Below are 72,089 nucleotides of genomic sequence, written 5' to 3'. Positions count from 1 at the left end.
CCAAACCTCAAACAGATCACCGCCCAGTGTGCAGGGAAACTCCATACAACCTTGCTACAGTCGGCACTGCAAGACGTGCCAGAGTGTGGACATACATGGCATCATTACAGGTGGGAACACGTCCCATCATTTACGTGGCAGATACGTTTGCGATTCAGCCAACTTTGTCTATCTCATACGCTGCAGGAAAGGATGCCCTGAGGCATGAAACATTGATGAAACCGAGCAAAGGCTACGGCAATGTGTGAATGGGCACCACATAACAATCAACAGACAGGAGTGTTCCCTTCCAGTTGGAGAACACTTCAGCGGTCCAGGGCATTCGACCTCGGACCTTCGGGTGGCATCATCCAAGGCGGCTTCGGATCAGGCAGCACCAAAACGTGGCAGACCACAGGCTGATAGCTAAGATCGGTACCCATAGGGAGGGCCTCAACCGGGATCTTGGGTTCACATCACACTACAGGTGACCACCATTGCAGTTTACACACACAGACACTTTCACACAGTCCTACAGGCACATACTCTCACTCTCACACATTCCATCCTCTCAGAGACTTGGACCACTTTACACTCACACAGTCACAAACATGCACGCTCTCTCACAGACACTCACAGACACCCACCACAGATACACACACACTCACGCACACACAGACACTCCTATGCACAGACATGTACACAGACACTCACACACTCCTACAGACACATATTTCCTCACTCCCACATGCATCCGCTCACAGACAAGAAACTTTACACTCACACACACCGATACACTCTCTGACACAGACACGCAAAACCCGCACCCCAGATACGCACACACTCCAACATTCACTCACACATGCACCTTCTCACAGACTTAGATGACTTGACACTCACACACACATATATACACACTCTCTCACAGCCACTCACAAACACCCACCCCACTCACACACATACACACACACAAAACCGACAAGCACATATACACCTTTACGTATGTGGGATGAATTTATACTTGCAGAGTAACATCCTACTGAGCCCAAAAACTGCATGGATCCATGTAAGGATCTGTTAACTCACTTGTTAGATTAGAATCAGTTTAAACATTATGGTACAGATAGGGAACGCAGGGGCTAACACCTTCAATATCTCAACATCTTATCTGAGCTGACACCAATTGTTTCTGTTAACCTGAAAATGTAAATTTTAAAAAAGGTTTTTTGATTTACATATGAATGAAGTGAAAGTATCATGGTCATTCTAACAGATGAGAGACTCAGCAAATAAGCAAGGTAGTTTTCAAAGGATAATTTCAGTTACACCACACTCTAAACCTTTGCTATAAATTCTGTGTCTTACAATTGTGTACCCCACAAACACCTGGTGAAGGCGTCGCGCTCCGAAAGCTCGTGCGTCCAATTAAAATTGTTCGAATAAATCCTGGTGTTTGATTTTTAACTTTGTATGCCCTCGTCCAACACCAGCATCTCCAAATAATGGCTGACAGAGCAACTAGCTATCTTTGGCCGGAAACCTGCCTCGTGTCTCAGGGCCTAAATATTCTCTTGAAGCAGCTTTGATTTCAGAAGAAGGAAACTCATCCAGAGACAGATACATTGCAAGTCTACACAAGGAATTAACTTATAAAACACATGGTCAGTAAAGGAGCGTATGCTCAGTCTGTTGGAACCTACCGAAACTGATTCAACCGTTGTATAATAATATTTTAGAATTGTTTTGAAGTGGGAATTGTGTACAATCGGGGAGCATGTGATTCACTTCGTCTTTCCCGTAAAAGATAAAATGTTCAGACTGGAGCTCAGACGTTCTGATATTTCTACATTTTGCCATTCCCTAATATTACTACTTTGTTATATTCTATAGACCTCGAAAAGTTTTTGTAACTGTGAACTGACTGTGCTAGCCCTAAGTTGCCATTGTGAATTAGATTGTCTCATGTAATATCAGTCATTTTCTAAAAATCCGTCAGAAATGCTGTTGCATCTTTGTAAAAACCTGGTGGACTAAATCTGCAACCGGTTAACGCGGGAAAAAGTTCTTTACTCTTTCTTGAAATCTCTGCTGCTTCACTCTGATATTTTCACCAAGAGAATAGATTTATCCACACAAACTAAGCTAAAACTGGCTTGTTTGTATCAAATTGGAATCAAACGTAAACTTGAACAACGCTGTCAGAGTCCTTAATTCCGGCCAATAAATGTCCTTGCAGTCCATCATAATGAAGATTGTCCTGTAGTGATATGCATGCACACATTAATTAATGACGCAAATTGGGCCCATTTGGGAAAGACAGGGATGGACCCAAGGTCTGGGGACACTTTGTTCAATCCAGCACAAGTTGTAATATCGTTTACTAGTGTTTTCCCTTCTATGTCTGAACGTTTTAACAATCGAAAAGTAGAATTTCAGACTTTATTACAACGGATTTTGTTTGGCATTTGTGCAAATTGGCTTGTGTGTTGATAAATGCAGCAGATTGTGTCCATTTCTGTCAATCTCAGGTCGTGCAAGCGAATATAGAGTTCCTTCTGTATTATCCAGCGCCTGCTTCTGTACTTGACTAAGAATTCTCCCCGCCTCTCACTGTCAGATTCATCAATGTCTTGGAGTCTGTGATTCTGTTTCGCTACATGCACTGATTGCGGGATTCATTCTGTCTCTGAATCTTACTGGCTGTCAGTGGGTATGATAGAGTTTATTTCAAAGTCTCTGGTATTGTACACGATATTGAGATTCCCTTGGCGCTCAGTTCCCTGTTATTCTTTGCACGCCTTTTGGATTATGGCAAATTATTTATTTTTTTTAGGACGGGAGTTGGAATTCTTTCTCCAATACTTTAATACAAATGAAAGAAATGACGAAACATAATTTGGGTCTGTAAGTGACAGGATAATGAATGGTTACCTTCTAAAAGTAATCAAAAAGAAAGAAAATGGAAGCAGACGTTACAACTGGTTTACTCTGTCATGTCCCTGTCACTGTTTGCAAGATACTCCATAACGGTCAGATTATGCGCCAATTCTGCCCGATATCTCAACATTAACTCGAAATAGCGGTAACTCTCGGTTCAATACGATCGTGATCCAGCAAATGGTAGTGAATTCAAATGATCAGTTCATTGGATTTACAGAAATTCCGATTCAGGCGAGTGTAAAAGCGCTCACAGAGATGTCCTCTGGAATTTGAAGCTGCGTGCCCTCCCTCTCAGGCTATTCTTTTGGGTTAAAATCTCTGATTTAAACAGAAACCTCCCGTGTCTGTCGACAGTGGGGAATCGTTGTGGGCATGACCAGTCTCCTCAACCCGACAGATTTCCAGATCAAATTTTAATTCCAATGTCGTGTTTTCATTTTTTAAACGAAATCATTTCACTTGCCTGTCCAGGGAATTCAATCTTAGATGACCAACTTACAGACCAGGTTCCTAACCACACTGGGAACGAGAAGCATTCTTTTAAATTCTGGCAAAGAGGTCACATTTTGAATTCCCTACTTGGAAATGAAGGTGTGGTCCAGTCTCTTCAGGAATATAACACGCCCTGTGGGACTGAGGGGCTGCGGACACACATCAGTTCTCTCGGAATGAGTCTGGAATGCTGGCAGGAAACCGTAATCTGTGTTCAGTGATTTCACTTCAATTCCTGTCTGCAATTTATCAAGCTTACGAAGCCAAGACTGACTAGTCTGTCGAATTGCAGAAACACACTCGAACTTTAATTTAATCCGATCTACATCACACGATATTACTTTATCAGTTTGTGTGTGGGGGCATGGGCAGGTCTGACTGTCTGTGTGGTATTTAATGCGATGATGTGCCTCTTTTTGAGGGTTTCTGAAACTACTGCACAGCTGGTGGCATATTTCTTCGAAAAACATAAGGGATGTAGTCAGGAACGCATATACACCATCATAGACATCACACAATTATGCGCACACACACCACAAACACTGATGCACAGAGAAAAACAATCACTCACACAATTACACACACAGGCCACGCACACACAGACACAGACCTGCACACACACAGAGACACAGACACAGGCACACACAGACACACAGAGGCACACACACACACACACACACACACACACACACACACACACACACACACACACACACACACACACACACACACACTCGAGAGGCAAGGTGTAAGGTCGGAGACACCGCAGTCTGCAACATGCCCATGAGTTGAAGTTCTTATACTCCTTCTGCAATAAGTAAACAAAAATGTAAGTACTGCTTTTCCTACTCAAAATCCTGTTCCGTGTCGACCTATCACTTGCTGATGCAACAATGAACTCGAGGTCAACAATCAGTTCAAATATCTCTCCGACAACTACCTGTCGAACCAGTCCGATGATTGGAAAGAGACCATTCAGACAATTAAGTGCATGCATTTGCGAAATTAAACCTTAGTTGCTTTATGTCTTCATTCTGTTGTTTTTCATCCGACGAACATCCTGGTCAGGATGAGTGGAAAATGGTAGAAGAACTGCTTTTCGTCTTTGCTTCCTTGTTGCAAAATGAACAATGAGTACACGTTCTGTACTTCGACGTCCAGTTATTGAAGGAAATGCATCATATCTGAGAGGTATTTCAGAGACCGTATACTGGGGTGAGGTTGCCAGATAATTCTCAGAACGTTCTTTCACTGCAGTTAATGAATTAAAGTTATGACAATTTGACAATCGTAATTTCAGAATGCACGTTTTTCTGCACCGATAGGAGTAAAATTTAGGATCATATTCGCGGTCAGCTCATTCTTTATTACGTTGCTCGTGTATCTCAGGTTCGATGGTGACTGGTGACAGGACAAGTGACCTTCAGAGCGCTGAATGCTGCATGGACCTTTGATCTTGGAACCATTATCGGTCAAAATGCAACAAGATGCAGAGAAGACACTCTTGTGCGGATGATGAGCAAAAGTAATCAATGTCACGCAGTTATCAGTAAAATCCGAATTCCAACTGAACGAAACAAGCCACCTCCTGCCAGATAACCACCTTTCTGGTCAATGATGTTCCCATTGCTGAATGCTGCCCCATTAACATCCAGTGGGCGTTCATTCATCTGAATCTGTATAACATTGTTAATGCTGGTGCAACATCAGGTGGTCAGAGCCTGTGAATTCTATTCCATCAACATTGACTCTCCCAGGAGACTGTCGGCCGTTTGAATAAAAATGCAGCGACAACATTGACTCAGTCCAATTCAATCAAACAACATCCCGTACGATACACACTGCTGCGACTTTCAAAGGCTTCTTTGGCAGCATTTTCGAAAGCCAATATTTCTGCAAACGATAATAACTGAGACAGTAGATGCAGTCATATCGTGAAGCTCACCTACATCCACAATACCTAAAGTGTTCGGACTACATCACTATTCTTGCATATTGATGGGACAAAACTCTGGAAGTTGCTTCCTGACATCACTCCAGCATGTGCTTGCCATAACATGAACAGGAGTGCCTCAGTGAGGGAGCTCATCACCACCGTCAAAGGGGCATTTCCTGTGAGCAGTACACATTACATTGAGCAAACCATCCAACGTAGTAATGAACGAACATACGGAGAGACAAACTCAATGTAGAGGTACACTTGGACACATGCTGCGACCTTCTCAGCTGTGCCCTACTACAGTGGACACTTCACACTTAAATAACTGCAGAGCGATGGAATATGCAACCAGAGATTGGGAGGGGAATTGTTTCCTGTTGTGATACAATGAGATGAAACACATGAGGCACTTCGAGTTTCGATCACAGTAAATATATTGGCTTTATCACTGTCTAATGAATTTAATTCTTTGATGAAAAGGATAGTTCAGCACGCTTTACACTGATGTCTGAGCTTATGGCATTAATACAGGAAGGTGTGCAGTAATTAAACAACTAGATCATAAAAGTTATTTTCTTATTAAAGTCCGGGATGCAGCCGGAAAAGAATATGCAAAGCCACATTGAATAAATCATTAATTTTGTCGATATTAAGCAACATTCCATCAGACATCAATTAATAAAAAGAATCATTTCCTTTGGTTATAATGCTCATTTCGATCTGCTAATGTCACAAAGTCAACATCACAGTAGAGTGGAGAAAATTGTTCTGAGATTCCAAAGATATTCCGTGAACCATGAAGTACGAAAGAATGTCATGTTGCAAGGGGGCGGCAGGGCAGGAACTATCAACTGTCACTCGTCTTCTTCATTTGCTCTTCTTATTTGCCCGTACCTCTGCTCTTTCTCACTCACCTCTTTTCCTTTTCCATCTCCTTCTTCCAATATTTACCAGTTAATTCCTGACCTCCTCGGATGACTCCAGCATCTGGCGAGCTCTGGTGAAGAGTGACATTCCTTGGTCCTTGTTGAGCAACTGTCCTCAGCTTGTGGCGTCTGACGATTCATCACTGCTGAAGGCGATCACATATCTCTGACAACTCCTCCTGTGATGACTCACAGGTTAGCGCAATGGTCTCTCTTCCTGCGTGGCATAGCAATCTTGCGGCCTCCAGCATCAGCCTTTTGCAAAGTCTCCCCCAAGTGTGGCGATCTCCTGGAGTGGCTTAGTGAACTCCCGAACTGACCCAACAGCCTCCTACAGCGGTCTACCAGTGTGCGTGACGACCTTCACACCTCCTGCAGCGTCTTCCTAGTCTGGGATTTCAGTGGTCCAGTTTGGAGCCAGGACCCAGTTGTCACTGGAAGCTAAGTGCCACCGTACTCTACTGTACCGAACTATTTTCTGAAATCCTGGCTATTTCATTTCTCCATTGTCTTAATCTAGTAACGAACGAGGCTGTGGTGTTTGACTATCGTATTAAAGTCGGTTCTGTAATTAGCAGCAAATACAATTTCCATTGTATGCATTGAGTTATTGTGACATAAAAGGATGTTCTCTTCCATTCCATTCTATTCTTTTCCAATTTTGCAAGCTCTGCAATTCAAATGATTGTCTGCCTTCTCCAAAATAAAATTCGCTGTTTATGCATTGACGAAGGGAGGTAAGCAGTGGGTGTCACTGGACAGACAGCTGATGTTATTTTGGAGAAAACAGAAATTCCTTAACTTGTTCAACTTGCAAAATTGCAATAGAATAGAAGAGTAACAGAGAGAGGAAGTGAAATGGACACACACACACACACTCCGATCCTTTCAAGTAATTTGGTCCAAGTTTGCCCCAGTGCAGGCAGAGCTAGTCAAAAACTGAGACAAAGACTTGACCACATACAGAAACAGAGACACAGATAAACAGAGATGTGCAGACACATATGTAAACGCATACAATAACAGCAATAGAAACATTCACAGATACACGCATATGAGGACAGAAACACAGATACTCAATGTTCCTCCGCATATTGTCAGGCAAGAAGTCGATCTTTTCAATAAAATGAAGTTCATTGACGCATGAAACTCGAGCTAATTTGTAAAACCGATCTGTGTAATAACTTGATGCTCAGAAAATCAGAAGCTTTTGATTCAATACGTTTCAACTGATTCATCCGAAACGTATGTCCCATTTATTGCAGACCTAATAACAAAAAGAAGCATTTAAATAAACAGATACAGGCACACACCGAAAAAACACACCCACCCGTCCACACACTCCCACACTCTGCCACACACACCCACACATCCACACATAAATATATATATATATATATTGAAACAGACTCACAAATATCATATAGTGGAGCGGTTTTGCTTTGAAGAGATGCTGTGTAAGCGCAAGTGTATGGGCTTTCATGCATGATGAACCGGAAAATGCTGGTTAAACAGTTCAGTGCAGTCACTGTTCCCAGAAATGCATTCACCGGTTTTCTTTTTGTTGTTTATGTAATCCCTTTAGAGTGGAAACAGACCTACAAGCCCACAACGACCCTTCGAAGAGTAATCTGTACTTAAGTTTCAGCCTGTGGCAACAAATGGCCACAAATCGATCAAAGGTGAAAGTGATGGTGAACCAGCAAAAACAGCAAGTCATTTCACAAAGCAAGGATGTGTGGACCTTTCACACAGAGATGAATCACTCCAGGATAAATCAATGTATTCTCAAAAATGTACCTAATCAATTGTTTGGGGGGCATTGTTCCAGGAAACGACTTACAGCCAAGTATTGTAACATCTTATCCTTGATATAAACAATTTCTTTGTTCCTGCATGAATGTAAAGAACTAGCCTTAATCATTGAGTATACTGAGTGCATACTTGATCATCTGATGTGACCCATATTCACTAATTGATCCTGCGATTAGAATTTATTTGGCCCAATCTATTACACATCAGAAACCAACGTGCAGAATGCCTTAACTGGTCTGTACTTGGATCGCGTCTCAGAAACATTTATTTGTAAGCTGCGCACTGCAAGCATGGCAATCCACCTGGAAAACTCCGTCACTCTGTCTCTTTTTAATAATTTTGGGTCATTTGTTTGGAACATGATTTTAAATGAAAGAGTGACTCAGTGGTTAGCTCACAGCAACAGCGTCCGAGGTTCGACCACACCATCAGACCTCTTCCCGTTTGAAGATGGCATATTCTCTCTGTATCTGTTCTGGTTTTTATCCACAGTCCACAGATGTGCAGGTCAGATGGATTTGCCGTGGTTAACCTTTCGCACAGGGACTGAGGATGTGCAGGCTTGATGGATTAGCTATAGAAACGCGATGATGGGGTGAGGGGATGTTTTCCTGTGCAGAGGTTTAATGCTGAATCGCCACTTTCGGTACTGTGGTGAATATCCAATATATTATTATCAGTGTAACAAAAAGAATTGAAACTGTAAGAGTTATTAAATATTTTCAGTTTTAAGTTCTCAATACGTACATATGTCTTTCTGTTAACCCTTGTGCCGACAATCCTCACCTGTGGACTTCTAATGTACTGCGGTCACAATGCATTACTGCACCCCACTCCCACCTCCCACCTCCACCCGCACATGGAGGAAAACAGCGGTTGCAGGACTGGGTGGAAGAAAAACATATATTTGCATCATTTTTCTTCACAGCTGGCTGGACGTTGTGGAGAAATTCGTACATTTCCTACAAAATCCCTAATGGACGTGTTTGTGAAACTGGGAGTAAGGCCTGATTCTGTATCAAGGTTTGAGCGAAATAAACGTGGTCACATCGAAAAACAGCAACTAAATGGGGCATACTGCAGCAAAGCGGCATGTATTTAGAAATAAAGACGATCGGTCGAGAATCTAAAGGAGAGTATTTGCCTGGTTATATCACCTCAAAACCTCAGGGAATGTTGACGACATTCGTTCTCAAATTCAATCCTGAGCAACAACAGCAAAAGTCAGCGATGGACATTCACTAGTTTATTTCTCAGCCCAACCAGATTCCCACTAACTGGCTTGTATTTAAACGGTATTTGCTATTTATTGTCAGCCTCTATTGATGGATATATTCCCCATGGAACCGATCCTCCTCACTAATCACACTAACACTGTCTGGTGTAAATTTCGACAAAGAGTGGCAGATAACTGATAATCTGCATATATGGTCGAAACTTCACACGAATCACCCTGACCACTCTGACTCATAGTTTGCAATTTACGTGTAACTAAACCATGCAGTTCAATGTCATGCTGCATCCACAGATGCACTTACCACTGCATCGCACTTACAAACCAGAAGCCCTTCTAACTAATCACTGCTCTCCTGTCCTGAAGGATGAACGGTGTTTTTGAAAAATCAGTTTGAAATATCAGGAACTCTCTTGATGAATGCAAAGCAATCGTCTTCGACATTTCCTTCAACAAGAAAACCGGTTAGTCTAGAAAAGCAGGCTATTGAACTGCAAACCTTGCGAAAACCAAGGTGAAATAAAGAGTTATGAAAGTAAATGGAGCAAATATAAAATGCTGACTGTCTAACTTCGGATACTTGAGTCCACGCGAATGAGAACAGGCACTGTCCAACATCTAAGTATTATCTATATTCTGGCCAAAATGTGTTATTCTTCGTCTGTCGTATCAATCTGTCTTCTTAACACCATTATATGTAGGTGCAAGATAAGGCCATACGGTGTTTCCAGACCTTTAAAACATTCATTAGAACGTGAATGACATGATCGTCCTCAAATGCACGTTCCTCCATTTTTTCAGGTTAAAACTCTATCCATCTGAACTTTGAATTTTCTTAAGGATGCAATCTCAAAAGCCTTCTGCGGGGAATATTTCCACAGATAAACTAACTTATAAGAAAATAAATTCCTCTTCATCTCTGCTTGCAATGGGTGACACCTGATCCTCACTATCAACTACAATAGTGAATTTCAAGTCATCTGCCAATTTAATTCTCATATGGTTCACATTTTCATCCAAGTTGTGAATAGACGGTTCAGATTCCAGAAATATGCGGTCCTATTGCTTAAAAATAAAGAAGAAAGTGTAAAAAGGAGACGAGGATACTTGTTTCTCCTCAAATCAGTGGGTTGTGAGTCCTTGGAAATGTCTTCATCGAAAGGCAGTCTTTGCAAACATTTTTGTTACGGCAGATGTTGGTAGATTACGGAGGATTGAGGCAATCAAAGATGACCAGATGTCAGGCACGAATGCAGATTTGAGGATAAAATTGAAATAACCATGATCTTACTGAGTGTGAATGGTTTCGGGCAGATTGGACACGAATAGTGGCCTATTCTTGTTCTGTGTCCGGGTGTTCAGATGTTTTCGGGGAGAATGTCTGCTGGCGTCTATTAGCAATACATGGTGTTTGCGACAGGGAGATACTTTAGTGTATTCTGCCAATTCACTGGACTATTCACTTCCGAATGCAAGCCATGCATAGTTGCATTTCACTCCCTGCTTGAACAATGTGGATTGCAATGAAATAAGCCCAGAACAGGTGGCTGGCCGGCAAACAATGTATTGTTGTTTGTTTGTTTCCTGCTCTATCCTGTTGTAACCACCAATTTCCTTTCCAGTCTATTAGGTGAGAACATAAGGCCACGGGAATTCACAGTGTTCCGCTCAAAGTTTCCTTCGAGTTGAAAAGAACGCTTCCTCTTTGACTCACTCCCCATCCAAACCCTCAGTGCCCCACCCACACCCATCTCTGCCATGAAGTCTGCAGAACGAACCAGTGACTGGCTTCATGCTGCAGTTTGAGTGTGTTCGAGAACAGAATCATAAAGTACAAGGTTATTGGAAATGCGTGAAATGATACTTGAATTCTACACTAGATTGCCATTTCCCCAAACGTTAGCACATGGTTTTGAATATTAGGATATTTCAAAGGGTTAGTCCAAAGGCTTCCAATGTTTGTCAGGTTAACCGCCTCAGCGCTTAACCAGGCAATGCAATGTAGATGCCCAAGACCCTCTGTTGGAAAATGTTTCTCCTCACCTCCTCTTCAAACATTCTCCCCATCAATTCCGAAATGTAGTGACACGGTATTAGCCTTTCATCTGGGGGAGCAGATGTTTTATGTTAACTCTGTCAGTTTCCCTTAAAAGGAGAAAATGAGGACTGCAGATGCTGGAGGTCAGAGGTGAGAGTGTGATGAAGGTCTTACTCCCGAAATGTCGATTCCTCTGCTCCTCGGATGCTGTCTGACCTGTTGTGCTTTTCCAGCAACACACTCTTGACCCCGTGACCCTCATAGTATTTTCACCTCCCGAGTCTCTCCCCTCCCTTATTGCTCCAAAGAAAACAAGCAGAGCATATCGAAACTCTCTGCATTTAAAAAAGTTATTCAATAAAAATAGAACAGTTCAGCACAAGACGATGCACATCTGCACAACATGTCTCTGAGAAACAATCGTCATTGTATTCTCTGACTATGCATAAATGTATATCAGCTTTGCTGTAAGTAACCATTTCCACCATCTCCCTTGGCAGTGTCATCCAGACGCCAAACACCAACTGCGAAAATGCTTTCCTCTCTATATTCCTTGAGACCTTTCCTCTTGGACGTTGGACCTAAGCACGCTCGTATTTCATATTTCAAAACTGAAGAAAAGGCGCCGACGAGATAACTTATACATGCCTCTCATAATTGTATATGCACTTCTCAGGTCGTCCCTGAGCCTCCAAAACCCTAGCAAAAACAATCTAGCATTATGCAATCTCTGATCATTGATGATATTCTGCCATCCAGATGACACTCTATTAAATCTCTTTACTCACTCTCCAGAACCTCCACACCAGAACTTTGCACTGTCCTCCACTTTGGGCATAACCCAAGGCCCGCAGAGTAGCTCGGCTTCTCCAAGCAAAATGCAATCAATGTGTGTTGTTTGTTTTCTGAACATCCTCTCTGTCGCTTTTTTTTAAGACACTGATCTGAATGTGAAATGAGATATAGACAATCAATGTTTCTCATGGTCACACAATTTTATTCACATGGCTGAGAAAACAGTGTCTGGTCTCAATGGATTAGCACAATCAAATGGAGCCTGAAATGTTGAGATGACAGATCTCTCCAGTCGGAAACTCAGTTGCTTTCCAGCGTTGACATTTCGTCTTTGATGTCAGAGAGGTAAACAACACCATCGCATAGACGGGCATTTCCCTTCTACCAACTTTGCCTTTCGTTGCTCACATTGTAGTCTACTGCAGAACCTTCCGCCCCCATCACATAAATCGATAGGAACTAGAATAAAGAATTATAAATGATAAAAGGTGCATTGATTTTACCAGTCAGACGCAATATACTTTCGATTATAGGCGGATATAATTGTTTTTTTTTTCAGATGAGCCGATCAGTGACAGGTCATATTTAAACCTGAAGTGTAAGGTGATGTACGTTGGAAGCAGGAGCAAGACAAAGGAGCACCCAGTGAAAGGCGGGTCACTAGGAAGATGAGAGGGGCACAGGGATATTGATCTGCTTGTCCACAAATCCCTGAATGTGGTAGGAGTGAATAATAGGGAAGAGAAAGATGCAAAGGAGCATCTTGGCTTTATCAAACGTCTCATATATTTTAAGAGCAAGGAGGTTATTTTGCGGCTATACAGGACTTTGATGAGACGCCGTGTGGAGCACTGGACGGAGTCCTGTTCTCCACTGAAAAGCTGTGGTTGGACTGTAGAGGATGCAGAGGATATTCACTAAGACATAGCCTGCAATGACGCAATTACCTTTTGAAAAGATGTTGACCAGCTCGAGATCTTTCCTATTGTGAATGGAGGGTTGAGATGGTGTCTGTATGATGTCTTTAAGATAATGAATGGTATGAAAAGGTTGAATAGAAAGCAGTGGCGAAGTCAAAGGGCTAATACAAGGGGGGGGGCATGATTTTCATGTAAACGTCACGATGTTTAGAACAGATTTAAGGGTAAACGGTTTGACACAAAAGGAAGTGAGTTCCTGCAATGTATTGTCTGGTCGGATATTTGATGCAGGAAATCTCAAAACCTTTTCAGAAACAGTGTGATGGGTGCGTTGAATTTACTGCCTTCAGTTGTAATTGAACGAAATATTTAAGGGACACTTTAGCGAATCTTGGATACACACATGTGAGATACTGCAACGATGTATGTTGTTTAGACTGATAGGAGAGTAGAATAAAAGGTCGGCGCACATTCGAGGGCCGAAGTATCGGTACTGCGCTGTGCTGACCTGCTCTATGTTTTATGTTCTAAGACGTGGATGAACACTTGCAGAATTTTTTTCAATTCGGTCTATATGCCAGACCTTGGTTAATGGCGCTGTTGTAGATTTCAAAGTGCTGTTTCATGGTTTAGACAGGAAGGAGTGCAGGATCTCTGCGAGGCTCCGATTCTATGATCGAACGCTCAATCACACACAAACCCCCACCCTTCAGCCAATGCCCCTGGTTCACTACCCTCTGAGGTAATAAATGTCTTCACATTTAAGTGTTTAAGTGGTGGCACCTCATTAAGTAATGATGCCCTTTGTTCTGAAACTTTCCAATTAGGGGTACTAACAGCTCTTCAGCAACGCTGTCAAATCCACTTATAATATTAGATATTTCAATAAGTTCTCATTCCTCTGCACCGCACTCAGCGCAGGCCCAACATAATCAACGTCTCATAACAAAACAATCCCTCCACAAATGATTACAGCTGAATTAACTCTCAATGGACTGCCCCCAAATACAGTTTGCATTTCCTTCACTAAGGGAACAAAAAATGTTCACACTATTCTAGCTGTGTTTTAACAGGAGCATTGGAGACTTTTAGAAAACCTCCTGACTTTTATCCTACAATCTCTTTGAATTGTGCCATGAATAGGTCACAAATTTGATTAGGTGTGCAAGATGATTAGTGGTTTAGATAGGGTTGACAGTGAGAACCTTTTTTCCGTGTATGGAGTCAGCAGTTACTAGGCGACACAGCTTTAAATTAAGGGAAGGTTGGTATAGGACAGATGTTAGGGGTAGATTCTTTACTCAGCGGGTTGTGAGTTCATGGAATGCCCTGCCAGTATCAGTGGTGGACTATCCCTCTTTATGGTCATTCAAGCGGGCATTGGATAAGCATATGGAGGTTATTGGGCTCGTGGAGGTTCGGTAGACTTCGGTCGGCGCCCAATTCGAGGGCCGAAGGGCTGTACTGCACTGTATTTTTCTATGTTCTATGTTCTATGTTTGGCGAAGCTGCATCGGAATCAGCCTCTTCAGAGAAGTTATTGTTCACTCGTGGATACAGTAAGACCAGAACAAAGATCTTCCCAAGCTCAGAGATAGGGACACTGTGTGTGTACCACAAGAACTCACTGTTACTGGAGTGCAGTAAGACGATGGGAGGCCTGACGTGGCAGGGAACAGCTCCACGGCCAATAATGTTTGCAATTAGAAATAATGCATGCGCACAATAGCCTGGGAATTCCAGTCAGTAATTTTCTGAGTGGAATAATGTTTCTTTTCCATAATTATGGAAACTGTATGGGCAGGTGGAAGGAACACACATGATCCAACCGAACAGAAACAAAAACTTAAAGACCACAATGGCCATTGTTCCAACCTGTGGTTCCTCTGTTTGCCGACGGGAGATGCACAAACCTCTACATGCAAGGTCAACAAATGTACATACCAATAGTATTAGCTTCCATTAACACCACAGCTCCAAGCAGCAACACCAGTGTCATCCACATCTCTGTTGTGTTTCTGAGAGGGAGAATGTTAAGATTCGATCAAAGTTCCACTTCTTATGAGCTCATAGATTACTGTGGTATGATTAATTATTGACACAATAGCGACTGGCTGCCCTTCAAGTTCTATTAAGTTGTAGCTTACTAACTGAGACTGACGACAGCTCGAATCTACGATTAAATGGACCATAAACGGAACAGAGTCACTGACCTCACCATTGAATGAAATGACAGCGATCAAAAATCTGTTCTTCTTAGGAAAAGGAGGTGGTTATTCAACCAGTCGACCCCTGTCAGATACTCAACAAGATCGTGGCTGATATGTGGATAACTACATTTGCCTGCCCTGAGCACATATCCTTGATACCCTTGGTAAATTTTATAAGCATGTCTCTTTCAGTTATAAATTTAAAACTTGCAATAGCATCGACTGCTGTTTGAGGAAGAGAGTCCCAAATCTAGAATACTCTTTGTCTGCAGAATTGTTCTCTAACATCTCTCCTGAATGGCCTGGCCCTGACTCTTAGTCTCCCACGTGGACGTTACTGGCTGAGCCCAATAATTAGCGTTAACCTTCTAAATCCTAGAGTAGAAAGGCCCAATTGCTCTCGTCTCTCCTCAGTGTGTAAACAAACAAAATTCAAGCATTGTCATTGTAAACGTGCACTGAATGCCGTCTAGGATCAAAACCTCCTACGTAACGTATGGTGCTAGGCTTTTCGAACGGTACTTTCAGAGAGCAACGGACTTGGATCCAAGATGCATCTCTGTACTCTCTTCTCAATACTTTTTGATGTTATGGGCCCTATATTTACCATCCTTACATTTCCAGAATCTCACCACCTATTGAGCAAGATATCAAATTCCTAGTCCCCTCTAATCGTTTGCCCTTTACTGTAGATCTATATCCTCTGTCTTTGATCCGACTATAAGGTGGAACAGTTGTAGCTGCGACCTGTCAATTGTTTTCTTCTTTTATAGACCACTATCATGTCATCTCTCAAGATACTTTATTCTGTGAAAACATATTCAGTCCTTTCAAGCTCTGTTCACCCCAGAAACTCTTAAATTCACTCAACACCACAGCTAATCTGCTCTATCAACCACAACCTGGTCCCCACCTTCACATTACGCCGCGGTTTTATAACACCCCTCCTAAAACGTGGATTCCCGAACTGCGCCCTCCACTCTGCCTGGAACCTGAGCAATGTTTCATGCAGTTCCACCAGAACGGTTCTCAGCGGCATCATGACTGATTCAGATCTTGAGTGAACTGAACGACAGTTGGTGCCTCTTGCAGAGAACTGAAAAGCTACGCAGACGTTATGCAAGACACGTTCGACTTGGAGAACTGTCTCTTCTCCAGACTGACAGTAGCTGAGGGGTGGAGCACACTCTTGCTTGAATCTTTGCTTGAATGTACCTTTTTGCTGAGAGGGTTTTATGGGATGTTGCAGTAAATCGAATCATATCTTTGTTAAGTTGCATGTTCGTATCAGTTTGGTCTTCAAATAGTTAAGTCATTCTGAATTTTGTTTTGTTTTGTTTGTGTCGAAATAAATTCTGTATTGTTCACAACTTAGTGCATTGACCAACCGTGATGCTCCTGGAGCAAACGTCTATAAATCAATTCGAAAAGGTGAAGCAAAACTGTTGTCTCCTGCTTTCTATTTATATCTTATTTATACAGATATAAATAGAAAGTTTGAGACAACAGCTTCGCTTCATTTGAAGGTCACCACTGATGATGCTACCTAGCCAGGTAATGAAACGTCTGGATATCAAAGCTACAGCTCAGCGAGCAAACCTACACCCTCAACCGCAACCTGAGCTACAAACCTTCACAAATCTTGCAAAACGAAGAATGTGTTACTTGTGACACAAGGATCAAGAACCAAAGATTCTGAATTGGGCATTACTTACATTATCTTGGACAATGAGAAATTTTCAAAAAGACTGGGATACATTGAGTAGCCTTGCAGAGGAAAACCGAAATGACCTGAAAGAGTAAGTGATGCTGTATGGCAAGATATGTGGAGTTGAGCTGTGGAGAACTCATCTGATTATGCATGATGTAGAGATAGGAAATGCTCTTACAATTAAGCAGCATCCTTATCTACTTATTCCATTAAAATTGACACAGGTTCATAAAGATATTAAAAACATGCTCTAAGACAGCACATAGGATGTGAGTTGCCCTTACCGCAGCTCATCCATTGCAATGTTGCTAAACCCAATTCATACCCAGCCGTTAGGTGTAAACAATTGCAAAACCACTGCAAGTACAAAATGTGATTCTTCGCTGATTCCGCAATAGAGCTTTGCATTGAAAAGGTCAGAAACGCTAGGTATATTTCTGACTCAGAATATATTCAGAGGATGCTGACGGGTGCGTTTTATCTGAAAAAGTGAAGACAAATTTCATTTTTCAAACAATGAATGAACTGTAGCAATTTAATTCATGCTATTTGATATGAAAAATGTGGCATCACATTTCAGTGACACAGCAATAGAGTCTTTACACAACTGCGTGGTGTACATTGAAGAACTTTTTTTTGTCACCCATGCAATAGAAATTTTCAGAATTTATTGAAATTATTCGTTTGACTTTCCAAGGCAAGCTAGTTGACAAAGCTGAGTCAGAATGAATTCCTGAAAGTCCAAGTTATTATCCTGGGCCGTGTTATTGGATATGCGCAAATGCCCCAAGGAATGTGAAAACAAGAGTAAGTGTGGAGTTCCCCATGCGGCGATGAAGAGAGTCGTATTATATTTCCTCAGATTTAGTGGGTTTTATTGGAAATTCAGACCAAATGTTAGAAGAGTGCCTGTTTCAGTCCCTGTTTAATATCTGTCTTGCCTGTGATGGTTCTAAAACAGTCTCCATGCTCTCATATAGTGAGGTCATCAATTATACAAGCTGTGAGGATGGGACGCATCATAGCAAGACAGAAATTGAGGAAGCAATATCACAGGTCAGGATGCTCAAGAAGAATGTTGGGAGGCAAAGAGTTACAGAGGATGCGAGTCACAGTGGTGGGAATGTTGATGGTGCTTTGAAGGCAGCAGCACGGATATAGAAAATTCATGAGATGATATTTGGATATTGTCAGATTGCAAGTAATATATGATGTAGCTGTACATATTATTGCGTTAGGTCCAGAGGGAGATTTGTGTGCTGTTCCATGCCACTTACTCCTCACTTTATGTTTATACACTGTCTTCTCATATATGTCTTCCATATGGAAGATAATCTCACAATCTTATCCATCAATAACTCTCTTAATTTTGTACATCACAAGCAGACCCACAACGGCATCATGTGCCTCAAGGGGAACAAAGACGGACTGCCCAGTCTTTCCTCATAACTGAGATATGTATTTGCAACATCGTGGTGAATCTTCCCACACACATCCCGATGCAACCACATCCACTACAATGTGGCGAACAGAAATAAACACAGTATTCTATCTGTGAAAGAATCAATAGTTGAAAATGTTGCAAAAGGAATTTAATGCTTCGATGTTCCTCACATTGGCTAAAGAAATCAAGCTCCTGTACAGCTTCTTCATCATCATAGAATCCCCCCATTTTCCGTGAACGACCCCATTAGCCCTCCGACGTGTATCCCAACCAGAGTAATTCTTCTGCGCTATTGCAAAACGGTTCCTCTACCTAATGTGTCTCACCAACACAACTCTGAACACGACGGCTGATTCAGCTTGGCCAGTTCACCTAACCACGCTGTCGAACCTTGTTGACATATGAATGGATTTTTGCCTCATACACTATTATCTCTTTGTTCGTCGGTGGTCCCTGGCGACTTTCCATTCGTTGTTCCCATCCTTCCCTTATTAAACACCAAAAAACTAATCACATTGCGCCTTTAGGGATTAATTTCATCTGCCATTGCTGTGCCCAATTTAGTTACTGATCAATACCAGACAGTCTGCTGAAGCGATCCATGTCACTTTCAACACAATACCAAATTTCAAGTCATCTGCGAACTCACCAATTATGCATTCTACATTCATACCCAAGTTGTGATTGTGCAGTTCAAAATAGGGAAATTGGGAAATATTTTGAAAGTAACGCAGCTTCTATTTGTAACGCGTTTCAGGAAACGTATTTTCTTCTGTCACTTCATCAAGTGGTCGCGAATGGAGGAAATTTAAATTGTTAGGTGCACTCTTGTTAACCAGGTGATTAATAAATAATCGGAGAATTGTAGGATTTCAGAGTTGAGGAGTAAGTTGGAAAGGTATTGAATTTATTGCTTGTGACAGTGTGTTGGTGAACGAGTCACCACGAAGCACTCAGTTGCCTATTCTTTACCTTGTGTGGTTGGGTGACTTCAGGGAGAGAGATTAGTGGCCTCTCGTACTGATACATGGTGTCTGTAACAGGGAGATCCTTTATGTGTGTTTTGCCATCTTAAAGGTTTCTTCACCTTGTGATGCAAGCCAAACCTGGTCGATACTTCCCCCTTGCGTTTGAAGAACGCAGCCAAGAAATCATGAAACTGGATATGTCTTGGTGTTCGAAGAGCGAGCAGCACACATTTTGTCTCCTGCTCTATTCCCAGATTGTCCAGAAACACTCCACAGTCAGTCCGTTCAGCCACGGCGTCTAACCATTCGAGAGCCATCCGAGGGTCATTGTCGTTAAGACGGCCGGAATCGTCTAGAAAGCTGGCATTCTCCGTGCTTTGCTGTAAAAGGTCATCCTGCCGTCTGGATTCAAGACCAGGGAGCCGATGTCGTCCCGCAGCACAAGGAGCTGCTGACCAGTGCCGCGATTTCTTTTTTCAGCAAGTAGAAGAAGTAGAAACTGCCGGTCAATTCCTGGAGAAGCTGTATCATCGATCTAATGAACGCGTTGTTATGACACGTGGAAATGCTCCATCCTGATTTAAACCCAACGCCACAGAAATGTTTCACACCGTGCTGTAATCTGAAAATTCGACTGTCAAAGAACTATCCCAAACGTTACCATGGAATGAAAAAAAATTACAATTTTAATATTTAAAGTGTAACACAGAATAATTAACTGGAAACTACTTACAACCCCTTTCTCGAAAGGATCTTTTACTTTCCCGTTGATAACACTGGTCCGATATAACTACCTGATTCAGCATTAGAGAAAAATTCAAATGTCAAAACCAGGCACCTATCCAATATTCCCTTCGTTTCTTCCTCTGTAGATTTGTTCTTCAGGGTCAGTATCAATCACTTTCGCTATGGAAAGGTACCTGCCAGACACTTCTTACTGGCAGCCATTATCTGTTGGGCTTTTTGCAGTTCTCCTCCAACTCTTCATTTTGTTTCGGTGTTTTACATCAAGGCATGGATCGTTTCAGTGCTGTCATCACTGTCAAAAACGACAATTCAACTCGAAAGGAGTTTGGTATTTTGCAGCATAATTTAATCTGATTGACCAAATTTGCACTTGTTTCTGTTGTCTTCACGCAACCCAGCTACTCCAACTGTTCGACCAAATGTTTCACTTTTACCTTGCTCAGAACACTTGATGCGGTGCCAGGTAACCTTGCTCACCTTTAACGTTCTTAAAGGTACAGTACCGTTTACACCTTCATAACACCTCAGTCCTTAAGAAACAATGAACCATCACAATGAAAAGATGTCACTTTTGTAGCATGCAAAAAGATTACCAATCATACAGATAACTTCAACTAAAGTTCGCCTTAACCTCTTCCCATATACTGCGGGATATGAACCATTCAATAAAAAAAATCTTAGCTAAACTTTATCAATCAAATCCACAATAACGCACCTGCGATTACATTCATACGACCCGCAAGATTTACGATTTTTAAGTTGAAACTCTGCAACCTAAGCTTGCAAAGGAATTGTCGCATATTCTTGTATTGACAGCTTTTTAAGAATGCAAGAGGATTGTTTGCTGTTTACGCAACCGTCTTGGACAAATTGTTCGTGTCATACATATTAAAATATGTAAGGCCAGTCTGAAACTCAATAGCTCCTCTCAATCGCAGAGTATTTCCACTGCTGGATGTTGCACTTCCTCAAAAGGTAACCAACTGGCAGTTCAATCCCATCCTCATCTTGCGGTCGCAGTCCAGCTCCAACTCCGATGTCAGTAGCGTCAATGCCGACGATAAAAGGCATTGAAAAGCTTGGTGCAGGTAAAACTGGTTTGGTGATTGACAATGCTTTCAAATGCTCGAATGCCTGCTGGCATTTTTTCTGTCTATTGGAACTTCGTTTTCTTCTTCAGAAAATCGGTTAACTGTGCCACTACACTTCTGATGTTTGGAACAAACATCTGATAGAATACGCTAATTCTCAGAATTGAAGCTTTCTTCGAGGTTTGTCATGGAAACTCCCCCATGGCCTTCGTGGTAACTATCCGTGGGGTCAACCTTCCATGACTGATGTTATTTCTCAAGAACGCCACCTCCGCTTTAACGAATTCATATTTGTTTAAGTTTATCATGAATTTTGCTTCTGGTCGTCATTCAAAGTGCTCTCCAACTGTAACATGAGACTCTGCCAGAACTTACTAAAGATCACAACATCATCCACATGGACTGCACAGTTTGCTAACCCGGCCACAATTCCATTAATGAGTCTTTGGAATGTACTGGTGGATTCTTCATTCCACAGATCATCAAGTTTAACTTATGTAGTTCTTTTGGTGTTACAAATGCAGGTACCTGCCAATAACTACGGAATACTTTCACCTTGTGAATGAAACTGGCCTATTAATTTTCTCGATACAGTCCTCCAATTGAGAAATTGGATTTGAGTCTGGTCTTGCAACGGCGTTTACTTTCCAATAACTCACGCAGAATTGCTCTGTCCCCTCTCTTAGTTTTGGAACTAAGACAATCAACGAACTCCACTCACTCTGGCTTGGTTTGATGGTATCCTCTTCAGGCATGGCCTTTACGGCCTTTGATATCTGTCTGGCTTTGATAGGATTAAGCGGTTTCGGCTTGTTTCATTGCAGCAGTATTACGTACATCTACTTGTCTCCTCTCCCAATGATACTTATGTCCGAAACTGCAGTAAAAAATCTTTCAATTACGTTCCATGGTCTTGAGACAGTCCGCTTACTGACCTATCCCACTCCTCAAGATCTTCTTCACTTTTTAATCTATTTCGAGGCACATCAAAAACTACATGATCTGGATTTGATTCCTCACTTTACGGTGCAATAACTAACACCTCTTTCTCCAGTTCTTTCTCGTATACAATGGTTACAACATGTTCAAATTACAGACTGATGCTTTTTTTTCGATCTGACGTCTTTACTAGTTAGTACAACTGGCTCTACTTTTTCTCAGTTTGATAGGGACTACTAGACTTCGCTTTGAAGGGATCTGCTGTCACCAGAAAGAGCACTGCCACGTCAGCCCCTCGGGAAAACTTCAGGTTCACAAAGCTTTGATCTGCCACCTGATTTATTCAATACTGAATACTTTATCGGTGTTATTTATTAACTCACCTATTCGATTTAGTCTCCCCCACAACAATACATAATCCAAATGTGGGATCTCCCAATTTTGTCCTGCCAAATTTTCTTGAATTAACCTCAAGCGCCTCTCACTTTATCACCAAATATTAACTGGAAGGGACTGCGTGGAGTCGTTTTGTTTGCTTTAGATCTAACTGCCAACAATATGCCCTTGCTGAGTCCTTCACTCTCTTAAAGGTACAGTAAATCTCTATATCTTCATAATATGAGAAACAGGATTTACAATTATTTGGATGATAATATCTTGATTAAAGATAGTCAGCAAGAGTTTGTGAGGGACAGATCATGCTTCACAAGATTTACTGAATTCTTTGAGAATGTGACAAAACACGTTGATGGAGGTGGAGCAGTTGATGTGATGTACATGAATTTAAACAAGGCGTTTGATAAGGTTCCCTACTGTAGGCTCATTAATAAATTAAGGAGGTGTGGGAAACAGGGAAATTTGGTTAACTGGATACGGAATTGGTTGGCCCATATTTGAAAGAGAGTGGCGATTGATTGAAAGTATTCAGTCTGGAGCTCACTGACCAGTGGTGATACGCAAGGTTCGGTTCTGGGACCTCTTCTCAATGTGATGTTTATTAATTTCTTGTGTGAATAAGTGGAAGGGTGAGTCAGTAAGTTTTCCAATGACACAAAGGTTGCAGATAGTGGGGTGGAGACCTGTTTCAGGTTACTATGGTACTTTGACAGGATGCAGAGCTGGGCTGAGAAGTGGGAGATTGCGTTCAACCTGGAAACGTGTGCATTGATTCTTTTTGGTAGATCTATACTGAATGCAGAAGACAGGGTTGAAGTTAGGATTTTTGGCAGTGTGGAGGAACGGTGGAAGCTTCTGTCCTCATCCACATTACGGTCAACTCTAATAACCAAGTTGACAGGGGTGTAAGAAGGCGCCGGGTGTGTTGACTTTCATTGGCATCGGGATTGAGTTTAAGGGGAGTTGGGCCATGCTACACAGATATGTTGTTTCTATCCCTCTCAGAAACTGCCATTTCCCCTCTGTTTATGTCGTCAGAACGTTGGGGACGGGAGGATCACTTCCGTACTCCAAATTGTTAGTACTGTGCAGATGCGACCTTCTCAGTCTATCTCCTCGCCTCAGGTGTGGTAACTGTCCAGTGAAATCAACGCCAGTTTGTCCGCAATCTGATGATTTTGCTACTTTATAAGGGTTATTTTGTCTTTTTTTCCACAGTCGTCATAAAGGCACAGGCTCTGGCTATCAAGTCAGAAAACTGCAAATCAGTAAGGCAGCGTGAGCTAGCAGAGGGTGTGTCGGCTTTGATCGCAGAACGATGTCGAAATTTGTTTAGGAAAGTAAAAATAACGTAAATACAGATATTTCAAGGCAAAGATTTGCAAGATCATTTCTGAAAGCTAATAGATATTCCAAACTGTGAAGGAGAAAGACGAAGTCAAGCAGTTGCAACATTGCTTCAAAATATTGGAATAAGTCAATAATCTTGCATTGTTTAGCATTATAAAGGCGCATGCACATTAGTTTGGATCAATGCTTGGAAGAACGTGCACGAGTGGAATTGTTCTCAAAGCGAAAATATCGGGGAGACAATGCACTGTTAAATGTATATTCATTCGTCGAGAAAATTTAGTGTGAACATGTGACAGACTTATTGGAGTTCGCAAGACGATCTTACATCAACGAAAATTATTATGAACACGCATTCTCAGGAAATGAAATGAAAAGTGACTTGTTCACGGACGTTTCGGGAAGATGCGACTTTGTGACTGTATTGTTGAGAACATGCCTTGGTGCCTGCGGGCCTGAAAACCAATCAGAAGCATATGGGTGTAGATCAGTAGACCAGAAGACCAGATGGTGACTGACATAACGTAGTGGGAGAATAGGTTTAAAATTAAGGCATAAAAATGATGGTGAAAATAAAAATTGTATAAATTGTTCCATGTACCAGCTGTTAGTTGTAGCAGAATGTAAAGTGTTTTTGTTCTTTATTAATTCATGGTACGAGGGAATCGCTGGCTGGCCCAGTACATATTGCCCATTTTAAATTATCCAGAAGGCAGTTAAATGTCTAATATTCAATTAATTGAAATAAAGCAAAGGATCAACTCTGGACAATTGAATAAGAAGGAGGATAATGAAATGGATTACGGTTGTACATTATTGCTCAATCTAAAAGTAATGACCAAAGTCTGTTTATTTCTCGATTTCATTTTTAAAAGCCTAAACAGGGACAACAGTGAAAAAAAAATGAATCACCCCTCAATTGCAATGATGCCAAGAAGTTCTGATGCAAATTACAAGGCACATCAGGTAAAATTCCGAAAGGGATGTGGATGCTTGAATTCTGAAACAAAAGGAGGAATCGGTTGAAATTCTCAGCAGGTTGGCAGCCAGTTTGCAGTAAAATTACGGTTCAGGTTTCTATTCCAGTGGCCTTACATCAGCTCTGATCGCAGCTTGGAAAATAATATTTATTTTTGCACAAGATGGAATGTGGGAAGTGGAGAGAAGGGGAATATGAGAGTAAATGATAGTTAGAGATAGTGAACGATGCTGCTTCAGTTACAATGCTATGTTGCCGTTTTCATCAGAGATATCGTAAAGGCAGAGGTTTTGATATGTCTGGAACTATCCATTTGAAAATATTTTAAGCATGTTTTCTTAAAAACAAATTTATACAACGTGTAACCAGTCCTCTCCGCTGAGGTTATTAGGGAGCAGTCTGTTTGGCGCTGCTGGTTAGGGTTTAACTGTGGTTTAAGGGAAGCAGGTCCATGCTGATCATTTCGTTTTCTGCCATTTCTCTCAAAACCCTGTGTATGATTGTAACTTTTTTTTTTGACAAGGGGGTGCTGATGTGGATAATACACTTTTTATTTCGCACAGCTTATTCATTTGTCATAGAGTCAATCGGGTTTTAAGATCGTTTATGTTATTCCAACTGAGCCACAGAGACAAATTCAAACATGAAGAATGCGTATTGCAACTTTAGTAGATGCACGCTAGAATTTTCTCCAATTTGCATTTCTTGTTTTATTCCACCTAATGTTTTAGCCAAAATAAAGCTCCCTGATTCTACATATTTGACGACTGTGATTATGTAACTGAGTGATTTCCCCGAAGGATTGAGGTATGTACATACGTAGATTCCCTTCGACTCCCTCCGCTCTGTGTACTCAAAGTGTTTAAACTTCTGCAGACACCATACACTGTCACATGAAATGGAGAAGCCTGCAATTCTGCTGGTGAAAGAGCTTTATTACCCATTACTTGCATATGTAGCTATTCCTGGTGAGTGAATTCTGCTTTTTTTAAACAGATTTTCCTAATCAATTTCTTTCGTGACACCGTTTCTTAATACCTAACTTGTAGAACTGTTTATCTCCCTTGCGTTTTATTCACTGTTTTTGCTTTATCTCTTTCGTGCGATCATACTGATACCGTGTATATTTGGACTGCCTTGTTATCCATTTCAAGGTAATCTTAGCACGAGATGACAAAATAGATATTGGATGTTGTTAAGCACATGAAATTGACTGACATTGTCATATTTCATTTAAATCAGGCACTGACATATTATTCACTGCTATTCTTTCTGTCTCATAGCGAACATGGCCACAATTTGGATTCTTGCACAAAGGAAATGTGGTCGTTCCAAATGTATCACTGTTTACATGGTGGCCATGGCAACAACGGATCTACTGGTCCTGATCAACAATGTAATATTCTATCACATCTGCAGTTACTACTTCCCTTTTTCATTTCTGTCCCATACTCCAGTTTGCAGAGTCATTATATACATGACCGCTGTCACTCCCGATTTATCTGTTTGGTGCCTTGTTTTTTTCACACTTGATCGATTTGTCGTGATTTGTTGCCAGAAATTTCAAACAAAATATTGCACCAAAAGAACGGCAATCATTCTGGTAATTACGATCACGATTGTGATCGTAATGAAGGAACTTCCCGTTTTGTTTGCTTATGAACCTGAGAAAATTATTAACAACGTGCGGTGGGGCTGCCGGTCAAGTGCAGCTTTTTTCTCATCTTCTGCAGGTGTAGGTTATGTCTGGTTTTACAGCGCCTGTGTCATTTGGATTCCCTTCACTTTGATTGCCTTATGCAATACATTAACTGTCCAACGCATTGTCCTGGCGAATAGAACCCGCACTGAACTCCGCAGCTCCAAGAGTGGAAATCCGTGTGACTTAGAAATGGAGAACCGCAGAAAATCCATCATTTTATTACTCTCAGTATCAGTAAGTTTTCTCTTGCTCTGGTTGACAAATGCCGTGAGTTTAGGCGTTACCAAAATAACAAATACGGTTTATTACAAAGGCAAGTTCACAAATCCTGAATTTATTGCCATTGAAGTGGGAAACATCTTGAAGTTTTTTACTTGCTTGCTGAACCCTTGTATTTATGCAGCAACCCAGAACAAATTCAGAGCAGAGTTTAAAAATATGGTAAAATCTCTATGCGCATTAATCCAAATAAATTTCGACAGAAGTCTATAAAATAAATTTCGTCTAGAAATTGTTCTGCCCTCAATGTTCCAGTTTGAGGTCTTTCTCCATCATAAATTTGCCTTGTTTCTGATAAAATGTAACATGATTAATTTGTACATTCACATATCTTGAAAATTCTAGAGCACCTTCAGTATGTATGTTGTTTTGTTTTTACCTAACAATTTGTTGAGCGAACACAACATATTCCAGTTGGTACAGCAAATCCTGCAGTCAAAAAAATTAAGTTTTTGAGAATGTTTGAGAATTTAATCATCTATATGAAAAACAGATAGTTCCATTTCTGCCACTGAATTCAATGAAGTCTATTTGAAAACATCAATCAAATTCATTTAATCTGGAATGCATTATGGCATGATCACATACCTTGATAATTCTCACGGAAACTGTATCAGAATATTCTATTGCTTGGACACGTTATGGGAGAGATGTCGTCAATGAGAAAGTTGACAGGACTTCAGACAACGGATGTCATGTGGAGGAAACTACACACTCTCACCAACCCTAATTTCTACAACAGTATATTTTGTTGCGTTATTACTTTAGAATTGATGGAGAAAATCATCTGGCAAATTTGCTAAGAGAGGCATTGGCGTCAAGAGGCTTATCTGGATAGCGGGGAAGAGAGTTACTGAGAGCAGTGGAATGGAGAATGCAGTCAGTGCAATGGGGGCTATCCGTATGATGGGATGTAGAGGGTGTATGAAAAACCGAGGACTTCTGGGTTTAGGGGAACGTTCCATTGTTCTCAAACACTCTCCTCCAACTCCTCAAATTGTCCCAAACAACCCAGAACGGCTTGCCCTCACCATGCATCTCTGCCTTCCACAAGGACCATTTTCTTTTCAAATCCTTGGTACGTGCTACGCTCGTTCCTTCTCCCCTCCACTGGCACTTTTCCATGTCTGTGCAAAAGATGCAACAGCTGTCATTAAAGCATCTCCCTCAACTCCATCCAGGGTATGAGGCAGGTGAGACACATGTTCACCTATACTTCCTCCAACCTAGTCTACTGAATCTGATCGTTCCTGCTTGTTTTTGTTTCTAGGAACCAGTCTGTTTGACACCGATAATCAGGGTTTATCTGGAGACCCAAGGAAGCCGCTCCATGTCGATCATCTTGTTCCCTGCCATGTCTCTTGTAAAAAACTGTGTTTGATTTTGCCCATCATTGCCAATGGAGTTTTTACTGTGATTATGCACTTTTTTTGATCACCATCATTAATTTATGATACGGTTAAACGCTTTGTCAGATAGGTTATGTTATTTCATATCGTGTTCACTTTTGTTCATGGTTTTTCCAGTAGTCCGTGAATAAATTCTGTTTCGTTTAAAACTGTTCCAAGATAGAAATGTTCTGTGAACAGATCACTTGGCAAATAAATGAAAATTCAAGCATAGATTGTGACATGCAATTCTCCAATCCAGAATGGGAAGAAAAATCAAATCAAAATGTCGTCAAAGAAGCAGCTAAGAGATGTTCACTGAAGTTTCCAAATGTTTGAAACTCCAACAGCGTCCGAATAAATCTAGACTGAAAAAGCAGGAAGAAACTAGAACGTTCCCTCTGTGACACAACTCAGGTTGTTCTATTGTTGCCAAGATTAAAAAACAAGGTCAAAGCTTCGGAAGCTGAGTGATCGAGTGGTCTTCAGTAGCCAGGTCTGAAGAAGTCATTCAACCCCTCTGTGAAAAGACATCAGGAAAAGGGAATTCTTATAGCGACTGCATCGGCACAATGAGGACTCCAAGTGGCTGACGATGGCGATTCTGTTGGACCCGCACGTGACATCATGATGAGTGGTGTGTGGGATTGGCGAAAATCATAGGGGAAGGTACTCGATCTCAATGATTGATGAGCTCGGTATAAGTCGTCAGTATTCACATTCAGTAAAAGATGTACTGATTTTCCATATTGCACTGATTTTCAATACAACAAGCCTGATACAGGAGCGATCACCCAAAATTGGATGGTATGTTGAAATAAAGGGCAACATGGTCATGTCTGTAGACAGAAGCTAAATGTACAAAATACAGTAACATGGTCTGCGTTTCAGTTCCGCAGTGTACAGTGCACGACATTGCAATCAGTGAATAAAGAAGGCTCGATTGCCTGAAGGCAAGATGCAACCTTGTCTGGAACAAGGGACAATCAGGAGTGACAGTGTAAACAGACTCGAGTTAAACATTGTACAATTGCACAGAAATGCAACGTTAGGTTTGAATATGGTGGAGAATCAGAATTTTGACACAGACCTGAGAGAAATTACCCAACCAGAGGGGTTGTGAAATTGAACGAACTCATTTCCGAAATCCGGGTCTTGGATATCTAACACTCTAACACTCTTCCATATGCCATTCTTTCAGTCTTTCCAGTCATTTACCAGTCACGAGTTAAGTATATTTAAGCAAATCTAACTGACTTTTTCGTGAGCCAGCTTCCCAGTACAGCACAGTGCACATGGACCTCAAAGTCAGTAAACACAGCCAATTACAAAAGAGAACCTTTAAGGAAAGAACTTCTAGGTTACTGTGTGAGCCACGAGGGCGCTGGCAAGGGAGAAGGAAAATTGAAACTCCGCAGATCAAACACGAGTGGTATCTCTAACGACATATTGTTGAATTAGAATATTACCACAGTTAACATCTGTTTGCAATTATCAGAATATTCTTGGTCTCCTTTCTTCCAAATGATTTTTGTAACTGCTCTCAATGTAAATGAAGTTACCTGAGAAAATAAGAAAACTGTAACAACCTGAACAACATGACATTCTTTGGAATATTGCTGCCCGTGGGAGATTACTTCACTTAATGTATCGCCACTAATTTTGTCAATGCAATTGACATATTTCTGAACTGTGTGTCTCATGACTTGAATGAAAACAAGACTTGGAGCTCAATTTGCACGAGTGAGAGGCCAGCACAAAGATGAATGATTTCACTGTAACACAGCAAAATGAAAAAAGGTTCCGGAAATTCAACAGAAATGACAACATGTGTGGAGACTTATTAACGTTTTAAATGCAGTGGCTCATTTCAGCACAATTCTGGTTAGGGAGTTTGAACTGAATGAGGTAAAGGCAGGGGCGGAGTAGGGGAGGAGGTTCGAATATTGAATTAAGGATCATTTTTGAAAAAAAAGCAGTGAGTTCTCTAATAAGCTTTTGAGAAACAGCCTTCTTTACTTTGCCTTTTTTACATGTGATGCAGACTCACGGCACTGTGTTTAACACTTGACTGGTCTCTGTCAACTTTACCAACAAATGCTAGTGCAGGCTGTGACACCGATATCAAGTAAATGCTTTCTTTTGAATAATTCGTCGGAATGTGCTTGACAGAATTGTTCCATGTAACAGCTTTGCAGACTTTAATTTCCTGCTTATAGCTGTAAACGTAGCTGCCAGGGCCTTGAGCCGTCTGCCACACTTCTTCCCCAGCCATTCTCTTTCCCCCTTACAACTCCAATAGTGATCACCTTATCCGCTACCACCAGCATCAGCATTCGATGGACCATTAGCCGTCGTTTGTATCACTCGATCAGTTTGCCACAACTAGTTATGTATTCCCCTCTGGTCTCATGTCAGACTTCCTTAAGGAGCATTGACGCTCTGTTTCCCTGGTGTAATTTGTGACGGGCCTGTCATTTTAATAAGATAATGTTGTCCTATTTTTGTTCATGAGAGGTTGTATATACAGAGGTACTGATGGGTCCAAGAAGAGCGCAGCTTCGAAATGCCAGACAAGTGGCTGATTTTCTCAGTTTAGGTTATTTTTAGCATGGTTTAGCTGGATTGGACACAAAATGCTGGGTTCCAGGACGGGTTGCAGACTCCAGGAAATGTTTCCGGACTGATGTTTTCTCCGAAATATTTTTGAACGCTGTTCCTTCCTACCAATAAGTTTTTGTATTCGAATTTACCATTTTTGCCGATAGTTATCCTTCTGGGATAATTTTTAAATTGGAATAGTTCCTTGGCTCAGTTGCTGTGTCGGGCCAGTTAAGATTTCCAAAACCTAAGTTAATCTAAATTCCTTGTTCTTTTGGTTGTGTTTCTACAGTTGTGTTTAAATAGATTTTGTTTTGCTTAAAACCGACTGGTTTGACCAGCTGCACCACACCTGAAATATCCACTTCTCATCTGCCTATAAAATATGAAAAATTAGGGTCAAGGATACCTACTTAACATATGTCTGAGATGATCTGGCCTTGTCCATAACAACTCCTTCTTTTCTCCCAAGTAGACTCCGCAGTCTCATAGAACATAGAACATAGAAGAATACAGCGCAGTACAGGCCCTTCAGCCCTCGATGTTGCGCCGATCAAAGCCCACCTAACCTACACTAACCCACTATCCTCCATATACCTATCCAATGCCCGCTTAAATACCCATAAAGAGGGAGAGTCCACTACTGCTACTGGCAGGGCATTCCATGAACTTACGACTCGCTGAGTGAAGAACCTACCCCTAACATCAGTCCTATCTCTACCCCCCCTTAATTTAAAGCTATGCCGCCTTGTAATAGCTGACTCCATACGTGGAAAAAGGTTCTCACTGTCAACCCTATCTAAACCCCTAATCATCTTGTACACCTCTATCAAATCACCCCTAAACCTTCTTTTCTCCAATGAAAACAACCCCAAATGCTTCAGCCTTTCCTCATAGGATTTTCCTACCATACCAGGCAACATCCTGGTAAACTTCCTCTGCACCCGTTCCAGTGCCTCCACATCCTTCCTATAGTATGGCGACCAAAACTGCACACAATATTCCAGATGCGGCCGCACCAGAGTCTTATACAACTGCAGCATGACCTCAGGACTCCGGAACTCAATTCCTCTACCAATAAAAGCCAGTACGCCATATGCCTTCTTCACTGCACTATTTACCTGGGTGGCAACTTTCAGAGATCTGTGTACATGGACACAAAGATCCCTCTGCTCTTCCACACTACCAAGTAGTCTACCATTAGTCCAGTAATCCATCTTTTTATTACTCTTACCAAAGTGAATCACTTCACACTTAGCTACATTGAACTCCATTTGCCACCTTTCTGCCCAGCTCTGCAGCTTCTCTATATCCCGCTGTAACCTGCCATATCCTTCCTCACTGTCTACAACTCCTCCGACTTTCGTATCACCCGCAAACTTGCTCACCCAACCTTCTAACCCTTCCTCCAGGTCATTTATAAAAATGACAAACAGCAATGGTCCCAAAACAGATCCTTGCGGAACACCGCTAGTGACGGCACTCCAAGATGAACCTTTGCCATCAACTACTACCCTCTGTCTTCTTCCAGAGAGCCAATTCCTAATCCAAACCTCCAACACACCCTCAATGCCATATCTCTGTATTTTCTGCAGTAGCCTACCATGGGGGACCTTATCAAACGCCTTACTAAAATCCATATATACCACATCTACCGCTTTCCCCTCATCTACCTCCTTAGTCACCTTCTCAAAGAATTCAATAAGGTTTGTGAGGCACGACCTGCCCTTCACAAAACCATGCTGACTATCCTTGATCACATCATTCTTATCCAGATGTGCATAAATCCTATCCCTTACAATTCTCTCGAAGACTTTGCCCACAACAGAAGTGAGACCTACTGGCTGTGTTAACTGTGGTAATATTCTAATTCAACAATATGTCGTTAGAGATACCACTCGTGTTTGATCTGCGTAGTTTCAATTTTCCATCTCCCTTGCCAGCGCCCTCGTGGCTCACACAGTAACCTAGAAGTTCTTTCCTTTAAGGTTCTCTTTTGTAATTGGCTGTGTTTACTGACTTTGAGGTCCATGTGCACTGTGCTGTACTGGGAAGCTGGCTCACGAAAAAGTCAGTTAGATTTGCTTAAATATACTTAACTCGTGACTGGTAAATGACTGGAAAGACTGAAAGAATGGCATATGGAAGAGTGTTAGAGTGTTAGATATCCAAGACCCGGATTTCGGAAATGAGTTCGTTCAATTTCACAACCCCTCTGGTTGGGTAATTTCTCTCAGGTCTGTGTCAAAATTCTGATTCTCCACCATATTCAAACCTAACGTTGCATTTCTCATCATCAGGCTTTGCATTAACAACAAAAATCAGACACATTTTAATGAACAGCCACTCCTTCAGGAGCCTCCGGTATCTCCGTAAGGGGGAGAGTTAGAGAGAAACTGAAATGTCGTTCCAAGAAAGAAAACATCACCATAACCTTTCTGTTTCTGATCTCTTCCACGATTAACCTGTCATTGTCAATATTATTTATGATACTGGATGCATATTTTCGGTTATCACTCAATACATCTAATTTACGTTGTGCAGGATTTGCGCTTCATTCTGCAGGTTCTCAGATGCTGAACCGAAACTGCAGTGTATGCTCTGACTCAGTCTGCATTCAGTCGGCAGCCGAAGATGGTACTAAAGTATCTCCTAATATATCATTCAATCAGAAGTCACTGCTGACTCAATAAATGCAGAATTTTACAATATCAAATCACGTTTGCAGAAATGAAACAGCCTGCAGTTGTGGTCAAATTCCATGCGACGTTCTGGATTGTCCTGTCTTCTCACACAGGTTATGGGGCACGTTTCAACGTCTCTGTCAACTTTGGGGGGGCTGTTCACTTCCTCTGTCAACAACTGCAACTTGTGAGTTAGAAGAGCGTTCATTTAAAATCGCCAAGCGGCAGAGCTAACTGGTGATTTCGCATTTTCGTTTAAGGGGCTGAGCGAATTAAAGACAGACTCAGATCCAATGCGTGGTCCTCAGGGAAGGTGAGGTGATCGGGAATGAGTTCAGGAGTGGGGATCAAGTAGCCTTGTTCTTAATTGCGCTTCTGAAGTTACGACTCACTCTGCGCCTAGCCCTCCTACTCATTGCTCCACCCACGCTGGAAAATCTCTCTTTCCCAAACTCTCTCCTCTGCCTGCCAAGTCCTCCCCTTTCCTCACTGTCTTCCATTCTTACTTCCCCCTCCTTCTTGCTTCACACTCACTGCCTCGTGAACTTTCTCAGTAACGGGAGTTCTCTGAGCTAAAAATGTCTTCACTAAACCCATATCTTTCCTTTAGCTATTTCTCGCTCTTCTACATTTCCCTCCTTCTTTCTCCATAGTTTTTCTCTCACTCTGTCTCCCTCTATCTCTCCATCGCTCTCTTTCCCATACTCTCCTCTTCTTTTGCATTTCTGTCTGTCTCACCATTATTACGAAAGAACAAAGAAGAGCACAGCACAGGAACAGGCCCTGTGGCCATTCACTTATGATCCACCAAATTTTGTCCTTCCATTTTAAAGCTGTGTTCACTTACAGGACCCATACCCCTCAATTCACTTCCGACTCATGTATTTGTCCATTGATTCCTGAATACAACCATTGTGTCTGCTTCAACTATCTCCTCTATCTGTACGTTCGAGGGACTCACCAACATGAGTTTGAAAAATTGACTCGCACATCTCATTTCAACTTCACCACCGCCTACCCACACTCCTTGAACACATGGTCCCCTCCACCCATGGATAAAGCTTCATAAGTTGCATATCTATCCCATTCACAATCTTATAACTTTGCACAGATCGCTCCTCAAACTCCAGCATTCTCTTGAAAATCGTCCACAACGTAATCGATCTATGTATCGTCTGCAAACTTATTAACTGGACGAGCCACGTTTTCCTCTGAATGATAAATGAACATCACAAACAGCAGAGATCCCAGCACTGATCCCTGCATGACACCGCTAGTGAAAGGTCTCCCTTATGAGAAGCGTCCATCCACCCTTATCCTCTGCCTCATATGACTTAACCAGATCTGTATCCATCTTGCCAGATCTCCCCTAACATTGTGTAAATTTATCTTTTATACCAGCCTGCCATGGAGACATTGTCGAATGCTTTACTGAATTCCATGTAGATAACGTCAATCACTTTGCCCTCATCAATCACCTTCATTCCCTTGGCAATGAAACTCGATCAACTTAGTGAGGAAGGACCATCCCCGCAGTAAAACATGCCATTTATGGCTAATTAGATCTTTTATTTTAAAGGTGCATAGATCTTGCCATGGGAATCATTTCCAATAATTTCCCGACCACTGATGTGACACGCACAGGTCTATAATTTCCAGGATTACTCCAGTGACCCTTCTTAAATAATGGGACAATACTGTGTATTTTACAGTCCTCTGGGACCACGTCTGTGGCCACGAGGATAAGAAGATGTCTATCAGTATTCCAGCAATTTGGCATTTTGCCTCCCAATATATTCTTGGAAAGATCCCATCAAGAGCGGGTGATTAATCTAAGCATGACATTTTTGAAAATGCTCAGAATCTCTTCCTTTTTGTCTGAACTTGGCTAAGAAATTTGACACTCCGTTACCTGAGAGCATTCTCAACCAGTTCCTTCTTTCTAGTGAATACTGATACAAGGTATTCATTTCGGGCCTCACGTACCTTTCAGAATCATGGAATTCCTACAGCGTGGAAGCAGGCCTCTCAGGCCATCAGGACCACAATGACATGCCAAAATACATCGCACAACATATCCTCCCCATACATCCCTGAACACTATGGGTAAATTAATAAGGACAATTCACCTGAAGTTCACATCTTCAGATTGTGGGAGGAACCTGGAGCAGACCCGTGGATAATGTGCAAACTCCACACAGACAGTCACCAGACAATTAATCGAATACAGGTCCCTGGCACTGTGAGGCTGCAATGCAAACTACTCAGCCACGGCGCAACGCTGCCCTCAGCACCCGGATTCCCACCTTTGAGTTTGAGAGGATTAATGTTTTTCCTGATTACCCTCTTTCATTTTGTAAATGTAGGATAAATATATTTATGAAAATCCTCAGAAATCTCCTTAATTCTATTTGCTAATCTTTTCTCATCACCTCTGATTCTCTCAGGAAAATTGCCGCTCCTGAATTTTTAGCAATTGCCTGTTGAAATACTCGCAAGTGTCACGTGTGGATTTCCCCTCAGCACGCGGCTTCTTTTTTTTTCCCACTTTCTGTCTTATGTTTTTTTCGTTACCTTTCCCCAATTTCACACCGTCACCTGAGGACTGCTGTCATCCCCATCTGTGTGCATCTTAAAACTCACGTTATTTAAAAAATAATGACACTGAATGGCCTGGACAAAGTGATTGCTGGAAAGATGTTACCAATGATAGGAGAGACGAGGACCCGTGGTCACAGCATGCGAGAAAAGGGAAGTTATATTTGAGGGCGATAAGGAGAAATTTCTTCAGCCAGAGATTGGTGGTGGATGTGTGGAACTCACTGCCAATGTACGGTGTGTAGGCTAGGTATTAACCAAATTTTAGCAGAGATAGATAGGTTCTTGTTTATCAAGGGAATCCAGGGTTAGAAGGAGAAAGCGGGAGATTGGGGATGAGAAATGTATCAAAATGTTTGAATGGCAGAGCTGACTTGATAAGCTAAATCGCTAATTTCTGTGCCAATGTGTTATGTTATTATGATATTTTGGTCACTGTTCCCGAAACGCACTTCAGCATTGAAACTTCACTGACCTGGCCCAAGGCTCATTTCCAACGAGCAGGTGCAGTTTGACGTCTTTCCTGGTTGGAATATTTGCAATCTGTGCGAATAAACCCTTCTGAACTGTCCACCTCATGAAAGCCAAGAGCATGAAGTGATTCCCAGTCAATTTGGGAAGTAAAAATCACCCATCACACCCTCCCGTTTTTTAAACATATTCCCAAACATTGTCCATGTATTAGATTAGATTAGATTCCCTACATATGGAAATAGGCCCTTCGGCCCGACCCTCCAAAGATTAACACATTTCCGTCTGAGTAATGCACCTCACTATGGGCAATTTCACATGGTCAATGCATTTCAACCGCACATCCTTGGACTCTGGGAGGAAACCCACGCAGACACGCGAAGAACGTGCAAACTCCACACAAAGAGTTGCCCGAGGCTGGAATCAAACCTGGGGCCCTATTGCAATGAGGCAGTAGTGCTAAACACTGAGCCACCATGCCGCCCCTCTAGCTCAAGCTGGAGTTTAGCAGGCCTGTCGTTCATCAAGAGCATTGTGATTTCACAATTGCCATGCATGAGTTTTACACAGATTGCCTTGCTGCACGAATACTGTGATGTATCGTCCCTCAGTTATTATTAATGGATACTCCTTTAACAGGGATGTAACTAACCCTCCTGTAACTTTTTCTACCACATATCAAATATCTCATTCCTGGGACATCCAGCTACTGGTGTTGTCTCTCTTTCAACAAAGAAATCGCAATAATTGTGTAATTACCATCATATCATTGTACAAGCGCTAACCAAATCTGTAGGTACACTTACTTGCCAATTAAATTTCTTTCATTGACACGCATGCATTTCCAAACACCTCCCCTGCTCTTTTGAGCAGCGTATCAAAGCCTGTTTTGCCCTTACTCGTGTTTGCCTTGATTTCTAACTCTCCCTCAACTTCTTCATGTACTGCCCTACTCCTCTGGTTACCATCGTTCGGCCACATGAGGCTAAACGCTCCCCAAGCAGTCTAACAAGTAATACCAACAAGTCCTTTCCCCCAGTCAGGACATCAGTCCCAGTCCTAACGAGCTATGAACAATCAAGTGTATACACGTCCCACTTACCCCAGAACTGGCCCCAATCTCCAACAACATCTTTTCAGCCATGTGTTGTTCAAGATGTCCTGCGGTTCTTGCTCTGACCATCACGTGACAATGGCTGCAATCCTGCGATAACTAAATTTGAGCTCCTACATTTCACCACCGGTCGTAATTCTCGATATTTTACTTTTTGGACCTCCTTTATTTTTAATCTATGGTGTTCGCAACATCATGTACCACAATCACTGGCCCATCTGGGTTGTCCAGCAACTGCTCAGTGATATCCGGCAACCGTGTTTAAGGGACACAACCTACCATAAAAAACTATTTATTCGCTTAACATTTGAATCCTCAATGACTTCGTCTTTTCTGTGCGCATTTTACATTCCTTCTACAGCAAAGCCAACCATATTTGTAGGATTTTGGATGCTGCTGATCTCCAAAACGGTATGTTCGTTTTGCATACGAACATCCACAGAGGATTCCTGCACCGCACGCTTAGCCGCCCTGCCCTGTCTTTTTGAATCTGAGTCTGCAGTGTGACCACATCTCTCTCCATGCTTTTCAGGATATGCTCTCCGATTCTCAAACATTTCTCAGTGTTCCCACATCAGGCAATGTGGATGGCAGTTTGGATTCAGCTGCCACTTGCTCACATTGTACATAATTAATCCAGACAATATCAAATACCATTAACATTAAATTGAAAAAGCTGTTGAATTGAATAATCAGATAACAATTTCACAAAATTTTTACGCTACTCACCAGCAACAGCTTTCAAAAGTTAGGCCACATTCCTCTCCAGTACCCGCTGGAATGCTCACTGCCAAACTTTCAGTGATGTTTAGATTAGAGTGGTAGTGGAAACGCACAGCAGGTCAGGAAGCATCCGAGGATCAGAATATCGACATTTCGGACAAAAGCCCTTCACCAGGAATGGAAGCAGGGAGCTTTCAGGATGGGGAGATAAGTGGGTGGGGGTGGACGGCTCGGGAGAAGTTAGCAAATAGTACAATTGGTGAATGGGGTGTGGATTGAGGTGATAGGTCAGAGGGGATGTTAGAGAGGAGAGGTGGGCAGGGAGATTGGCAGGTAGGAGATATCATGAGAACTGTGCTGAGCTGGAAGGTTGGAACTACTGTAAGGTGGGGGAGCAGTAATTTGGAAACTGGTGAAGTCCACATTGATGCCCTGGGGTTCAGTGATGTCCCGATATTCTGTCACTTCTTCTCTGGAAGTTACATTTATTTTTTTTTGGAATGGAAGGAAGAATGGAAGACTGGAGATTAGCTGAGGCTAGGCCATTATTTAAGATGAGATGCAATTAAAAACCATGGAACTACAGACCACGAAAGCTAACATCGATGCCAAGTGATTTATCTGAAAAGATTCCAACAGATAGGACAGACAGGGTTTTAGTTGCAAAAGTCAACATGGTTTTATGTGTGGTAGATCATGCCACAGTATTAGGAAATCCAACACCTGAAAACGCTAGAATTGGAAAACATGTTCAGATTAGAAGAAAGAGTGGCGACGAGCAAATCAGAAGATGGAAGACAGGCAGGAAATCTCAATGAACGGCAGTGTCGAACATTCGGTGAAATGTCGTCGGAGATGGACATGTTAGCAGAGTACTCAGAAGGCGTGGGCAAGGTATATCGTTTAGATGGACAAGGGACAGTTCAATCAGAAGGTGAGGAATGCACAGGACACGATGAGGGACCGATCATCAGACCAATATGAAAGTGGAGTGGGTCGTGAAGTGGGTCAAAAATGTTCATCATAAAATTTAAGGACCAACGAAGTATTTTGGTAGGAAGTAACATGACAATAAAACAGAAAAAAGTGCAAAGCACATCAATTGACAAATGAGGGCGGAGATTTACGTGTTCAAGTTCATGGAAAGAGCAAAGCGAATGGAGGCATTGGGCCTGAGAACAATATGGACATAGGCACTGATCAGTTGGAGAACTCGGTTGTGGTGGGACTGGACATGAGAGGCAACCAATCCGAGAAAGAGGGATAGTTAATGCCTCCTACTTTCAGTTCCACCACCCACCTCACTATGTTCTCTAGCTCTCAAAGCCCAACTTCAACCCATTTACAAACCTTATCCTCCTCCACGCCTCCTTGAACTTACCTTGTCTGTCCATTTTTCTTTCCACTGACGTATCACAAAAAAAACTCCCTAAGTGGTTTCACCTATCACTACCCCAACTAACGTTACCCTAGCTGCAACGCTTCACCCTCTTTATATCAGAATTAACTGCCCCCTTCCCCATTCTTTTGAAGGCTGCAGAATTGGAAGTGGCCTTGCCCATTTGCGATATCATGATTTTGATAAACCTCTATAAGGTTACGCCTCACCCTCCGTTTGGACAGGGACGATTGCCCCAGTGTATTCAGCCTCTTCCTAAACCTCACACCTGGAGGGCTGGTGGACGATGGAAGGAGATATTGAACGGTTGCAGAACTGGGCTGATAAGTGGCACGTGGTATTCAATGTGAAAAACTGTGAAGTCATTCATTTGTTAAGGCCGAATAGTAGATATTTCCGTTTAAAAGCACATATTGTAATGCAGCATACAAGGAGCAGAAGGGATGACATTTCAGGCATTTCAATAAGGCTAGTGTGAGTGGTGGAAGGAGGCTGAGCGTTGAACTGAAATGTGGCGTTGACTTTGGGGGAAGGTAGATCTGAAGGCGATAGGTGGAGATTCGCACAGATCTTTGTGGATGGAGGAGGAGTATTTATTCCCAGTGCGGTGTGTGATGGAGACTTTGCAGTAAGGGTTTAGGCAACTAAATAAAGTGAGGACTGCTGATGCTGGAGAGTTAGAGTCAAAACGTGTGTCTCTGGGAAAGCACAACATGTCTTCCAGTCTCTGAGGAGCAGGAGAGTCTTTGTTTTGAGTATAAGCCCTTCATCAGGAGTTTTTGAGGGGGAATAGGGCTGAGATGTAAATGTGGTGAAGGTCCAGGTTAGTGTGGGGCTTGGTAGAAGGTAGATGGGATGGCGGTAGGTGGATGTAGTTGGGGGATGATTGTGATAGGTCGGTCAGCTGGGTAGAGAAAAAAGTTGGGAAGGAAGATGGGCAGGTAGGTCAGATCAAGAATGCAGTATACATTGGAGGATTCGGTCTTGCATGAAGTGAGGGAGGTGAAATTTGGAAACTGGTGAAGTGCATGTTGCTGCGGTGTAGTTGTCGGGAACCAAGGGAAAGATGAGGTGTCCTTCCTCCTGTCAATGGATGGCTTTGAATTGACAGTGGATGAGGCTCTGGAATTTCATGCCCGGGAGTAATTTGAGAGGATGTTGGAGTTGTTGGCTTGATGTCTAACATTTTTAGTAGTGAGTTACTTGATGCGTGTAGACGAGCAATGTTCTCTGAAACACTCACCAAGTTGAAGCTTGGTCTCCCTGATGTAAAGAAGATCATGTCGATATCATACGATGCAACAAATTTGTTCTATTTATCTCTCAGTCCCTGTGTTGCATCACTTTCCTGAATGCAGGGCTTATGCCCAAAACATCTACTCACCTGATCCTGGGATTTCTGCCTGACGTACTATGCCGTTTTTGCAGCGTAACACTTTTCACCAATGATACAGGGATCTGATCGCACACTTTCTCACACACATGCACACAATGACTAAGGGATACGAATGTCAAAATACTGTGGATATTTTGAAACATTGAATCTCCAATAAACAAACCCTGATGTCTAATTTACACAGAATATTCACATAGCTTGATCAGTCTCAGGACCCACCTCTCTCGACTTTCAAACACGGTATTGGAAACATTGTTGCATTTAGAAGCAGTCGATCGCAGATGGGATGCGGACGAATGTCCATGTTCATGTTAAGTAACGGAAATCTAGCACGGAATGAAAACAAAACGCAGACAAAATGAGATGCTGGAGATCAGAATCGAGAGTTTGGTGTTGGAAAAGCACAGCAGGTCTGGCAGAATCGGAAGAGCAGGATATTTGAAGTTTCGGGCATGAGAACTTAATCAGGAATGAGACTCTTAGGTGTGGTCTGAGAGATAAGTAGGACGGAAGTTGGGTTGTTGGGAGGTAGCCAGGAATGCGATGGGTGGATGAAGGTGAGTGAGAAGTTGATAGATTAGAGGGGGCAGAGATGGACGGACTTACAGTGTTGTGCTGAGTTGAAGGCCTGGATCTGGAATAATGTGGTGGGAGGAGAGATGAAGAAGCTGTTGAAAGTCACATTTATCTCATGTGTTTGCAAGGTCCCGATGCAAAATACGAGGGGTTCCTCCTCCAGGCGTCAAGTAGTAAAGGTTTGGCGGGCAGGATGCCCAATACCTGCATGTCCTTGACAGTGTGGGAGTGGGAGTTGAAGTGTTCAGCTACAGGGGGTTGAGGTTGGTGGGTGCGGGTGTCCCAAAGAAGTTACCTGAAACCATCCAGAAGAAGGCCTCCTGTGAACCCAACGTACAGGAGACCACACCAGGTGCAGCGGATGCAGTAGATGACAATGCTAGATTTACAGGTGGATTTCTGAAGGCTGTGGGAGGATGTCTTCTGGTCTTGTACGGATGTGAGGAGAGTGGTGTGGGTGCAGGGAAGGTTGTCAGGATGTGCACTGGTGAGTTGTGTGGACCTGACACTGATCCGCAGAGGGAATGGTCATTTCTGAATGCTGATAGGGTTGGGGAGTGAAATATATCTCTGGCTGTACGGTCCGTTAGGAGGTGGCAGAAATGGCATAGGATGATGAGTTATATGCAGACTTTGGTCAGGACCGCGGAGTCCTGCCTTTGTTCCGTTATGATGGACAGTGTTCAAGGGCAGTGGTGTGTGAAGTGGAAGAGATGAGCGGGTGGGCATCGTCAATATTTTTGGGAAGAGAAGTTTTCATTGTGGAACAAGGAGTGCTTCTGTATCTTTCCGAGTTTGAATTGGTCATCCTGGGAACAGATGAAGAGTAGGCAGAGTAATTAAAAGTAAGCGTTGGCCTTTTTTGAGGAGGTAGGATGGGAAGAGGCATTTTCTAGTGAGCGTGGTGATCAGTGTGCTTATAGAACATCGCTGTGGTTAGACACTCGCTAGAGACGATGATGACGTCTTCCAGAAAGAGGAGAGAAGCTGTTACAGGTTGGGGCTGTTTTCTCGGGATCGTCGGAGGCTGAGGGGTGACCTTATAGAGGTTTACAAAGTTATGAGGGGCATGGATAGGATAAATAGACAAAGTATATTCCCAGGAATCAGGGAGTACAGAACTTGAGGACATCGGTTTAGGGTGAGAGGAGAAAGATATAAAATAAACCTAACGGGCAACTTTTTCATGCAGAGGGTGGTACGTGTATTGAATGAGCTGCCAGAGAACGAGGTGGAGGCTGGTACAATTGCAACATTTAAGAAGCATTTGAATGGGTATGTGAATAGGAAGAGTTTGTAGGGATAACGGCCGGGTGCTGGCAGATGAGAGTAGATTGGGTTGTGATATCTGGTCGGCATGGACGGGTTGGACCGAAGGGTCTGTTTCCATGCTGTACATCTCCATGAGTCTATGATGATCCAGGTCGGGGTGGAAGGTGTTGTTAAAGTCTGAACACGAGGCCATGCCAATACAATCATTGCTGTCGCGGAAGCACAAGTGTGGATTGATGCTGGTATAACGGTGGAAGATAGACTTTTCCACGTATCTGACAAAGAGACAAGCATAGTTGGATCCAATGCGGGAGCCATCCCTACCACATTTGTTTGAATGATGTGGGAGAATTGGAAGGAAAAGTTGTTGAGGGCGAGGACCAGTTCAGTCAGGCTGATGAGGGTGTCGGTGGAAGTGTACCAGTTGGGACGGCGTAAGAAGAAGAACCGGGGGGCTTGGAAAAATTCATTGCGGTGTATCACCGTGTACAGAAACTCGAAGTACATGGTGCTGATGAGGCGTTGGGAGCCAGCGAAGCGATTCTTGTATGGGTGATATGCATGGCGTTGTCAATCATGTAGATGGGGAGTTGCTGGACTGAGGGGGACAGGATGGTGTTGAGCGAGGTAGAGATGAGTTCAATGGTACAGGCGCAGGCTGAGACGATGGTTCAACCGGGGCAGTCAATAAGTGAATGTTAGGAAGGCGGAACAAAATGGGGAAAAACCCGAGAGAGAGAAAGAGAGATAGAGTTGAGATGGTCACCTTCTCCAAGACTTTTACACAGGAGGCACTGTCAGAGGGAGACAATGTCCTCGTGACACTGACCACGGACATGTCATTCAGAATTTCTCCCATGTTTTAAGGTTTAAACGTCGCCATGGCAGATGTTGCAATTTGAATTTAATAAATAAACCACAGCTAAATAAATGAAGAGGTAGTTGTCTATTCCCAGGTTTAGGGGAATTTCATGACTCGTGGTGCACGCTTTTCAGGGGAGAACAGAGACATTTAAAATAAAAACACACGAGTGTTTTGTTTTTACACCCAGAGTGATTCATGATCTGGAATAAACTACCTGTTGTAGTGGCAGATGTAGGTAGAATTGCAAACTGCAAAAAGTATTAAGTTGGATGCAGGAATAGGAAATGTTTGGAGGACTGTGTGCCAGGAGATTGCAGGTGGGACAAGTGTATTTCGAATCATGTTCGTAATGGATTGGTTGGACCAAAAGAGTCTGTTTTGTGCTGTGTGACTCTGTGAACAATGTGTACAGTAATGACCATGATACTCATCGCCATTGTTTGAAAACTCCATCTGGTTCACTGATGATATTTCGGGAAGGAAATCTTAACTGGTCTGGACTAGGTGTGACTCTAGGTCCACATCAATGTGTTTGATTCTTAATTCTCCTCTGTCTAATTATGAATAGGCAATGAATGATGGTCTAGCAGGCTATGCCAATTATTCACTTGTGAATGATTTTGAAAGAAGTGAGAAGGTTGAAAATGCAATTTCGCCTGATGTTTTCTGACGAGATCTGACGAAAGAGTAGCGCTTGGAAATGCAGAATTTCTCACTAACATAGCTGATGGTTCACACAAGGGAGAAGATCTAACAACTTCAACAAGAATGTGCATGGATATGGGCAGGTATGCAGACAGATAAAGATAAAATGTCGGTCATGTGAGTGGTCCAAATGATGGCCGAAACCTGCTGTTCATACAGGAAGACAAACGAGGATAGTTTGGGTTGGGAGAATGCAGCAAGTGATTATCTCGAGGCCCATTATACCCGCCTTTGAGTACTGGAACTACCCAATAGATAACTAGAAATGGAGGTTTTCAGTTGAGTAGAAGCAGACGTTCAAGGAAGGTTATTCCTGAAGATCAGCGTTACCACTTCGCAAGTGGCCACCCAGGAAAAAGCAGAAGGGAAAAACAGGTGGAACCCCATTCTGAGAACCATGCATCACGGAAACAAGGTTTTCATTCAAAATTGTCCATGCCCCCGAGTTTCGCAAACAAAACGAGTCCCACTTACCTGCATTTAGCCCATACCCTTCTCAACCTTTCCTGTGAATGCATCTGTGCAAATGGCGTTTAAAGGGAAATCTACCTGCATCTCCCATTTCCTCTGTCAGAATACTCAGCATCGGAGCTACCATCATTTGGAAAAGGTTGCATCTCCGGTCCCATTTAAATCTTTCTCCCCTCTCCTTAAAAATATGTCCCTTTGTTTTTAATCCCTCAATTTAGAGAAAAGACATTTGCTGTACAACCTATCTTTGTCCCATATGATTTCTTACGCGTCTATAATGCCTCATCCTCCTTTGGTTTGGAGTAAGTGGGAGGGTTGGAAAGTGAAGTTGTTCAGAGTGAGAACCATTCAGTCAGTCGAAGCAGGGTATCAGTGGAAGAGTACTGGTTGGTTCGGCAGGAATTGAAGAAGCGGAGGGCTTTGAGGCCTTCGTGATGGGGGATGGAGTTGTATAGGGACTGGATATCCATGGTGAAGATAAGGCGTTGAGGGCCGGGGAAGCGAAAGTCATGGAGGAGGTGCAGGGGTGGGTGGTGTCCCGAAAGTAGGTGGGGAGTTCTTGGACTAAGGGGGACAGGAACGTGTCGAGGTATGCAGAGAAGAGTTCGGTGGGGCAGGAGCAGGCTGAGACAATCTCCAAACAGACCCCACCACCAAGTATATTTTCCCTCCCCTCCCCTATCAGCGTTCTGGAAAGACCACTCCATTCGCGACTCCCTGGTCATGTCCACACCCCCCACCAACCCAACCTCCACTCCCGGCACTTTCCCCTGCAACCACAAGAAATGCAAAACTTGCGCCCACACCACCCCCCTCACTTCCCTCAAAGCCCCCAACGGATCCTTCTATATGCATCACAAATTCACCTGCACCTCCACACACATCATTTACTGCATCCGTTGCAACCGAAGTGGCCTCCTCTACATTGGGGAGACATGCCAACTACTTGCGGAACGTTTCAGAGAACACCTCTGGGACATCCGCACCATCCAAAACAACTGCCCGGTGGCTGAACACTTTAACTCCCCGTCCCACTCCGCCAAGGACATGCAGGTCCTTGGCTTCTTCCATCGCCAGACCATGGCAACACGACGCCAGGAGGAAGAGCGCCCCATCTTCCACCTAGGAACCCAACGCCCAACGCATTGCCAACGCCCCTCCCCCAAGTCCCTCCTCCCTACCATTTATCTTAGCCTGCTTGGCACACCCTCCTCATTCCTGAAGAAGGGCTTATGCCCGAAACCTCGAATCTCCTGTTCCTTTGATGCGGCCTGACCTGCTGCGCTTTTCCAGCAACACATCTTTCAGCTCTGATTAGAAATTGACAGAGTACTGCAGAAGAGTTTTGAATAATTGAAAATTATATTAGAACTCCGATACTGATTGGCTAAGCAATGGCGTCAACCGTGCGATGCACGCTCTTGGCTCTCCTGTCAACCTGTCATACACAGAACGATGTCTTGGAAGCTCTGGGTCTCTCGGTTCAACAACACGACTCAGAGCCTTATCTGTCAGTCTTGCCGTTGTTTGTTTTACCAAAATAGAATATCTTGCGCGAATCCTAACTAAACAGTACCTGTCTCTTTTAAGTCCATTGGCCTAATTGATCAAAATCCCTTTGTAATATTCGCTAAGCTTCTTCCCTGTTGACTGTAGTTACATTTTTGGTGTCACCTGCACTTAAAAATCATGCCTCCTCAATTCTTATCCAAACCGTTTAAATCAATGACAAACTGCAGCGGACCCACCTCCGATTGTTGCAGAAAACTGCGATTCACAGGCCACCAGGGATTGTGCTGTGAAGCTCTATCGTCAGAAGAGTTGACAGACTCTGCATGTCTCCGATGACTTCACAAATGATAAACTTCTCCCCCGGGCCAGAAGACACTCTATCAGAAAATACAAGCCATTTTTCTCATGAGACAGAGACACGTTAGGAAGGAATGCGATTGTGAAGGAACCTTAGGTGTGAAGAGATGTGAAACATCTTGATAACAGATAGAAGGAAGCTGACACAAGCTTGAGGAAGCATGTATAAACAGGGCTCTGCAAGATTGCAAAGGAAGTAATTGAGGAATGGATTTAGGAGAGCGTGAAGTGGGCATGAAAAAGCCTTAACGGGAAAGATTAATTAAAAACGCAAAGCATGCTGCATTTATGTGAGTAACAAGACGGTGGTGAAGGTACGGTCAATCACAGGTTAGATTAGATTTCCTACAGTGTGGAAACAGCCCCTTCAGCCCAACAAGTCCACACCGACGATCTTAACAGCAACCCACTCAGACCCATTCCCCTTACATTAACCTCGATTACTGCACCCAACACGAAATGCAATGTAGCACAGCCAAGTTGCCGAACCTGCACAGCTTTGGACTGTGAGATGTAACCGGATCACCCCGCAGCAACCCACGCAGACGCGGGAGGAATGTACAACGTCTTGAAACTGGACCCTTGGCACGATGTGGCAGCAGTGCTAACCACTGAGCACGGTGGTGACACAGGAGCATCTACGTGGAGGTGACGAAGGTAGTAGAACTCTTCGTTGAATATTTTGCTTCATTACTAACTGAGAGTGGGACCTTGTCGTTGTGAGGATAGCGTGAAAAATGAAGGTGTGCTCAAGAGTTGAATGTTTAGAAGAAGGATGTGCTGAAATGTTTGGAAAAAAATGAGAATAAAAAATTAGCCTGGGATGGGATATATGGAGGGACAGTTGGATAGGGATGGAATACAACCACCGTTACTACAGAAAGGGAGGGACGAGGGTACTGCAACCTTAACAATGATCTTTACATCCTCATTGTCCATTTGATTAGTACCAGACATTTGGAAGCTAGGAAATGTTATTACCTTGTTTAAGAAAGGAAAATAGGGATTATCCTCTAAATTACATACAAGTCAGTCTTACATCAGTAGTGGGCAAAGCATTTCATAGGACTGTGAGTGAATGGACTTATCATTCTTTGGAAAACCATAGTTTGATTGGACATAGTCAGCATAGTTTTGTCAGAGGCAGGTCATGCCTCACAAACGTTCTTGAATCATTTGCGTATATCACAAAACACATTAATGAAGGTACACCGGTGGATGTGGTATACATAGAATTTGTAAAGGTCTAATATGAGGTCGCGCATGGGCTTATTCAGAATTTATTGAGGCATGGGATACAATGGAATTATGCTGTCTGGATGCAGAATTGATTGAGTCATCGAAGACAAAATATAGTGGTTGATGAAAAATATTCAGTTTGAACCACGGTGAGCAGTGACGTTCCACATGGATGTGTTCTGGGACCGTTGTGAATTTTAAAAATCACTTGAATGAGTTAGTAATGTGCCAATGACACGAAGTATTGTGGAGTTATAGATATTGTAGAAGGCTGTGCATAGAAGGCCCGAAGTGCTGGCCCTCGATCAGTACCTCAAAACTGACACACTAACAGTCCCCACCATCTCAACACTGACCAACCAACAGTGCCAAACCCTCAGCCCTGGCATTCTGACAGTGCCCACTCGCCAGACCTGACCTCCAGACAGTGCCCACTTCTTCAGAACTGACACTATGACGGTGCACATACCCTCAGCACTAATACTCCAACATTGCCCACTCACTCAGATCTACCATTGCACAGTGCCCACTCTCTCAGCACTGATGCCCCGGCAGTGCCCGCTCACATAGCACTGATCATCTGACAGTGTCGGCATACGTTCAGTCCGGTCGCATTGCCCCACCCAATGACCTGCTGTGCGTCAAGAAGGGACAGACCTCAGGTGAGTGTCAATATAATGATTTTATTTCTGAAAACTCTCTATTATTCGACTCACTGAAGCTGCAGGATTTGATGGGTCTGGCGAATGTACACTCTCACAAGACTTATTTCGAGGTCGTGTCTACTACCTTGGTGCCCTTCCCAACAACTCAACCATTGCGCAGGCAGGTGCAGCAGCCATAAATCAGAGACTGCTTCTCCGGATCTCTGCCAGATCACAACAAACAAACAATACAACCCTCTGGCCCTGTGGCATCCAATTGCCGACCCTGAATGCAATGTGATAGGTTATCGGTTTGTGGTACTCAGCAGCGATGCATGAGAGAATTGCCATCTATCCCTTTCCCCTTCATGTATATCTTTTTATTCAGCATCCCCATTCACTCATCTGCATTATTTATTTCATCACTCCCATATCCGATGGCTCATATACACTTAGATGCACAGTCCTATGATCTAACTGCTTCATGTGGAATATACGAGGAATATGGTGCACAGTTCCCTCCTATTTTTCTTCGTTTAGTCCCATATTGGGAGCCCTGTCACGGTCCCTATCTACCTATCACTCGGACCACTCTGGGAGCAGCGTCCGCCATCCCCAGGTCCGTATCTCTCAGACCACACTGGGAGCCCCGTGCACTGACTCGACCTTCCAAACATTTAGTTATATCCCATACTGGAAACGCAGTGCACAGCCTCCAGCTCCCTATTCTTCAGACCACACTAACTTTACCACCAGTTAGACGACACTGGTTGCACTTTGGACAGTTCCAATCTCCATACCGTGGAATCAGTGAGAACTTCAGATGCTGGACGTTACAGCCAAAAACATTGGGATCTGGAAAAGAACAAGTCAGACAGCATCTGAGAAGCAGGGACATCGACGTTCATTAGGAAACGCTTTCAGACTGAAACATTGACTTTCCGAATCATGGGATGCTGTCTCACTTTTTGTCCTTTTCAGGCTTCGCTTTTTACCCCATCCCACCTCCTAAAGCTTCAGTTGCATCCACACCAGAGCACTGTGCACAGTTCAATTATCCATTTCCTGAGGGGAATCAATTGATCATTTCATTCGACCGAGCTCTGGTTTAAATGGAAACTTGCAAGGGTTCTAAGGAGAGTTCAAATTCTCGGGTTATCCCTTCATTGTCTACTCCAACTGGAGATTCATGAGCATTCCCACGGTTAGCTCCTATCTAGGCTGGGACCATGACAGTCAGGGTATCGGAAAACCCTAGGTTATTCGCCTGAAGGCATACACTGGACGGCATGTAAGCATGACAGTCAGTCTCCACAGAGACTGCTTATTGTGATGAAAGTCAGTTGGACGCGGGGCATTTCGAAGGGGATATGTCTTGTCGGGTCGGGGCATTTAGTGATGTGGAGGTCGGTACAAAAACGCAGTGTGGCAATATCACTTAGCTATCTGTTCACAATTCGGCCAGCACAAAGCATTTGAGAGCTCGCAGGTCAGCAATACGAAGAGTGGACAGGCCTCTGAACAGTACCATCGCTGTCTCCTCTTTGGCGTTAAATGTCTGCAAAACGAGCGGTGCTGCACATACGAAAATCAATGCTTTCTGCATCGTTCCTTCCCTGACCGAAAGAGATGGCTGCAGTGCAGTTACTTTTCAATTGAATTTGGGTCGGCATTCTGGAGTTATACATCACTCGAGCAGGTTGTCATTTGTCCTCGCCTTGCACCTAGTTCAATGGTCAATTGAGTCACCGATGCCAATAGCAAACAAATTCAACGAGCAGAAAATTCCACCAGAATAGGCATTTTATTCACTGATGTTATGGAGATCCAGTACATGGGTAAGTGGTGTGTGTGAATGTGTCCATGTAATTATGAAGATATATTTGTGAATGTGTGTGTGTGTCTGCATGTGTGACTGTGTGTATGTGTTTGTACATATGTACATTATAATGCATGTGTAAGTTTGTGTCTGGGGGTGCATTTGTGAATCAGCACGTATGTGTGTGTGTTATTAATTATGTGCATGTGTGTGTCAATATTTATTTATGCGTGTATAAGTGTGTGCGTGAATGAGAGTGTGATTGTGTGTGTGAGAGTCACTGTCGGTGTATGTAGTGCATGTGTGTATTTGCTGGTATACCGTGATTGTGTGTGAAAATTATTCCTTTTGACATTATTACTAAATAGAAACACTCTGCTATCGGATCTATTGAATTCGTGTTCCAGTCACCACAGCGATGAGCTTGGCAGTAAATGAGGAAAACACGTTCAATTTTGGGTTTCTGCTGCAGGCTCGGCTGTTCAGTGCACATCAGGCATTTTGTGCCATGTGGCTAGTTTTTGTATTGAACAATCCATGACAGCTTCTGAGCATGAGCAGAAAGGGATTCTGCATTATTACTCCATCCTGCACCTGAATCCGATCATGGCCAATTAGAATATCAGCAAGTGCTGTCGCCTTCAGTCACTGCAAATTCTGACATATGAATCTCAGTTTTGGAAATTTTACAATCATTGTGCGTCACTTTTTTCATTAGATATCCTCAGCTGATGGCCTCAAAAAAACTGTCATCCGTTCCAAACACATACTACCTCTCAGTAATATCCTGCAATAAATGACTTCCAGGTTTGCAAATCCTCCCCAAATTCTACATCTGCAATCTCATCTGGCATTAATATTCCACATGGTATGGTACACTTGAAGGTGAAGTTTTCTGGAATTCAGAAGGATCTGGCAAATTGGATACACAATTGGCTTGATTGTACAAAGTTAAAGATCATACAACACCAGGTTATTTTCCAACAGGTTTAATTAGAGGCACACTAGCTTTCGGAGCGACGCTCCTTCATCAGGTGGTTGGTGTTGCGTGATTTTTCACTTTGTACACCCCAGTTCAACACCGGCATCTCCGAAGCTTGATTGTAGGACGCAAAGGTAATAGTCGAATGATGCTTGTCGGACTGGAGTCCTTTGACTAGTGGAGTGCCCCACAGATCAATGTTTGACCCAATGGCTTTTTGCTATCGATACCAATAATGCGAATGTGAATGTACAAGCGATGCTAACTAGGTTTGCAGAAGACTCAAAATTGTGTGATATCGTGGACAGCGAGGAAGATTATCAGAAATTGCAGTAGACCCTTAACCAGCTGAGGAAGTGGGCTAATAAACAGCAAATGAAGTTTAATACATATATGTGTGAGGTCTTGCATTTTGGGAAGTCTAGGCAAGTAATAGTTTCACAGTGAGGTGAAGGGCCTAACGGAATACAGTGGAACAGAAAGACTTTGGAGTTCATGTGCTTGGTTCTGTGAAATTGTAATCAGATATACACACAGAAGTGAAGATGTCTTTTGGCATGCTGGCCTTCAGCAGTCAGTGCTTGATGAATAAAAGTTAGGAAGTTATGTTGCAGTTGTTCAAGCCGTTGGTGAGACTGCACTTGGAGTATAACGTTCAGCTCTGATTACCTTGCTGTAGAAAGTATGTTTTTGAATTGGATTTGGACAAACGAGGACATTTTCTTCAGAGCGTATGATACTAAGATGGGATCTCAATCGAAGTGTATAAGAGAATAAGAGACATTCATAGTCTGAATACACTCTTGTTTCCCAGGGTTGGAGAATCAAGGGAAAGATAGCATCAGTTTACGTTTCGACTGGAAAGAATTAAAGGGAACATGAGGAGAAACTTTTTGACACAAATGTTGGAACGCATGTTGAATAAGATGTTTAAGTAAGTGGATGGGCAGGGTGCATTAACCACATTTAAAAGGAATTTAGGCATATACATGAATAGAAAATGTTTGGAAGGATATGAGCCAAGTGCAGGGAAAAGGGTTCAGCATGGATAGACATTTTGGTTGGCATGGACCAGTCTGCGAAAACGGGCCTGTCTCTGTGCTGTGGGTGTCTATTCATCTATGACTGCATTTAAAATAAATTTGTATTATCGCTGCTTTCTTCCTATTTTCAGCTCTTGTTCGGTATGTGAGTGTAACCACAGAGATAACGGGTTAATCTTAGAATGAGAGATCGAGCAGCTATAACGTCAGAGAAACATAGAGATATAGATCACGGAAACTGAACCTTCAGTCCTACTCGGCCTTTCCACCAGATATTCTGAATTAATCTGGTCCTATTTGCCAGCACTTAGCTCATATTCCGCTAAACACTTCCTATTCATATACGCATTTCTGATGTATTTTAAATATTGCAGTTTACCAGCCTCCACCACTTACTTCGTTAGCTACATTCCAATACACACCACCCCCTTCGCCAAAACGTTTCATATAGGTACATTTTAAATTTCCCCCATCAATCTAATCCTATGCCCGATCATTGTGGCATTCACCCCAATTCAGAAGCAAAGACTCTATCTATTTACCCAATCCATGTCTCTCATAATTTTTAAACTAACGCTAATTCATAAATGACCATCTAATGCTCCAGGTGATAAAGAAACTGTCCCGGATTATACAGTCTCTCCCTGAAGCTCAAACCCGTGAAACCGGACAAGATAATCGTTTACCTTATCTGAACCCTTTCAAGTTTCACAACATCCTTCCTTCAGTGACCAGAATTGCACAAAATATTCCGAAAATAAACGAACCAATGTAGTGTGCAGCCGTGACATGAGCTCGCAAATCAATGTACTGCCCAATAAAGGCAAGCATACCAAACGCCTACTTCATTTTACTTAAAATACTGTAATCAGTTCTGGTCATTCTCGGAGGGATGGATAAGCTTTAGGCAGGGTGCAGATAAGATACACCAGAATGTTTCCTGGAGTGGAAGGCATGTGTTCTGAGGAAAGTTTGTGGGAGTGAGAGTTTTTCTCATTGAACTGAAGAAGAAAGGGAGGTCTCTTAATAAAGTTGCACTCGCTGATGAGAGGCATAGATAGAGTTGGTAGCCAAAGACATTTCCCAGTTCAGAAAAGCAGATCAAGAGGGATAATAATTTTAAGTTGATTATAGGAAGGTCTATTGGATATGTCAGAGGTGTGTTCTTTACTCACAGAGTGGTGGGTGCGTGGGATGCACTGCCAGCAGTGATGCTACAGTCAGACACATTATGGACACTAAAGCGACTTTTGGATAGGCACATGGATGTCTGTAACATTGAGAGTAGGTAAGTTAGTTTTATCTGACAGCAGGATAAATGTTCGGCACAACATCGTCGCGTGAAGCAGCTGCAGTGCTTCTATGTTCTGTGTTCTATGAGTTATGTTCCATCCAGCATATCAACAACCCTACTTTCAAGGAACTATGTGCCTTGCCCCCCACCAAGGTCTCTTTGTTCAGGAATACTCCCAAGAACATTACCCATTAACAGAATAAGTCCTGTCCTGATTCGCTTTTCCAAACATCGCCACTACTTCTCTGTTCTAAACTGCGTTCATACTTGACCGAGCATTCCTCAAATGTTAATATTTCTTTCAAATAAATGTCCGAATGTCTGGATTCACCGAAATCTCTTTAAGACAGGACATTCGACAGGACTCGATTTCCCCTGCAGCGGAAACAAACGTGGCGTGAAGAGATCTGAGCACGGCGCCATAGGAAGGATACGTTGGTGATGGAGGGAGTACAACATTGTATTACAAAAATAATACCTGTCCTTCAATGTTAAGTTATGATGATTAAACAAATTAAGCTTTGTGCCTCTAGAATTTAGAAGATCAGAGATCTGATGGAAATCTTTAAGCTGTCAAAGTGGTGGGATGGGGAGGGGTAAAGGTGAATTAATATCCATTTATTCTGCTGATTGGATATTTCTGAACTATTGGACAGAGTCTGACTGTTAGGGTCATATTGCTCAGGAGACATGTTAAGAAGAGTGTCTGCACACAAAGGATCATGGAAGTTTGAAACGGTCTTCCAGAAGCCACAGTGAATTCTGCATCACGTGTCTGATTTTTTTTAATATAGTTAAAATTGAAAACTTTTTAAAATCTTATTTTAAAAGACTAAGTAACGAAGTGGGCTTTTCTGGGTGTTTGGTTTAATTACAGAAGGATTCAGCACCATGTCGCAATATTATATTTAAAACTGAGTTACATAGGTAATTGAGTATTGAGGGGATCAAAGAAAGTGGGAGTATGGAGGTCGAAACATATCAGCCCTGATTGACATTTGGAACAGACTCCATGGGGCAAATGACCTAATTTTTGCTTTGACATCTTATGGTTTTGTGGTCCAGAGAAGAGTGTGGAAGTCGAACGACATAAAAGTATGTCAATCGCGATGATATTGCATTTGCACAGGCGTGAGGACCTGAATGGTCTCTTCTCCTTCCCAGGATGTTCCTACCAAGAGTGCACGGTTTGATATATTCATGCCCAGCAAGATCTACCGATATTCATGCAATACCGATCATAAGCTGCACCAGCATTGGGCCAGGAATCCATTGAGAAAATGCAACACCTTTTTCGTTCATTCCTCTCCTTCTCATAGAAACAATGATCTGCCGGAGAGCAGTTGTGAATTGTAAATGTGGTGAGCACACAATAGTTGATAATGATCCCAGATTCAATGCAGTTGGCCCCACGTTGGAACTGTTAAAGGGACAGATCTCTCAGCAAGAGCAGCAGGTACTAAAGCTGAACTTTCAGACCGTTCTTCAATAATCACAAATTCGTCGCTGATATGCACAAAAGATAAATCATATGTTCTATTTGCGTTGATAATTGTATTCAAGTTGTGGTCATTTTAAAGACATTTCATTAAGACCAAATGTAACTTGAATGAGCGATTAAGTTTTTATGTGAATCAGTTATTTCTCAGGGATTCACGTCGGTTAGGTTGTTTTCAATGTAATATGACATTTTTCACAAAAGCATTAGCACACAGTGTTACTTTACTGGATTTAGGAGTAAGGTTTACAGACGTGAAACGTATAAAACATAGAAATAAAGAAAAGGGTAAGCTATTCAGTCCAGTGTGTCACTGATAGCCCTTTGTGTGAGAACTGAAAAGAGCCAGCGCAGGAACGATGGTTTACTTAGCTTGTCCAGTTTGAGCATTTCCTGTGAATCTTCTTGACGTCAACAACTAGACAGTTCGATCTCTCTCTTCACTGATAAATGACTGATTGACAGAAATGCTTAATCTTTAATTTCAGTTACATTTTATCTTAGATTGTGAAATGACGTTAGAATGAACACAACGTGGATCCAATCATCAACGTTGATCTCCGGTTATTAACTACAGAACAGCGTCTAATTTGGTACAAAGTGCCTCCCTGTTCTAGTCAGCTCATCGTGACTCTGAAAGACTCTATAGAGAAAGATGAAATCACTGGTTTTGCTGCAAATCGTTCTGGTGCTTGTCGACCCAATCATTGCGGATGGACAACAAAGACCTAGGTTTTTCTTTACTGGTTAGTACATTTAATTGAAAACGGACCAGAGCACAACCAGCCCCTCAAGCGTGTGCTGTTTTGCAATTGAATTTTGACTGATTGTTTGCCTTCTTTCAATCAGGCCGAATTCCCATCCCCATCTGCTCTGAATGAAAAGCTATCCCATTTTGAAAAATTTTCGAGGAAATTTTAAATTTAATTTGCTGATTATCGACCCTCAAAAACTATTCAGGAATAAGCTGTTCTCAGCAGCTTCGTTTCCATGTTGAAAAGGGAGACGTTTAAAAATCTGTCTTTGACCCGCCGCTCCTGAACTCTGCAATATTCTCCAGTCCCGATAACACTTCTGGATGCCCATACCACTCTAATTCAGATGAAGTCTCGCAGATTAGGCAGTGACTCATTGTTTGCATTTTGTTCAGCTGCATTATCCCCGTGTTTTGGAATGCACTCAGTACAAACACAATGTATTCTCGAAAACAGTACTTCAAACAAAATAATTGGTAAACGGGCGGCACCGTGGTTCAGTGACTCGCACTGACGCCTCAAAGCATCAGAGTCTCTGCTCGGTTTCAGCTTCTGGCGACTTTCTGTGTGGTTTTTGAATATTCTCTCCGTGTCTGCGTGGGTTTGCTCTGGGTGGTCCGATTTTTCGCCCACAGTCCAAAGATGTGCAGGTCAAGTGGTTTGGCTATGCCCGTGCTAGGTGCATTAGCCAGGTGTAAATGAGTCTGGGTGGGTCACTCTTCGGCGGGTCGGTGTGGACTTATTGGGCCGAAGGGCCTGTTTCCACACCGTAAGAAATCTAATCGAAAAGGGATTGGTAACCAGCTCGTGTGTATCCCCATCTGTATTTTTTCCTTCCTGTTTGAAATAAAAGACTGTTCACAGAGAGAATTTACGTATCCATTGATTAAGTCACACTGGGGGCACTTTGCGCAGTTCTGGTCCATCTGTCCCTTGGTAGGACGCTACTTGGAACTGTGAAGGTACAGCCTTGATCTCACTGGGTAAGACAACACGAGACCCCTGTGAAGCTTCATATTCTTCTTATCTCTCTGTTTTATCTTACTTAGTCCACACTGGGGTAGGACCTTGTCTTCATATTCCTGAGTTATTCTCCACCTTGTTCACTGTACATAGAGATGGTTCAATCTGCCTTTGTATGACCACACTAGACATGGAATCTGCACTTCACATCTCTCAGTTCGGTAACAGTTGCAGGGCAGTGACTACATTCGGAGCACTGGACAGTTCCAATCTCTATATCCCTTCATAACACAGTACTGAGAGCGTTGGTTGTGGAATCATCCGTACACCTCTTCGTAAGGCTACACTGAGAATACGATGCAAAGCTCAGTTCTCCGCCTCCTCGATTGAATCACTCTAGTTCTGGATGTCATAATACTTGATTTAGCGACATACTGAGTGTTAATTGTTTTGCTGTGGACATCATTGTACTATCCCATCCTCTTTAAAGGTTTCTTCAAAGCTTGTGAATTTCAGAAAGGAATCTGCAAACGATCCCCTTGTCTTCAGCATGAAATCCCGATAATAGGCATGTGTGAAATCGGAGAATATTGCTGCGAGGGAAAATTGATGTGAAGCAAAACTAATCTAAATAGAAAAACGGAAGATGGACCAACTGATTTCTGTAAATTGTCTGTGTTTTATTGCGTGGATCAAATGATACTTCACCTGCTGCTTTCTGAATTTTGTCAATAAAATTCATTGCATTGTCTGTTGTCCATGCCCTAGTGTTTTTTTCCCATTTGATTGCAAGGAGGGAAGTTCATAGGAAAAAATAGACAGAATCATTCAAAAATTGTAGTTTCAGCAACGCTAGGCTCACAGATTCACATCGTTCAGCCACATGCATCTATCACCACCCGCGGAGTGGCCCTGTAATATTGGAAGATATGGTGATGGAAACTTCCTTCTGGTTCCCACCTACCACTCTTCTTCAGCTGATGGTCTTGTCCCCTACAATGTTAAACAATAACAATAACTATTCGTGAGAAGCCAGCCCTCCTAATCCTTTCTGTAGTTCATCATGCACATGGGACACTGTTGTTTCTGAGCTTCCGTGCTGCTGGGAGCAGATTTGGTTTTTGAATGTGGCTGCGAAACATACACTCTGTTTTCATAGAATCCCAAAACTGAGGAAACAGGTTTTCGACCCAATGGGCCCATTCCGTCCTTCAGAAAAGTATCACACCTAAATGCAGTCCGCTGTTCTACAAACTTACATTTCTCCTGGCTAATGCATCTACACTACAAATCGCTGAGCACTATGGATCATGTAGCAAGGCCAATTCAGCTAACCTGCACAGTTTTGGTCTGGGGAGGAAACCGAAAAACCTCGAGGAGACCCATGCAGACACTGATATTTGAGTGTATGCAGGTGCTGCCAAAGCTGCTGAGTTGCTCCGGATATTTCCCATTTTATTTATCTCTGAGCCAGAAGGTTCTGTTTCAAATTCCACTCATTACAGAGGCGTGTCCCAACATGTCCAGCTGATGAATGACCCTGTGCAATGGATAGAGCAATGGCAGTCTCCCCTCCCATAATCCAACGCGGCTGTGAAAGGCGTTTGTCTCTCAGCTCGTGTTGTGGTTCACAGGGAAGTGCGAAATTCCCTCGGGGGCTAGGATCGAACCAGCCTCTCTTCCAAACGCAGAGCTTAATGGGCAAAGGATTCTGGATTCTCTTCCTCCTTCCATGCAAGCCACGAGGGAGAGGTTTGATTTAGGCTGCAGAAGAGATGGGAACATGTTTTTAACTCTCAGCGCTGAAGTTATGTCCCCAATGTTGCTCAGAGCACCGCGTATTTCTCTTTATGCTTTTCTGTCCCCATTCCTTCAGCCCTCCTGACAAAGGTGTAAAACCACAACAAGAACCAACAGTCACCCACTGACTAATGTCTATACCCTGAAAACGCTGACCCCAGTTCAGAAAGACAACTTCCTTCCACATCCATTCGGTGAATGTGGCTGAGCCAAAAGTTTACGTGTTCGCATTGATCTTCCTGTATTTACGTGTTTTAAAATGAGCTTGAAGCAGTCACTTTGAGTTGCACTATTCGATGTTGGGATGAATTACGGCAATGGGTTGTTCCATCAGATAGCACTTGCAGAGCCAGCCTGTCAAAACTCTGCAAATGTTGTCAGAACAAATCAACCAAGGCAGCGCTGACTATGGATTTCAAGTTTCATTCGGTTCCTTTTCTTATGAACTAGGCCACACCATTCACAATATTCTTAAGCATGCAGCCACAGACCCGAAGTTTCCAATCGGTTTTGGTAAGTGTGCAGTGAAATTTACCCTGACTAAGATAACTAGGTTGAGTACTACATTTTAAAGCAGACAAACATTTATTCACAAAATTACACAACGAACCAAAAAGGAGAGATTAAAGACTCCCTACAGAACTCACTCTATCCAACTCAATTAAATTATGCTGTTGCGAATATACAAAACAGTCCCAATAAGCAAACTCACTTTAAAAATCGGTATAAATAGAACACATACTTACATTGAAGTTGAATGGCAGAAAAGAGAGAGAGTTTCCGCACAGCTCCTTATTGAACTTCCAACCAGATCAAGAATGAACTAAAACTGCTTAGCTCAGCTCAGCTACCTAGAGATCTAACCACTCCCCTTCCATTAATCAGGACTCTTCCAAAACATGATCACTTTGGCCTGAAGTCAGATCTGTTTACATATAAACTGAAAGCCTCTCAAAATAATTTTCATCTCTGTACCAAATCAGACTGATCGAAACCCGGCCTGGTTTATTCTTTTCTGTAAAAAAAAAGGCCAGAGTCTTCTTGAGCCACAGAACAGTTCTGATGAGTAAAGTAGGGTCGCTTTCTGACACCTACCCACTTACAAAATGAACCATCAACTTCAAAAGATGGCTTCATTTTTAACCTTTCACAGCACAGTTAGTCTGAACACATAAAGATACACTTTACTAAGTATAAACATGCAAACATGCACAACCATTTGCAAATTCAGGCCGTGGTGCACTTCCTTATCTCATTCGAGTCTTCATAACGCATCAGAAATCATGTTTTCGCGAGTTGTCACATGCACAAATCTGAACTTGAATCGCTTGGAACAACACACTCCATTAAAAAAGTCTGGAAATTTGACCTTACATTTTTCCAAAAGTGTTAATTTGTTGTGACTTGTGTGTACAATTATCTCAGATAACTGGCCGGTAATATAAATACTGAAATGTTGCAATGCCAAAACAATGTTGAACGTCTCTTTCCCCACCGTTAACTTACTCCCAACTGTGAATCAGCTATATCACTTTTAAGGATAAATCGTGTTCCTGGAGCTGAGCCTGTCCAATATTCCTACCACAATTTCTCCACAATTCTCTGGTCTCTCAAGAGGCACTTCACGTAACTGAGCACAGTTTGTCTCAATTTCCTATTGCAGAATTCCTGCTACCAGCACCTTTTCTGGAAATAAACTCTCAGGAGTGCATATCTCCTCATTCATCAGCATTGCAGACTGAGAGGATCCTGTGTCCCTGAATATTATAAGCTCGCTGCATGTTACCTTTAGCCAACGCGAATACTCTCTAACCTTGCATGTATACCTTTAAGCAGATCTAGCTCTTCCTCCTTAATCAACATCTGATCATCTTGTACACTATGAGAGAGTTGTGTAACTTCACTTTTGCTTATTGTTATTTGACCAACGAACCTTCCATTCTTGTCTGATTTTCCTACATCTGGCTTTCTCCGACCCCACCAACACTGTGATTTCGTGTGGCCAACTTTATTACAATGAAAACACATAAGCCTCTTAAGTTATTTGTCCCCCTCAAGGATTTCTTTTTTTTTTTCATCCTGTGGTAAATTATCCTTCTGATCTTCAATGTGATGTGCCTTTCCCTTTCCACATGAGGATTTCTCTTTTCCCCAGTTGCTATCCCTCATGAACTGAAATTGAGTATAAAAGACAAACCGTGCTTTATAGACCAGCTCATAGTCATCAGGCACTTCAGATGCTAAACTTACTGTTTTAACTCTCTTGTCTTCCACAGGAGTTCGCTACATATCAGGCAGTGGATTTCTGATTTCCTCCAAAATAGTTACCTCTCGAAGGGCATCATAGGTTTATTCAAATCTGAACGGTACTATCCACCTGTCAAAATTACTCTGTTTGAACCTTTCATATTCCATGTAGGTTTACCCATTCTCCCTCCTTCGATTCCTGAGACGTTGGCCACAAGCTTCTGTTAGAAACTGTTATGCACTTAAAATGGCTTTTCTCCCCCTCATAATCCACAGATACCTCCACTGATTGGGATGCGCACAGCTCAGTAGCCCTACCTGCAAGTTTTGTCTGGACCAACAAAACCCACATGGCCACTGGACAATGCATTTTTATAGCCCCCTTTTCAAATGAGATGAAAAAGGCTTCAACATTCTTCTCATTGATTTTCTGCAATCCATGTACATGCGTAAAGAGTTTCTCATTCGGGTTCTTTCCAACAGGGGCTTGTTCATCCTCACACTCTTCCTCACTCAGCCTACAATCAACATTTATGTCCAACCGTGAACTCTAACTTTCCTTTTCTACTGTCAGTTTTTGAATTTCAAAAGCTTTCTGTGTTTCTCTCTCTTTTACTGCTCCCTTTTTCGTTGTCTTCTGCTTTTAATCGGAATTAAAACTGACTCATTTCTGTTCACCGTTCCTTATCTCTTAACTCTATCGCAAGCTGCCTCATTTGCAATTGAATTACTGCTATCTCTGTAGATACAGTTTGTTTCTCCAGCAAGTTGAACTACTGCTGGAATTATCTCTCCTTTCCGTACAGAAGCAGGCAGTTCCAATTACAACTTCTCTATTAATTCTTGCAACTCGGTCTTATTCACATTTTGCAAAACTCCCAGTCACTGCATCGACATTTTGAAAACTTCTGGCGAATGAAAGAGTCATTATTATTATAAGCGTTGTCTACTCAACCAAGCCAATAACCAAAATGAAGCCACTAGCAGCTACCACTCGCTGTTTAACATTCCGCAAAGAGTCCACAATCTGGTCCAGAACAGGACTGAAGACACAAAACATTCTTAAGCAGACAGCCTCAGACCAAATGTTTGCAAATTACAGTGAAAATTACCAGGAGTAAGACAGCCAGGTTGATTGCTAGATTTTAAAGCAGATAAGAATGTATTCACACAATTACATGATAAAGCACAAAGAACAGAAGAAAGAATCCCTACAGAACTCAACGTATCCAACTAGAATTAATTATGCTGTTCCAAATATTAACAACAGTCCCAATCAGCAAACCCTCTTTAAAAAACAGAGTAAACAGAACAGGTTCTTTCAGTTTTAAGTTGAAGCCAGAAAATAGAGAGTTTCCACACAGCTCCCAGTTGATCTTCCAAAAAGTTCAAAACTGAACTAAAATAGCTCAGCTCATATCGCCAGCTGGAGAGCTGAACACTAACCTTTCACTGTACAGGCCACTTCTAAAACTTGACCACTTTAGCCTGAAGTGTCATCAGTTTACATGTAAACAAAAGACCATTCTAAAACCTTTTCATTTCTGTACCAAACCAGAGTGATCGGAGTCTGGCCCGGTCTATTGCCTCTCTGAAGATAATGAAAGACAGCGTCTTCTTGAGCCGAGGCACAGCTTTTTGGAAAAAAAAGGACGATAGTTCCGACACTTTGCTGATTTTCGGTTTTTCTTTCAGTCGGCACTTAATATTGACACAAAGAAAGGCATTAGTAGAACAGAGTATGCCATCATGAACGTATGTTTATTTTGGGACCTTACTGTGCATCCAGCTCTTCCACACCTCCAACAGTTTCACACCTCACTGGCAATTCATTTCTCTCCCAAGTCACAGTAGGAAAGTTTCACCTCTTTTTCCCTTTTCTCTGTTTTCACATTTCTCCTTACCTCCACCGTTCACTCCCTTTTCATGTGATAGAATGTCTCTTTCTCTTCACAATTATGTCAGTTTCTTCCCATACGTGTCCCTACTTATATCGTCGGTCTCTCTCTCAGTTTCTCTCCCTATCTCCTTCGTCCTGCTTCCATACCATTTTCCTGGATGATTTCGATTGTAAATCCATTTCTGTATCCTAAAGTTTCATGAGTAAATTCTTTCTCTGCTTCCCTATGTTTCCCTCATGCTGTCTTGCGACATCTCTCTCCCTCTCTCTTTGCCTGATACATTCAACTGCCTCGGATATTTAAATAGTCATTTTCTTTTATTCACTCGTGGATCTCGTATTTACCATGATTAATAAATGCCCCATGAGAAGGGAGGGCCTTCTGGAACTTATATGTTCCATGTTTTGTACGTCAGTTCCATAGTGCCATTACAAAAGAATATCCAAGATTCTAACCAAGCAAACATGAAGCAACAGCGAAATATTTTCAAGTCAGGATAGTGATTGCCTTGGAAGGGGACGTACAGGAGGTGGTTTTCCACTTGTCCTTCCACATTTAAGTGTTTATAGTTTTGGAAGATGCTGTCTGAGGATCTTTGGAGAATGTATGCAATACGTTTTGCAGTTGGTATATATTGCTCCTACGGGGCCTTGAAGGTGAAGGGAGGGCATACCTGTGGATGGCGAAGTAAATCATTAACTCTGGTTTGTTTTCACAGATGGTGCCAGACCTGCAGAGTTCTCCAGCAATATCACATTTTGTTTGTCCCTAAACCTTCAAAAGCGTTCTTATTCATATACTCATTCAAATGCCTTTTAAGTGTTATCTTCTTACAAGCTTCCACGCCTCCGCCTGGCTGCACATTCCAGTAGTTTTCAATAAAGTAGCCAAAAACGCCTGTCAGCCACAGTTAGATTCTTACTTCACTTGTATTTCCCTCTAACATGTTGCATTTGGGGGATAATTTGCATCAATTTTACACCGCAGTTGGAACTCAGGTCAATTGATCTCGCGTTACTCCTCTTTGGTAATGATCTCCAGTCAGTCGCTCCTGCACGTCACCTGCATTCCTCCAAATGTCGATTCTGGGAAAGTACGTGATTGTCTTTCTTCTGTCTTGGTCATTGTTCCCTCATGATACGGAGCCCCAATATGCCTAAAAGCGTCTGAACCGTACCACATTCCCACACCGATTTTAACAATCTCCTTGCACACAATTACTTCCACCGAAGGAAATGATGGTGTGACATATTAGCTGCTCATGTCATCCAGTCAAATGGTTATTCAGTCATCTCCAGGTGATTCAGTCATGTCAGAAATTTAAATTCTGACAGAAGGAGAGATATCAGCTGCTTATCTGTAAAGCTATCCAGTTTTCGACACATCCTTCTGTTAGAACTTAATTGGAGCACTGTGCACTTTCCTGGTAATCATGTCCCTAACTGTGCAAAATTCTGATGAACATATTCCTCAGTTTGATCATACGTGGAGCATTATGCACTGTTCTGCTGTCTACGTCCCTCAATAACCACGCGTAGAGTACTATGCACACTTCCAATCCTCATGTACCGAGGTTACATCACACTGGAATCTATGTACACTGTTCTGGTCATCAAATGCGTCATTACTCTATTTCCTGGGGTACTGTACACTCTTCTGATCATTATATCCCTCGGTCAGATATAACTGGCACACTGGACTTTATTTTGGTAACCAATAACCCTGACATCGACCATATGTGGAACACTGTATGGATTTGTTGGCTCTGTGTCACTCACGTCTGGAGTCATTGAGTTCTTCAGCATGAAGTTATGCCCTTTGGCTCAAGCTGGTCCATGTTGGCCAAAATGTCCACTTAAAATAACCCCATTTGCTGTCACTAGACTTACATCCTTTGAAACATTTCTTACTCATGTGGTTGGTCAGATGCCTTTCAATGTTGCTAATGTACCTGCCTCAACTACTTCGAAGTTATACCACACTTGGAACCCTGTGCATAGTTTTAATCTCCATGTCTCTACGGTAGACCACTCTGGGAATAATGTACACTGTTCTATTCATCAAATACCCCTGTTCGGCCATACTAGGAGTCTCAATTTATTAATTGAGACTTCCTTTCCTTTCTCAGTTAATCCTATGGAACGTGAGGGTGATGAAAGGATCTGCAGAGAAGAAGGCTGCCATGCGCATGAGATCGCCCAAATAAGAAGGCTGTCATGCAAATGAGATTGTCCACAGCACGAGATGTTCCTTCAATGCCATCTGCTGCTTTAATATATGACACGAAAAATGCAATATTCCCAACTGTGAGACTCGTTTGAGTTCCGACTAATGCTAGCTGCCGTTTTTATAGTTCAGTCTCTGCTTGCCTCTCACAATATAACCATCCACTGTCCCGTTGGTTTCTAAAAGATGAGAATAAAGCTTACTGCATTAACCACTTCTTGGCCATCATTCAGTTCTTCACTGGGATTAGTGTACACGCACACTGTCAGGAGAAATGGACAGGTCAGAAAACGGGAGGGGTACAATGCAATCATGCAACTCCATTCTTATCTACACAGACACCGATGGAATGTCACCGATTCCTCCATTGCTGTCCCTGACGTTGTCTGTCTTTTTTATCTCAACTTCACCTCCTGATTTTCTCGACTCTTGCCTCCCACCTACCTCTTTCAGTTTTCTTTCTAAGTTTACCGCAGCATTGCGTCTCCAGCTCTGTTTATATCGTCATAAGTCTTTGTTCCTTACATTCCCCCTCTGTCTCTGTTTACCACTTTTATTTCTCCCTTTGTGATTTCCCATCTGTTCGCGTCTCCTTTCATCTCACCTTTGTTTCACCAGATCTGTTTCTTCCTTTGTATTTTATACTTTTTCTTTTCTCAGATATTTATCCCTATTTGTTTCACCTCATCTCCGTTCCTTAACCTTCTTCTCTCCCTCTCTTATTGTTTCCTTCGGTTTTTGTTTAGCTGTTTCTCCCCGTTTCCTTTCCTCATTTGCTCCTTCTCTATTTCTCACCCTTTGTACTTTGCCTCCTGTTTCTCCCCAGGTATTTCTATCTGCTTCTCCCTCGCTCTTTCAAAGCATTCCTATTGGGGTTCTATTCAGCCCATCGAGCCCACAATGACCCTCTGATGCTCACAAACACCTAACAAATACATGCCTAAACTTCACATGGCTAATCCATCTTGTTTACGCATCAGTTGACAGTCTGTGCTAGTGATCATGGTCCAATGACCCAGCCTGCACATCTTTGGATTATGGGAGGGCAGTGTAACATCCAGAGTAAGCCCACACAGACTAAGAGGGAAACTGCATACAGGCAGTCACCCAAGGGTGAACTCAATCTCGGGTCCTGCCAATGTGTGGCAAAATTACTAACCACTGTTCTGCCCCTGTCTTCTTCTTTTCTGTTCCGTATTCTCTTTATCCATTCATGTTTCTTCTTCGAACTTGTTTCCTCTCTGATTCTCTGCCCCATCTTCTCCCAACCAGATTTCTGCGCTGTGTCTCCCTGCCCAATTCTTCACTTATGTTTACTCCTTCCTCTGTTGTTCACCTTGTTGTGACCTCATAGTGATTGCCATGTGATCTAAATCAGCATCCGTATCCCTGAATCACTTCTCATGAAAAGTAAAACATTCAATGATTTTCAAAGAGCTGATATCTCAAACATTTCCTGATGTTTTCCAGATTGCCGTTCCTTCATCAAAATATCAGTAATCCTTCAACTGAGGATAAGACTGAAGAGAGAGAGAGCAGAACTCAAAACAGCTTCCAGTCCAACAGCTTCCACGCACACTGCCTTCTCCCCAAACTCAGGATTAAACCATTTCAAACTGCATATTTCATGATTCTCTGCGAATGAATGGCTATTCCAGTCTATCATTGATTGACCCGTCGAAATCCAAACAACTGTTATTTTCTGAGCAACGCATTCTAATGCCAAAATTTGAATATTGTTCTGGAAACAGCAATTAACCTGCAAATATCTATCCAGGCCAGTTCCTGCAAACAAATATATTTCTTTCTTCCTTCCAAATATAATCTGCTCCTCAAAGATCAAATCCAACTTTCACTCCAGGTTCTACAATAGATTTGCGAAATATTGAAGTCACAAGTGCAAGTTTCAACAACAAGCATATTCCCAATCTAAATCTCACACACATACATGCTCCAGGCCCATATCCCTCAAACCCTATCCTATTCGTGGACTTTACCAAATATACGGTTAAATGTTGTAATGGTACCCACATCCATTACGTTCTCAGGAAGTCCATTCCACAAACTAACCGCTCTCTGTGTTAAAAAAAGACTCCGTTTATTTTCTGAATGCCCCATGTCTCATTTTAATGTTGTACCTCCAGATTTGAAATTCCCATCATATTGAAATGGCATTCAGCAAATAATATGACGTTATGGCAGCGGATCAGTTATCAGCATATTATGGGTCAATTGGATGACTCCTTCTCCGAATATACATGATTCTGGGTCTTTCTCTCTCTGCCTGTGTGAATTTCTCTCTGTTTGTCAGTCTGTCTGTTTGGTTGCCAGACCCTCCAGGAGAGGACCAGACCTGGTCATGTGAAAGGGAGGAGCAGGTGTCTGGGGATAAATGGTTTATGCATGTTACTATTTTATGTGTTTAGGATTCTCTCTCTCTCTCTCTCTCTCTGTGTTTGTGTGGGTGTATCTCTCTGTCATTTTCTCTCTGTCTTTCTTTCTTCGGGAAAATCATCAGCAAGCGTCATATTGAATGGGCCAACTGGCCTAAATCCAACACTGGTTTACGAATTTCTGTGTTTGGTCTCCCTGCTAATTTGTCTCGTTCTATAAAGAGGATGCTGCCAATACCAGTCGGCAAGAGTTATGAAAAAAAAGTCTTGCCAAGATCGGACTTTATTCCTTGGAAAGTAGGTGAATGAGGGGTGATCGTATTGAGAAGTGTTCATTCAACAGTGGCAGAGATGAGTGCATGTTGTATTGTTACATAGGGTTGGCTAAAATCGTGGGCATCGGATTCAGGTGAGAAGGGAAAGATTTCTAAAAGACCTCTTCACCCAGAAAGTGGTACATATCTGGAATGGCATGCCAGAAAAAAATACGCGAGGCAGGTGCAGCATCAATATTTTGAAAAGCATTGGGATATGTACATGGATGGGAAGGAGTGGAATGATATGGACCAAATGCAGGCAATTGGATCTATCTGAGTGGGCAGCATGGTCGGCACGGATCATTTTCAGCCCAAGGATGTGTTTCCATTCTGTGTTACTCTATGACTCAATCATAAGAGGATCAACCAGGTCAGATCAAATGGAGGAACCGGCTTGATTGGCTGACGAACCAGTCTCTATCTCCCCTTTCAATCTTAGCATGCAAATATCACAGGAGTCACTGTCAGATGGTGGACTCATGGGAACTGGAGGATTACTAGGAAGAATAGGCTTGAATGGAGTGAAGCCTGGAATCCGGCTGAGATATCATCTCCTGGGAAAGCGGGCACTATACTTTCACTGTGCCAGCCAGCTACTCGACAAGCCCCATCCACACGCCCACATGTGGTGGCGACTGGCCTTTGTGGATCACATGCCACCATGGCAATGGACAGTTGTGTACAGACACATGACCATGAATCCACGCATGAGGAAGAATATACTTTTCCTCTTCCTTTCAGCTCCTCCAAGCCGGGGGAGTAGAGGGCAGAGGTAATGTTGCACCGTTTACAATCCTAGTTCCACAGGAATTATCTCCAAAAACCCAACATTAAGAGGCAAGTAAAAAGCGGAGACCTCCAAACTGGTAACTGTTCGAGACTAGTAAAAAGCAGTCTCTCTGTCTCTTACTTTGTTTTTGTCTTGTTCTCAGACTCTCAGTCTTTTTTCTACTTCTCTCTCACTCGACCTCTGTCGTCTCTCACACACTGTCTTACTGTCAACTCCTGTCTTCCTATTTTCTTGCACACTCACTCTGTCGCTCTCTTTGTCTCCTTTATTTTTGCCTGTACTTCTGTCTCTCTGTCTCACAGTTTCTCATCATTCTCACTCTGCCTGTCATTTTATTGTCCTACCCCCTCTCTCGCTGCCCCTTTATGTCTTACTCCGTTTCTATGTCCTTGTCTGTCTGCATTGCAATCCCTCATTTCTCTCACGCATCCTCTCATTCCTTCTATTTCCATTTATATATTGTTCAATCTGTATTTGTGTCTCGCTCTGTCGCTCTGTCACTCTTTCTGTCATTCTCACTTTGTATATATCTAGGATGATTTCTATTTACATCTCATTCTCTCGTCTCTCTCAGACTCTTGTCATCCTTACATACATTGTCTCTCATTTTGTGCCGTCTCAATCTCACTTACTGTGTAACAATATGTCATATTGTCTGTCACTTGCCGCCTCTCAGTCCCACTGCCTCACTTGTATCTGTGACGTTCTCTGCCAGTCGCTCTTCCCCTCTCCTTTCTTGTTCTCTCCCATTTTCTGTCACTCTTTCTATGTCTGTAGCGCTCTCTGTTTCACTATCCGTCCCCCTCTGCCTCTCTGACTCTCTCTCCATTCCTCTCTGCCACTGACACACAAATACTCATTTACTCCCAATTTCCATCTCTGTCTCTGTCTCACTCTCTCATGGTAGTTTTCCGGTTTCTTTGTCTAATATCCTCACATCTATTTTTAGTTTTTGATTCCGGATTCTGCTCCCATTGTATTGTTCCAGCAGTTTTTCCGATGAAAGACATTCCTCACTCACACGGTGAATTAATTTCGCTGCTTCAATTTCTTGTCTCTCAAGTGACCGGGAGATGGCTGCCAATTTGTATTGGGTGATGCTGTTCGACGCCAGGATATTGTGAGGAACGATTCTGGGCAAGGTCCGTCCTAACTCCTTGGAGATGAGTAGTTCTGAACGAACAAACCCAAAACAAGACGATTAGAACAGCCTCGTTCCTGCTATGATGGATCACTACCGGCTGAATCCATGACTGCTTGAAATCGGTAAATTGCGCAACCACTCTCTGAAATATCCCGGGATTTCATGGGCACACTGAATCAGCATTTCAGAGGATCTGTCCAAAGTTTATCACCTCCTTCGCTGGGTTAAAATGATGTTCGTTTTCCCAATCTCACTGGGCGACAGGGGGATGGCTATTCGAAGCTTTATATTTAGAATCCCTATGCTGTAGAAGCAGAATGGTGAAAGGTCTGGTCAGAGTGGATTTCGAGAAGATGTGTTCATTAGCACGGGTGTATAGGTTATTAAAGCACAGCTTGAGGGTAAATGGACGATATTTTAGAATAGTGAAAAAGAGAAACGTCTTTAGCCAGTGAGTGGGGAACCGATGCTGCTCTCTCTTACTCTGTTTCTATATCAATGCCTCTCTGCCCTTGACTTCCTCCTTTCTCTCATTCAATTTCCTTTCATCAATATGTCTTTGATGTTCACTCTATCTCTTTTTCATTTTTTTCTGTCACTCCCATTCTGACTGCTTCTATATATAATTTTCTCCCTTGTCTCTCATTGTCGCTTGTCATCCTTGCTCACATTGTTCCACTCACTTTCTCTCGTTTCAGTTTTACTCAGTGTAATAAGCTGAATCAATCTCTTTCACTTACCGCCTTTCACTCTCTCTGTCTCCATTGTATCTGTGACTTTTCGTGCGTCTCACATTGTCTCCCTCTCCTTCGTCACTCTGTCTAGCTTTCTGCTTTTCCTTCTCTTTCTGTCGTGCTCTCTATTTCGTTGTCCATGCTACTCCACCTCGGTCACTCTCTCTACATTCCTATCTCTGCCGCTCAAAGACAGTCTCAATTGCTCTCAATCTCTCTCTCTCTCTCTCTCTCTCTCTCTCTCTCTCTCTCTCTCTCTCTCTCTCTCTCTCTCTCTCTCTCTCTCTCTCTCTCACACACACACACACACACACACACACACACAGTTTGATTGTCGACAAGTTTCACATCGATTTGAAGTTCTTGATTCCGTATTCTGCTTCCACTGCACATTGTCCGTCGGTTTTGCCTATGGATTATCTGCCTGACTCACAGGCCAGGTATTATGAGGAGCGTTTCTGGACAAGGTCCGTCCAAACTCCCTGGAGCTGAGTTGTTGCAAGCCTAATAGACAAAGAAAAAGACAACGAAAGCGACCCTGATTGCTATGAGTACGGAATTCAAAAGGCTGAGTTCTTGACTTCTTTGAATAATTAACATCGATACACACGCTCTGAAATATCCCAGGCTTACCCCCATCTCACTGGCTCGGCTTTTCAGAGACTCTGTCCAAATTTCACCACCTTCTTCACTGGGTCGACATCCTGATCATTTTCCCCAACCCACGAGGGTGACTGAGAGATGGTCATTTGAAGACTTGCATTTGCATTCGCTTCAGTGCAGATGCAAATACTGAATGGGCAGATAAGAGTGGAAATTGCGTTGGTGTTTCCATTGATAGGAGAGAATAGAGCGAACAGCAAAGCCTGGGTGTGTAAGGAAGCACTTTAAAAACCGAGATAAGGAGAAATGTATTTAGCCAGAAATTGGTGAATCTATGGAATTTATTGCCACAGACGTTTTTGCATGTCATGTAGTTGAGTATATTTAATTCTGAGACAGATGATTTCCTGTTTATCAAGAGGATGAAAGGTTTTGGGGGAAAGCGGGACAATGGGACTGATAAACCTATCAGCCATGATTTAATGTCAGATTAGACACGATTACCAGAAATGTGTAATTTCCGCATCGTATTGGATATATTCTGGAAAAGATGTAATCTTTAGAAAATGTACATATTACACCTGAACTGGATGGACACCACTGGAGGTTTGCTAGAGATCTTTGGGAGAGTTAAATCTAGATAAGCAGGAGTGTTGAAAACAGCACCATGG

This window comes from Chiloscyllium punctatum, chromosome 51, assembly GCF_047496795.1.
Source record: "Chiloscyllium punctatum isolate Juve2018m chromosome 51, sChiPun1.3, whole genome shotgun sequence".
Classification (NCBI taxonomy): Eukaryota; Metazoa; Chordata; class Chondrichthyes; order Orectolobiformes; family Hemiscylliidae; genus Chiloscyllium; species Chiloscyllium punctatum.
Note: the sequence above shows the minus strand (reverse complement) of the source record.